This window comes from Dermacentor andersoni, chromosome 4 (assembly GCF_023375885.2).
Source record: "Dermacentor andersoni chromosome 4, qqDerAnde1_hic_scaffold, whole genome shotgun sequence".
NCBI lineage: Eukaryota > Metazoa > Arthropoda > Arachnida > Ixodida > Ixodidae > Dermacentor > Dermacentor andersoni.
This window is the reverse complement of record NC_092817.1, coordinates 169740339-169801286: the sequence shown is the minus strand read 5'-3', so window position 1 is coordinate 169801286 and position 60948 is coordinate 169740339. Positions and strand designations below refer to the sequence as shown.

At 46.0% G+C, this 60948-nt stretch overlaps 1 protein-coding gene and 1 long non-coding RNA gene across 2 annotated transcripts; both read right to left on the bottom strand.

The window, feature by feature from the left end:
- Positions 1-22718: 22718 nt before the first annotated feature.
- On the bottom strand, positions 22719-32310 carry LOC129386614 (uncharacterized). Its single transcript, XM_072287566.1, has 2 exons — positions 32174-32310; positions 22719-24163 (listed from the first exon to the last, which is right to left on the bottom strand). Exons 1-2 carry the CDS (start codon positions 32308-32310, stop codon positions 23248-23250), a joined length of 1053 nt encoding a protein of 350 aa, XP_072143667.1. The 3' UTR covers positions 22719-23247.
- A 4376-nt stretch (positions 32311-36686) lies between these two features.
- LOC129386622 (uncharacterized) lies at positions 36687-41583 on the bottom strand. Its single transcript, XR_011893685.1, has 3 exons — positions 41314-41583; positions 39830-39960; positions 36687-36994 (listed from the first exon to the last, which is right to left on the bottom strand). It is a non-coding gene; the product is annotated as an uncharacterized lncRNA (long non-coding RNA).
- Positions 41584-60948: the final 19365 nt, after the last annotated feature.

The following is a 60948-nucleotide window of genomic DNA, read 5'->3' as shown; positions in this document are numbered from 1 at the left end:
GCTGTTGTTGTTTGTTTGTTTTAATGCGAATCCACAGGCTGAGTCTTGTAAGAAATTGTAACCATATCTTTGTTTCTATCCTTATCTTCTGTAACCCCCCCTTATGTAATACCCCGACAGGGGTCCTTAAGGAAAATAAATGATGATGATGATGATGATGATGGCAACTTCCGTTATGCTTCGGTCACGGGATCCACTGCTAGTGTTTCGTTTGATACAGATAGTACATCGGCAAGTAAAATAATGCGAGCCTACACAGATACAATCCACCTGGATAAGAGGTTTTTGCATTCGAGCTGTTACCGCCTCGCTGGTTTTTTCTTGACGTTCGCAGCTTCGTCGCGCTGGGGGAGAGATTGCTGAGAGAGAGTGAAAGCAGATGATAAAAGATAGCTTCGCGCAGCATAGCGATGAGGCGAGGATGGGTGGAGTCTAGCGAGGGAGAAGCAGCTGCGCCGCGGGGACTCAGCTGGCGTGACGTCATTGCTCTCAGACTTAAAGAAAACAAAAAAAAGAACGCGCTTGTTTGGTTCGACGTTTAACCGTGCTCTCTCATGGGTTGCAGAATGAAGCGTTTTTCCTTTCTTTACATCACTATTATCATCGCTTCGGCGGATTTCAAAAAGCTACCAGGCACACGACGTCGGAGCTAGCATGCATCAGAGCTAAGGGGTGGCGGTGCAGCGTCTGGCATATGACTCCCACGCATATGGCGTCTCAAGAAATCGCTTCTGTGGCGGCAGGTACCTGAAATGGCCTGCCATCCCAACCGAAACCTCCCACAGAGTTATACGGCGTCAATATTTCTGTATCCTTAGCTTCCCTAAGCTTCGCTGGTCTGTGATGTTTGCGATAGCAGCCACGCACAATTTTCTTTTACTGTAGACGAAAGTTCCACTAAGTCGCAGTTTAATCGTCGATATTTTCACGTTGATGTGACATTGAGAAACACAGTAGCATGAACCACGAGTCCCGAAACCAATTCTTTATTGACTGAAACTATGGCGACAAAACAAGTTACACTCGGGAATAATGCTATCACCAAGCATATTCCTCAAGCGTTGGAAGATTGATCTGCGGCTCAAGCGAGTCGGTTATTTATAAATGTTTAGTCGAATATTCCAGACTAGTCGCAAAGGCTCAAGCGCCTTACAGTATGTGAAACACTATACTTGTCACGCATGCAATCTGATTACACAAGGTTCCACTATCACATAGACAGCATTCAAAATCAGTAAGGATGACCCAGAAGGTTCTGATACAATCAAGCGCGTCGTGCGCGGAGCGATAACTTAACACTTTTGGGCGGTGAACCACGTTCACTCCAACAAGATAAAACGAGAACGAAGACCGAAAGAACACGTAGTAAAGAAAATTAAAGCAACCAAATCATAGTGGGTACGTTAGCTACGGCAAAACCGCTTACTGGCGCGGAAGTTCGACTGCTTACGGGCATGTTACGAGCTTACGGACCATGCGCATATTCGCTGATTTTCGTGTAGAGTGCGGAATTACGTAGCTATTCCCTCAGTCCACCTTGGATTATAAGGGTGCATCCCAATCATTGTAACCGGTCCGGTATTCGACGAAGCGTCGTCGAAAATTGTAGCGTTGTCTGACCGTCCTTGGCTGGTGCTTCACGGGTAGGAGGGCAAGCTGTTGTGCTGCGACAGAAGGATGATTCTCCGACGCAAGGGTGTCTAGCACCTCTTGTGTACCACGTACGTGCTTATTCCAGTCGTCCTTGTTAGGTGAACTCCAGCTGCTCGGAATTGGGGTCAATGTCATTTAGTCAAAATTGTCATCGACTATGCGGTAGTGTATTGATTCATGACGGAGTAGTCGGGTCCTCTGTCCACTAAAGCGGCCACTGCGTGGCGACACCATCGGTGTTGTTGGTTCATAGTCTGTTGGTTCATTTCGAGGTGTATGATCATGGCTCCATGGCACTGACCCATTGTTCCGTGGCTTCGTAAGGCATCCTTTTGGCGGCGGCGTTTTTTCTTCGGAGCTTCGTCGAAATTGCAGCACGTCGTTTCTTCGTAGTGGAGAGTGATCTTGCGTTGGCGGCGGAGGACCTTGGGCACTCCAATGAACAGAAACCGCACCTCCGTAGGTTGCTGTGTTTAGTTTAGCGGATACGGGCCCACATATCGGCCACGTATTGACCCAGTGTACCCTGGGCGCTGCAGTGCGAGGCAGTGCCTTGACAACGGCGGTCGAGAAAGTAGTCGGGGTCTCCATTCATTTGCAGCCAAACAGTCAGCAATTTCAAGGAGCCGTTCGTCTTTCTGTGCACGCAAAGACTGCAAAAACTCTTAGTAGTATCTCACGGTATGGGTATAAGCAATTGCCGTGTCTCGCTTCTTCACTATTTCCGCAGAGCAAGCAGTCGCCAAGCGCGGGCGCGATGAGAGACGCAGACGCCGGAAGACGTTGACGTAGGCTATCACTGCAGACTTCAGCTGCTGCAGTTCAGTAGAAGTGAATGGCTCCTGGAACACCTCTCAAGTGACGCTAACAATTAAGGCTACTTGATGCTGCGCCGAAGAGAACATCTTAAGTAGTTCTTCGCGTGCAACTGTTCTGGTGGCCTTTCTGAGTTCGTCGGAGCCTAGCGCCTGAATTTTTCACCTAGGTAACAACACTAGGCAACAATGTCGCCGAGTGCGCTTTTCCAATGTCATTTCGATGGCCGTTGCTTCCGTTAGGAATTTCATAATGGGCTTGGCCGGTTTACGTATGCATCCGGCGTAGACCACTTGCTTCAAAACCACAGATGAGGAAAAACACTTTCATCTCTCACATGAGCGAGTCGACGTGCCTGAATTAACAGTTGATTTCTGTCCTGAAGATCACGGTGTTCTCATTGAACTTCGGGCCGCTGCTTAAGCATGACGCTCGTGAATGTCTGTGGAACAGTTGTAATGTTCTAACAATGAAATGGCGTAAGAATGTAAGCTGCGAAACCGCAGCTTTTCACAGTTTCAATTGATAAACATACCGGTTCTTGAGTAGGTCTCCGGCCAGCTTTTCAGATCTCCAAACAGTGATCCGTGAATGATCGGTGGCTTCCTAGGTTTTTGCAGCAAACGTCGCTGAAGGTGACACGGACACTCACTGTGGCAGTTGTCTCGGCCACGATCTTCCTAGTCTTTTGGGGCATATGTCCGTACACGGGCGGCAGTCATAGCCTGCAGCTAGCTCGCCCTTCCATGACGTCAACGTTATTTTCATTGCTGATAGGGTTTACTCGGTCTCCACGAAGCATCTCTACGATATGTCATGTTGTTGAGACGGTGAACAACACAGAAGAACCGTGGGTCATGAAAGACTTTATTTGGCGAACCGGAACCAATAAAGGAAGTTACATTCGGGCATAAAGATAGTGCCGGCAACTGAGTTCGATAGTCGAAGAAATGATTTGCGATTAAGGAGCGTCGGCTATTCTCACATTATTTGGAGAAGACACCAACGTAATCGCTGGTGCTCGCGTGTCTTTCAGAATACACAACTGTGTCAGCGTTGCGTGTGTAATTTTATTACAAAAGGCTCGACTACAAGATAGGAAAAAGATAGAATCGACGAGAATATTGCAGGATGTTCTGATACATGCTGGTGCCTCATTCCCGGAGCTGTAACTTAACATTTCTTATTTGCTGAAACGCGTTCGCAGGAAAAAGATATAGAAGGACGCGGGTCAATAAAATAACTAAGAAGTGTATCTCGATCGTCCTGTCATTGCTCGAAGGGATTCGTTTGTCACGTCAGGCTAAGAAATTTCACTTCTGTAACTAGAGTGGAGCGCAAGTCAAAAGAGGCTCTTTAAAACTGACGCAGGTTCCATCTCAATACAACAATTATTGACGTGTTCGCAGTTCAACATATATACTTTAGCTCCAAATGATTTGAGTTAATACAGTCTCACTGTTGTCATCAGCATGATTAAGAACAAAAATCTTCGGTATGAATACAAGAGCCAAAGAGAGAACTAAAACATTACGTGCATTTAACAGTTTGTAAAGGAAATACATTTTGCAATGCCTGCCTCTATGTATTGTCGCAAAAGCTGTCTCTGAGAGGCAGCAAGGACTAAGGACCTCAATTATTAGCAGAGATTAGAGTTTAGTTGGAACACAGTGCCTCCTTTTAAATGATTCCTCATGTGAGGTACTTCCTTGTACTCGCACTGCAGAATCATTGAAAGGATGGTTAGGAAAAGCTTGTTTACTAGTACACTCGCAAAACGCTTGAAAAAAGCTAAACGAAGTGTCAAGAATCTTGTGCGAGCATTCAACCTTCTATATACACCAAGGGCAAACTTGCAGCCCTTTAGGGTTTGTCTAGAAATGAGGTTTCTAAAGCTACGTCGGTGAAGAATATAGTTTCGCAAACAGTGAGCTCTAGCCAGGACCTTCAGTGTTCTTAGACATTGAAGCACCCCTAATTCAGCTGGAGGCGACGCTTTGTAAAGCAATTTCGAAAAATCTAGCGACATCGTTTCCGTCTTGCATTTCACTCAGAAGTTTTAAACTCCAAAGAAGCCCGTCTCTCAACACGATGCGTTGTGTTAATTTCTCACCCCTGTGGCAGAATGTCAGCGTTATATGGCTGCACGCCTCCATGGTCGCGTTCCTATGCAAAAACCCGTGCACGATTTACTTCACTTGCGCACTGGTCACGCTGTTAGGACTGCCCACTCGTATGCGTAACGACATGCGCAATCAGTTGAGATGCATCTCTAAACAACCCTCCACACAATTTGCACCTATTATTCTGACAGATCTGCGCCGAGGTTTTCTCTCTTTGTGGAACGAAATCCACACTGCTTGCACTCGTACGCCATTTTACCTTCGTGAATTCTTATGTGGTGTCTACTGAGATTTGAGCTGCTCTTCAAGGATAGATTACATATTTCGCAAACAAAAGGTCTGTCGTTACTATGTGATTTGAGATGACCGTTAAGATCCGCTTTGTTTTTGAATGGTTTAGTACATATGTGGCAGAAATGGGGTTTCACACCTGCGTGAATCCGTCGATGATTACGGAAAGTGGAACTACCCGCGAATGATTTCTCACATATTTCACATTTGTATGGCTTCTCGCCGGTATGCGTGCGGTAATGTGCAGATAGATTGCCAGCCCTTCTGAAAAATTTACCACATGTTTCACATTTGTGTTTCGACTTCGTGGCAGACGATTGATCACTTGCTCCGACACCGCAGGAGTCTTGCTGTTCCATTCCGCCGGTTCCAGTAGCATTCCTGCAAGGATATGGGCAAATTAGCTCAAAATGGCGGACTCTTATTATGGGACGACAAAAACACACTTTGACCAATTGAGTGTTTGGCAAAAAAAATCGCACGTTAACGGTAAGGCGACTCGCTCAATTTTAGCACTAAATTGCTGGATTCATATTTAGCGCTCGATTTGGGCACTAGATTGGCAGAAATTGAACGGTGGTGCTTTTGGTGGCCTGTGATGCTAAACTTGAAATTAGGAACTTTCCTCGTTCGAGTGGCAAGCATAACAGAAGCCTTGCATTATCTAATACACCGTGTCTATCCTACATGAAACAGGTGCAGGAGATTAGAAATATCTCTCAGTGATGGTAAGTTAAAAAACTAGCTGGTCTGAGTATTGAAAATACAACTTCGTCTTCAATAGGCTCACAAGCAGTATTCAGGCAAAAGTCCGGGAGCGTGCTTTCGGTAGTGCGACATTTGGCGTTGAGAAAGACTTTGTTGCGTCGGCTAAAATACGTCTCCGTTTTATTGCGCTGCTCTTACTGACCCATTCTTGCGGCGAGTGCCGGTGGTGTAACAGAGCGAACGAGCACAGCAGCGAAAGATGAAAGAGCGAACGCGGAGCGGCAGAAGACGCGAGCCTTGAATGGTTGAGAGGCCGCGACCAATGATAGCTGCCCCTTCTGTGACATGAGCGCGGAGGACTGGTTTCATGCGGACTCGCCCAACGGCTAGTTTCGTACTAGCATCAGATCTCAGCCAGAGCGCTCATTTCGAGCTATGATCAGCTCGTGTCGGCTCTCGTTTTCGCTTGTTTGAATTGCTTGATTCGATTGTATTTGTCGGCAATTGTTCTTAATCTGATTTTATGCGCGTATTTTATAGAAGCGATACAGCACCAGCTTTTTCACTAGATCCTTTGATCAGTCATTTGCAAAAGCCGTCGCGCTTGACCTCTGCTATCTATCTCTCAAAATATTTGCCTGAATATATCCCGTAATAAAACACGTACACAGCTGCTCTCAAATTTCGCATTATGGGCTTTCCTAGTGGTTGGTGAATTTTTCAGGACAGATTGTATGACAGGAAGAGTATAAAGGTCAAGCAGCATGTTACTCTCTACTAACACCTGAAGAGGAAAGCCTGCTGCACACGTGCTAATGCCTAAAGTTGTACGATCTGACGGATCAGACTGTGAGCTGCAGTATGAAGTAGACGTTTGGCGCTGTAGGTTGACCTCATCAAAGCCACATGCGGGACTATAATGCATACCTAAAGATAATTTTGTTCTTTTCATTGGCTCTCATTCTTTCCGTCGCTCGTTCGTTCGCTCGTTTCTTTCCTTGGTTCATATTCAGCCATTACTTGCTTGCTTACGGGGGTGTGAGCAATTCCTGATAATATTTTGCTCTCACTAGAGGCGATTTCTTGGGGGTATAAGCCATTGCAACCAGCCACTTGAGGCTCTTGATTTAAGAAATGGAAATGCGCAAAGAGCAAACTATTCGCGGTATTTCTGACATGTGTAGGTGGAATGACTCCCGCCGGACATCGTACGCCTTAACTGAGACAGGATTATCTAATTAAAAAATTACAACTATCAAATAATCGAATTTCGTTGGATAGAGCCAGTTAAATTGCGGCAAATTATCCATCAAAACTTACTGAGGCTGGCAAGTGGGAAAAATTATCTACTCACTAAGCTTAAAAACAATAGAAGCTTAGAATTTACGAAATTGATGATGATGACGATGATGATGGTTGAAGTTTATTGGCGGAAGGGCATCGAAGGCCAAAGAGCGCCAGGACATGTAGTTTTGTTGAGTAAAATTATGAGTTTAGGACTTTATCTTAAAATAAATACTGTATAGAAGCCTATCTGTTAGATATGTCTATCAATACTTGTGCATCAATTCTAAAATAGTTAAGATATGCATAAGGATTCAAATGCATTGGTTGCAGGCACCCATGGTAAATTGTGGATTGTCCAAGTCCATAGCTGTACAATTCTTGCTTACGCAAGAAGAGCGAGAGCTCAGACATACTTTTCTGCATCAGACCATATCTCACCTGTGAGGCACAATCTGATGGTTAGGATGATATGAGATGATGTCTAGAAAGTTAACTTGTGCGAAATAATTCAGCACTCTTAAAGTTTAAAAGTGCAGCCTATGATAAGAACATTGAGGGATGGGGGGGTGGGTATATGGTATCAGTAATGTTTCCTAAATTGAGCCACTGGCTCTCGGTGAACTTGAGTACATTTAATTAGGACATGTACGACGATTAAGTTCTCACCGCAGCGTGTGCACGTCGGTGGGTCAGTTGCAGTAAAGAGGTATTTGTGTGTGCCATAAATGTGTCCTATTCTGAGTCGTGCCAGCCTGACTTCGGTGAGTCGATCAAGCTTCAGCGGGAAACATTTCGTTAACTGCGGTTTAAGAAGGTGCAGCTTATTTTCTACTTCCTGGTCTCATTCAGCTTGCCAATGATTATGGAGGGCCTTTCGTACCGCAGGTCTCATGTCTACACCAGGTACCCAGCTTACATCAATTGCATTCCGATGAGCCGCTTGTCCAGCATTTTTATCCTACATTTCATTGCCTGCGGTCCAGAGTGGCCTGGCACCCACCATACAACAACAGCAAGGTGTTGTTTATACGCTACTTGAATAAGTGGAAGAAGCTTGTTTAATACAGTGTTTCGGCTTGCTTTGCCACAGGACAGGGTTGTAACAACGCTTAAAGGATCTGTGTATATTATAGAATTTCGTATCTTTTTCTGTACTATATACTCAACAGTGATCAGAATAGCGTACGCTTCCGCTGTAAAGAAGCTGCTATAGTTATGGAAAGTTTTAGAGTTGGAGAAGTTTGGGCCATGGGCTGCACATGATACCGAATTTTCACACTTTGAAGCATCAATAAAAAATGCAATAGATCTGTACTTGTCTTCAAGAGCCATGACATGTTGCTTGATGAGGGCACTTGGGCAACTCTTTTTGTTAAGCTCTGCAAAGGACAAGTCACAGATGACTTCGCATTGTTCCCAAGGTAGGATGGGTTCAGCATAGTCGCTTTCCTGTAGATCTGTGAAAACTATTGCAAGTTTTTCCGCAACAGACTATACTGCTAATGGGAAGGGCGGGGCGTGAGACGGCTGGGTGAAATACAACTGGTTTGCGGACTGATCATTTATGAGCGTATTGCATGGATGCTGTTTTATCGACATCGTTCTTATTGCATAGATGACTCCGAGATATGTGCGCTGATAATCCAGTGGCCAATGATCGGACTCTGCATAGAAATTTTGGACAGGCTTTTGCGAAAGGCACCAAGTGCTAGGCGGATACCCAAGTGATAGACAGGATCGAGTAGCTTAAGTGCTGTATTTGAAACTGACTGGTAAATAATACATCCATAGTCTATGCGTGACAACAAAAGGCTTTTAAAAAAAGATAGGAGACAATACCTATCTGGTCCCCACGACTGGTGAGATAAAATCTTTAAAAGGTTCATAGTTTTAAGACAGGTCAGCATCAACTGTTTTACATGCTGCATGAAGGTTAGCATACTATCGCAGATTACGACCAGAATTTTTTCTTTTCTATTTACCAGGCTTCTCCCATTGATCGTAATGCATGGGTCAGGGCATACCTCTCTTCGTCTCGAAAACAGCAAACAGGTAGTCTTCTCTGCACATAATCTAAACCCGTTTTGTCTGCCCATTTCGCGAGCCAATTAACATTTAACTGTATCTGGCGTTCACATATGGACAGATTGCAAAATTTAAATCTCACTGGGATGTCGTCCACATAGAATAAGACACCATGGATGGTACACCAGAGCGGAGAGAGTTCATTTTAATCAGGAAAAGTGTCCAACTTAGCACTCCTTCCTGTGGTACGCCGTTTTCTTGAACAAATGTGCGCGATAGTACATTGCCAATTCTTACGCTGAACTTCCTTTCAGATAAGTAATTTTGCAAGATGTTAAGCATAGAATCACAAATTCCATGGGATGACAGGTCTTGCAGAATACCGTATCGCCAGGCGGTATCATATGCCTTCTCAAGATCAACGACTGCTGATAGACGCTATTGACTGTGTACAAATGCATAACGTATATATGACTCAAGGAGAACAAGATTATCGGTTGTTGACTTTGCTATTCAGAAGCCAAATTGGTGAGGGATCAAGGTACTATTATAATGCAAAAAGCACACAAAGCAGTGGGTAATCATTTTTTCAAATACTTTAAGTAAACAGCTCGTGGGTGCAATCGGTCTGTAATTGTTAACTAAGGGAGGTATCTTTGCCGTGTTTCAATATTGGCAGGACTATTGCCTCCTTCCAAGATGAAGGTATATGACTAGTTGCAAAAATCTTATTGTAAAGACCTAAGATCCAGTTTCGGTTCTCATAAGGTAGACTTAATTATTTCATAAGAGATTGTGTCAGAACCTGGAGCCGAGCTGCCACAAGGGCCTAGGGCAAGCTTGAGTTCATGGAAGGTTAGTGGTTTGTTTTATCCTTCTGATGACAACTTGTTTGGACGCATAGGAATATTTTCAGCTATTCTTTTATGGTGTAAGAACTTTTCGGTATAATTTTTGGAGTTTGATACCCCCGAAAGTGCTCACCAAGATTCTTTGCTTGATCTTCTATTGGTATCGCCAGAGCCAGGGATGAGAGGGAAAAAATTTTGACGTTGTCGTTTTAGTATACGTACGCTTTATATACTTTGCTAATATGGGTTTATGAGTTTATGGAGGATACGTAGCGTGTCCAGCTTTCTCTTTTGGATATTCGGCGGAAACGGCGGCCGTTTGCTTTGCACCGCTTAAATTCTAATGGATTTTCTGTTGATGGATAGTGTGAAAATCTACTCCATGCTTTGTTATGGCTTTTCTTTCCTGTTTCACAGTCTTTGTTCCACCATTGTTTTGAATTGACTTTATCTGTGCACGACTGAGCTATGCAGTTTTTAGCGGAACAGAGGATATGTTCAGTGATGTAGGTGGCCAGTTCCTCTACACCTAGGTGGTCCACATCTTACAGGGACAATATACATGGGTTTCTAGAATTCCACCAGTCTGCACTATGAAGTTTCCACTTTTTGGGGTAAGCTGGTCCATCACGCCACTTTGTTCTTTCTACGAGTGTTGGGAAGTGATCTGTGCCATATGGATTACCGATAACTCTCCATTCCAGGTATGGAATAAGTGATGCTTGCCCTATGGCTAAGTCTATACATGAATACGTGTTGTGTGTAGGACTAAAAAGTTGGCTCTGTCGTGTTAACTAGACAGGCTCCAGATGAAAGAAGGAACCTTTCAATTGCCCGTCCTCTCGCATCACATTTTGAGTCACCCCAAAATGTGCTGTGATCATGGAAGTCTCCGAATATCATATAGGGATCGGGAAGCTGGTCAATCAGCTTTTCAATTTCTGCTATGTCAAAGTATTCATCAGGCGATATATATATATATATATATATATATATATATATATATATATATATATATAGGCGTGATACATGCTAGCGTGCTACTGACTTCTGGGCTATGATTGCCACACCGCCTGCAGAATTAACATTATTTCTATCTTTACGGAAAATTGTGTACTGTCTTAAGAAAATTTTGTATGTCGACTTTAAATGCATTTCTTTAACACAGAAGAGTCGTGGCTCATATGCCTCTAGTAGATCTTTGACATCATCTAGATTCTTCAGTAGGCCCCTGGCATTCCACGGAATTATTTGTGTAGCCATATCGAGGAAGATCTTTGTTTTCCGTGTTCACGAGCACGTGTTAAAGATAGATAGATATGTATACAAGGACTGTAACCGTTCAGGTTACTGGCCCCTTTTTCAGAGCAGTTACAGGAATTTTATCCCTCCTAGCACTCTCCTGAGAGCGCTGATCTTTCGGCGTCGATGACGCCGGGGTTTTTTGATCGACCTCTATGACCTTCTCTGAGGTGCTGGAAGATCGTGAACTAGGTGCTGAGACTTGCGTCCCAGCCGTGGAGTTCGGTTTAGCTTTGCAACCTGCGGAACCGAAGTCTGCAGGCCCACCTTCGGTGATGCTGGAGCAGCACTTGCTGTGCCACCAGGGGGGCTGGCTCAGTGATTACCGGACCGCTATCAGTGACCGCGGTAGACTCCCAAGGCTTTTGCGAGGCTGCCCCTCGTCGCGCCACCTCGGAAAAACTTGTGTGATCTAAGTACGAAAGACGTTTCCTTGCTTCCGGAAATGTCATATTTTCTTTGATTTTTAGTGCAATTATTTCTTTTTCTTTGTTCCATTTAGGGCATGTCCTGGAGCAGGCTGGATGGCTTCCTTCACAGTTCACGCAATGTGCAGATAAGTCACAAGTGTCTGATGGATGATCGTTCGAGCTGCATTTCGCGCAAGTCTGCCTTCCTCGGCATGTCTGAGATCTATGCCCATACCTCTGGCACTTAAAGCACCGTCGAGGATTTAGGATGTACGGCCTAATGCATACTTTGATATAGCCTGCATCCAATGCACTAGGCAGCACAGTAGTACCATAGGTTAGTACAATGTGCTTTGTTGGAAGTTGTTTATTGTTCATGTGAATTAGGATTCTTTCTACCTTGATCACAATTTGTTCCTGGAAACCTTCAAGCAGCTCTTCGTTACTAAGGTCCAAGAAGTCGTCTTCAGAGATTACTCCATGGTTCGTGTTCATGGTTCGATGTGCCGACACAGTGACTGCTACATGACCAATGCATTTCAAGTCATTATTTTTATCATGTTGAGTTTTATCCTTCAATTAAAGGAACTAGTCTTCATTGGACATATGTGGCTTTGTAGCCAGGTCCTATAGTGTTTGCGAGGCATTTCGCCACCAAGAAGGGGGAGAATTTACGCACGCTCTTGTTGCCTTCACTGTGGATTACTTGGTACTTATTGAAGTGTTCTTGATTGTTTTTCAAAAAGAATTCAAACGTTGCATCGGTGCGCCCTATTTTTAGAGCGCGATCAAGGGAAAGTGGTTTACTAGAAGCCATATAGGGGTCTTGAGTTCGGCAGCAGCGCCAACCGCCCACCACCGATGCCAACATGGGGACGGAGCAAGCCTTACGAGTAAGACAAGCCCTCGTCAGTTGTACGGTGCTACTATAACTCAATCTGGAGTACCCAAGGTTGGCCACCCGCACAAGGTTAACCCTCGCTGCCAGGAAGGTCGGAAATAAATGGAAGAGAGGAGAAGACAGGAAAGATTGAAAGGAAGAGAGAAAGACGCACAATGGAGAGGGGGACAGGAAAAGGCAACTACCAATTTCCCCCGGGTGGGTCAGTCCGGGGGTGCCCTCTACGTGAAGCCGACGCCAAAGAAGTGTGTTGCCTCCATCGAGGGGCCGTAAATGTCCAAACACCCGAACTCGGCTCAAGCTCCAGGATCCCCTTTTCCCCGGACACGGCAAAGCCGCGCGCGGTTAGACATGGGAGAGTCCAACCCCCATGTCCTCGGGTACGTGGTGTCGCAACACACCAAACGCCTGCCGACGAAGAAGCCCATGCGGGGTAGAATTTACAAAGTAAACTACACGAAAAAAAGATATATCGCAGTTACATTAGCTACATCTCTTGGAGCATCCCAAGCGGACAACTTCCTTTATATTTCTTTGCAATTTCCTTGAAATCGATACAATGTGTCCGAATAGTGGCAAATGATCTACCCATAAAATACAAAATTTCATAGCGCTGTGTAATCTGGGATTTTTGAGCGCTTTCAATGTGTTATTTGGTGCAGTTGATTGAATGGTGGGGGTGTTATTATTGCTGAGTTTTAAAGATGCAATTTTGTTACTTGAGTTTCTCAACGTTTTCTCAACTATTTGAGCAATCTAAAATGCAACTGCTTCAGTTATGATATAACATTTCTTCAAACGCCACGAGCTTCAATACTCGTGCAGTGTGTTGCCAAGCACAATCAGTTCTCTTTTCCAATGTACATGGATCGTAGATCCTGAGCGAAAGCTTCTTTTTTACGCCGACACAATATTGTTTGAACAGCAGCTGATATTTGTCATTTAACTTATCGCAACATTTATCCCTCGCGCAAGGGCGTCAGGGCCAGCGTAATTCTGATGATGATGATGTGTGGTGTTTTATGGCGCAAGGGCCAGGTTTGGCCAAAGAGCGCCATGACAGGTGGTAATGTTGACGATGTATTGTGGATGACATGTACAATGAACTCATCATGGTAGATGTGGCATGGCTGTAAAAGGGCCTAAAATCTGTAGCTGTAAGTGGCATAGTTGCTAAAATAATGACGGTGACTAGGCAGTGATGTGGGCTATGGCAATGGGCTGTCGTTAAAACACTGTGCAATAAAACAACACTGACTCCAGAGTTTTAAGAGAGCCCTTGAATGCAGGGCTTTTAGTCACGTGCTAAAAATTGCCTGGCCAAATGATTTTCAGGATGTCGGTTTCGTCTAAAAAATCTAAGACTGTTTGCAGTTTGAAAAACGGTTCGTCAATAAGAAAAAATGCAGGATGGAGTGGTATATTTTCGCGATATACAGAAGGGAAATACGTTTTCCTCTCCGTTTCTATTGCAGGGCACTGCATAAGAGCATGGATGACTGTCAGGCCATCGCCGCACCTACTACAAGTAGGAGGATCCCCGCCAGTCAAGAGGTAGGAGTGAGTACTGTGTGTCCTATTCTTAATCGGCAATGAAGTACTTCCTTGTACCGTGCTGTTTTGTCACTTATCCAATTCCGCAATCTTGGTTTTATAATATGTAACTTATTCAATGTTTGTGTATCCCACTCTGATTGCAAATGTTTCCTCAATTTACGGCGCAGAAAGGGCTTTAGGTCTGTGGCAGGAATGGGGATATTTCCATCTGTGTCGCTAAAACTCACTGACGTAGCGTTTTCGTCAGCAGCTACGTTGCCTTTTATACCTTTATGGCCAGGTACCCAGCATAGAATAATCGCTTGGTTGCCGATATATGCGGAGCACAACAAACTATACAGCTCATTCAAAACGGGATTCTTATGCTTTCGTAAGCTAATCAGGGCTCTCACGACACTTAACGAGTCTGTAAAGACAACAGCCTTAGCGACATTTCTGCGCCTTATGTGTTTAACAGCCGAAAGTATACCGTACGCTTCTGCCGTAAAGATACTGGTGTGTGGGTTTAGTGGCCCTGATGTTGAAAATGAGGGTCCGAGAGCTGCGTAAGCAACACCAGCTGGAGACTTCGAAGCATCTGTGTAATATTCGTCACACGAATACTTCTCTTTAAGTTCAAGAAAATGAGATTGTATGTGAGCCTCAGGTGCTTGTTTGGATATTTCTAAGAAAGAGATGTCACATCTTATAGTCTGCCACTCCCAAGGCGGTGGAAGCCGTGTAGGAGCCATTAGGACATTGTGTAAAAGAGGGATCCCTGTATTTTCTGAGAGTGCTTCCAACCGGAGGGACAGAAGAGGCCTAGTGGCCGGGCGGTTACGAAACAGCCTAGCAGTGGACAAGTCGCATATAGTGGAATGACAAGGATGTTTAACATCTGATCTAGCTTTCAAGGCGTAGGGGAAAGTTAAATATGTCCTTTGGTAGTGTAATGACCATTTGTTTGACTCGACGTAGAGGCTTTGCACAGGGCTAGTCCTAAAGGCGCCTGTAGCAAGGCGGATACCTAGGTGGTGAATAGGATCTAGCATTTCCAAAGCGCTTGGTGCAGCAGAATTATAGACTATTGATCCGTAGTCAAGCCGTGTTAATATTAGACTTTTGTAAAGTTTTAGAAGGCACCGTCTGTCGCTTCCCCAAGATGTACGTGATAAGAGTTTCAGAAGATTCATAGTCTTGAGGCACTTTGATTTCAGATACTTCAGGTGGGGTACAAAATTAAGCTTACTGTCTAAAATGATTCCTAGAAATTTGTGTTCATGGCTCACAGATAGCCGCTCTCCATTTAGATATATTGCGGGGTCCGCAAGCATACCTTTCTTGTTAGAAAACAGGACGCATGTACTTTTTTGTGGGTTTAGCTTGAAACCGTTTTTGTCCGCCCACATACATAATTTATTTATGCAAAGCTGTACTTGCCGCTCGCAGATACTTAGGTTACATGATTTGAAACCTATCTGGATGTCATCCACATATACAGAATAAAACATGCTACGTGGTATGGCAGTCTGGATCGAGTTCATTTTGACAATGAAAAGAGTGCAGCTCAGCACACCACCCTGTGGAACACCAGCCTCTTGCGTAAATGGACGAGACAGAGTGTTACCAACTCTAACACGGAACGTGCGATTGGAGAGGTAACTCTGAATCACGTTCAGCAAGTTGCCTCGAACTCCCATTTCAGACAGGTCACGGAGGATTCCATAGCGCCAGGTTGTGTCGTATGCCTTTTCCATATCTAAAAATACTGATAGAAAAAATTGTTTGTGGACAAAGGCATCTCGGATATTTGTCTCTATGCGGACAAGGTGATCTGTTGTGGATGTACCCTCCCTAAAACCGCGTTGAAAGGGATCGAGTATCTTGTTGCTTTCATGAAAATGGATGAGGCGGCGGTTAATCATTTTCTCAAATAATTTACATAGACAACTTGTCAGAGCTATAGGCCTATAACTGTTGGGTGAGGAAGGGTCCTTGCCCTCTTTGAGAATAGGGATTACAATTCCTTCTTTCCAGGCAGAAGGAATGTAGCCGGCAAAGAACATGGAATTGAAGAGTGACAGTAGTGTTTTTTGGGTTTCAGGGTGTAAGTGTCTGATCATCTCATACAATATTCTGTCACTTCCTGGAGCGGACTTGTTGCAACAGTTCAGTGAGGTCTGGAACTCAGCCATTCCAAATGGACGATTGTATGCTTTATTGGATGTGCCCTTCCGACTCAAATGCACCTGTTCTGCTAGTCGCTGGTATTTTAGGAATGTATCTGTATAATGAGATGTACTGGAAATGTGCTCGAAATGTGCTCCTAGACAATCAGCTTGTTCCTCAAGAGTGTCTGCTTGTGTGTTCACTAATGGTAGTGGATGAGTTTCACGGCCTTTTAGTTTGTTTCCCTGTTCCAGGCTTTTCTTTCGTCTGTATACGAATTTATGCCGGAAATATATTTTGCAGCTATCCCTTTGACCGGGTGGTCTGTTGAGCCGGATCGGTGTGGCGTCGCAAGGCATGCGTCTACGACACGGGACGCGTGTAGCACTCCCTTTTTGGTACCGACACATTCACTTTGGAATCACCGACAACGGCAACGGGGGTAGTGCCATCGCAGCTAATTCACGCAAAGTGAGTAGCCATGAACGTTACAGGACTATGAATCATTGCATTTCTTGCTTGCTTAAGGGGATATGAGCCATTACTCACGGGAGTACTTTCCGACATGCTGTTTTGTATGTTGTTTGCATGATTAGAAAGAATTTAAGCATTGTTCTCTTCACTTTGCTGAGTGCTAGTAACTTCTGCCTTACAAGGTTATGAGTCATTGCATAATTTTTCTGGCTTACGAAAGCATAAATGCTTACGGGTTATGAGCCACCGATGATGATAGTTTTTGTTCACTGAGAACAAAAATGCGCGGAACTCCAGCAATATGCAGCTTCGCTGTAAAAGTGAGGCAACGCGTTGAAAATCGCCGTGGGGTGGGCGTAACAAGCGGCACATGACCGTCGCTGCACCGTCGTCTCTATGGAAACGGGACGCGTGGAAGCAACCCGGTATGGTATAAGCTGTATGTATGTATTGTGTATGCATAGCTATGCTCGAAGTGTACCTTGGAGATGAAGCGGAAGCCGACATCGCTACGCCACCTGGCGTGTAGCCAGACCGTCACTTGCTCTGCCGCAAAGCGGCTCGAGTGTTCGCTCTTTACGGAAGTCCCGGTCAATGAATTTGCCACAGTCGCAAATTGCGTTTCATGCTCACCACGATGAGCGCTGCAGTCACTAATACATGCTGCCGCGCACCCAGAACTTTATAGATTTCTGTTGCACAACCTTTACTCAAATACGGGATACAACGAAGCAAGCGTGAGCACTTTATCACTTTGCGAGTATGATGTCATTTGGTCAAGGTGCCGCAAAGAGAAAATGCGCAGTCTGTAGTGGAGCCAGTTTTCGCTGTGCTCACGCACACTTTTCTCGCCGTCGTTTGAATCACAATTGGGAGGGGCGTCATTTGCTCGCGCTTTCAGTGCAATATAAATTTAGTGGTGGTATTAAAAATGACGTCGGGCGCTTTATCGGCAGATTTCTTTCACGAAATCGACAACCAAGGAACACTCAAAAATAAAGTGAATAGGTAAAAAAAAAGTTGTTTTACAGCTGACGTGCTGCAACCAGACCTTCGATTGAGGAACAAGTGGCTCAAAGTATTCTTTAATCCCTTTTGCAACGTGAAAGAAACGCTTCCGGTTCAAGGCGCAGTGTTAACAGGCATGTCTACTGCGTATAGTGTGCTCTTAAAAGTTATTTGTGAAGACCCCTCCCCTTCGCTCAGGGGTTCCGCGAGCCGCGACTAGTACGACAAAGGACCAGTGGTGCAAAGAACAGAAACCGCTTTAATTTACGATGTAAGGAAGCACTGAAACAATTACCGGAGTATTGCGGCCGATGGCAGAAAAGCAAAAGGCGAAGAAGCAAACAGCAGAAGAGCGAGGGAACGAAATGTACAGGCAAAAGGGAGCGACGAAAGAACGGCCGTTACAAACCATCAGCCACAACAATCTTACGGTTGATAACAGAATGCGTAAGGCGAAAAAGCAAGCAAGCACAGAACCTGGCGCGCAGACACAGTCGCAACAGCGAACAACAAAAGCACTCATTCACGCGTACACAATGCAAAAAAAAAACGCTTTTCCCTCGCTCTGCAGCACACTCTGAAAAAACCTAGATGGGCCACGCCCCATAACCGCCTCACCAGGCCCGCGCTCCCTGAAAAAGCCCCGAGTGCCGTCACCGCTGCCTTCTTATCGGGCAGCCGCCTTCCGGGCAGCTTCCGAGCAAGTTCTTATGCTAATGGGATCAGTGCACATGCTCTATGCGACGAGTGCTGTTGTGGCACGCATTCCAATGCCTTCCCCCGTGTGCGCTGCAGAGGAGGGCCCAAGGGCCCGACAATTCAAACATGCAGAGTGGGGTATAAAGGTAAACCGGGATAAGGTACCTTTGGAAGGCTGGCCAGCGTTTCGATAGGAGGGCCCATCTTCGTCAAAGGGGACATTTTAATTCTTCGTAGGCTTGGTTTTAATAGGTTAGTAGAGGGATGTCACGTGTGGCCGTTGTCGGTGGTAGCTGGCTGTAAAAGGAGATGTTTAGAAAGAAAGGTGAGCACTGTCGCCTGCTGTTTCTAGGCGTGATTTCCGAAACGAAGGGAGAAGAGTGGGTGACTGGGAAGGCAGTAGTAAAACAAAGGGAAAAAGAAGGCCATAGGAACGTGTTAGGAGATGGAGAGGTTACGGAACCTTAAGAGAACAAAATACAAACCATGGATGTCATAGAGGGCATCCGCTTGTGGTTTTAGAAAAGCTGCTCAGGCGGCATGTAGGCGAGTAACAAAAAGACATGTGTGCAAAGAATGTTTTGAGTAGCGGAGAAGCAGTGCGTCGGGTAACTTCAAGGTCTTAAGATAGCGACACAGTCTGGGGGCAATGGATGGCGTAGCTGGAAGGCAGCGGCTTGGTCTTTCATGGGACGTTAGCCTTAGGCCTAGGGGTCATCATGGCGGTGTACATAAGTTGCGCGGTCCTGTGTGGTCGAGGAGCCGAGAAAGTTACTCTGGTGTCTGGGACTCTGTAACGAGTCGGTGAGTCTGCTTAAAAATAAAAAAGGAAAGAAGAAAGGAAAGAGCGAAAGGTGAGAAAAAATGCAAGAATAAATAGATGGCTGAAAGATCGGGAGGGGCCAGGTGCATGTACATGGAAAATTGGCTCTTATGGTTGATATGTCCAGAAGAGCCTGGAAGACAATATAAAATCGAATGGTTAGGGAAAGGAATGGGAGACGTGGAAACCAACGAATAGCTGAGGTTAAAAAAATTAGGTTAGCTGGTGGCATAACGTGTTTTATGCATATAAAGATATGACAATTTCAAATGTCACTGACAGCTTTTAGCGAATCTAACTTGCCACGTGCCAGATCGATTCCATTTGAGTGCGATGGCCATCGAGTCTAGTATGAAATTGTCGAGTCTAACATATGTATTGTATGTGGCAATTGGCAGTTCTAGACAGTAGTCTAGGTTGCTTGACATGCAGGCGAACCTCTAAGCTACCGTGTGTGACTAATAAGACGCCGTACTTTTCCCTGTAGTATTAGATTGAATATGTTTCCATTTAGAGCACCTTGGGCGGCCACCGGGCCCGGATGTTGGCTTCGTATTTGTCCTTGATTTGGCATGTGCAAAAACCTCATTGAAATTATTGTTGCGTCGGTAGGCTACCCTGGGCCGGTCGGGAAATATCTGTAGTTTCTGGTTGCTGGTGAGAATATCGCTTGCAAGGTCTATCCAGTCATTTCATTTTTCATTTATTAATACTGTCAGCCCAACTTTGGGCTATTACAGGAGTGGTAGGTCACAATACAAGCAAAAATATATTTACACGATAAAGAAAAATACAAGGAAAAAGTTAATTTTGGGGAATGCACTGCAGCAAATACAGCATGCAAATACAGCGTGTAATACAATACCCAGGTGTACAGTATAACCATTAGGCCAAGTTATGGTAGGCGTACACATGTGCTTTTGCCATTTTCAAGAATATCGCGTAAAGATGACGTCCTTACTATTGAGTCTGATAATAGATTCCATTGTTTTATTGCTCTCGGAAAGAAGCTGTATTTAAAACAATCATTGGGAGTAATTGGAAGAGGGATATACATACTGTGGCGATGACGAAAATAGTTACTAGGAGAGAAGTGAAAATAGCCATCTTTATCGATTTTAACATGGCCATGAATAATAAGAAAAAGAAACTTCAAACGGTCATACTCGGTTCTAGACTCTAGAGAAGGAAGTTCAGCAAGTTCACATAACTGGGTAGGAGAGTGGGGATGACGATATTTGTTAAAAATAAACCGCGCAGCAAGCCGCTGAATTTTATCCAGCTTTGACTGATTAGATGAAGTGTATGGGTCCCACACAATCTTTGCATACGCCATAACCGGTCACAACGAACCACCTCTAGGAGATGTCATATAGTAGTAAGAGCGAACAACACAGCAAGAACCTTGAGTCACGAAATGCTCTTTATTAGGTGTTAGCCAACTCACAAAACAAGTTATACTCGGACAGAAAGATAATGCGGGGCAAATGCATCGATCGTCCAAAACTTGGTTTGTGCCGAATGAACATCGGCTATTCCCACGTGATTCGTCGAAGATTGCACCATGATCGCTGGAGCTTGATCGTATTTAAGAATGCATATCTCTATTCGCGTCGCGCGTTCAATTTGATTACAAAAGTTTTGACTGCAGCATAGACAAAAGTTATAATCGACGAGAAATTTTGAGAATGTTCCGATACATGCATGCGCATCGTCCGCTGAGCGGGAACTTAACATTTGTTTGCGGTTGAAACGCGTTCAAAATGAAGATATATTCAAATAGCCGGGCCAATATGAATAAAAACTATCTTGCTTGTCATGTCAATGCTCGCAGGGATACATTTGTCATTCGAAACTAAGGACATCTTACAGCCGTAACGAGAGAGGATGCCGAGTGAAAACATGCAACTTCCGAGTGGATAAAAATGGCCGTTTAAAAGTGACAGAGCTTCTAGCACAATGAAACAAGAACTAAAAAATTTGTAGCGGGAGAACGTATCATAGTGATGCTCCACATCATTTAAACCTAATAGTTTCACTACTGTAATCAACTGAATTGATAACTTAGAACAGAGAACTTCGGTAATACCAGAACCAAAGAGAGAACCAAAATAACCAATGCATTGAACAAGATTTAAAGGAAATAAATTTTCCTATGCGCAAGATGTGGCTATACATTGTTGTGAAAATCCATACAGATATTGCCTTTCGAAGGCCACAGGTTTTAAGGACCTTAGTTAATGGGCGAGATCACTCTGAGTTGACAAAAAAAAATGGCTGTGGCTTAGTTAAGGTTAAGCCCAGGATGCGAAGCATACTAGCCTTTATTTTAGTTGTTGAACCACTGTTTAGCCTGGTGAACTGCTGTTGCTTGGCTATATTTGGTTCGGCTAGACGAAGAAACAACTCATGCGTTACTCTGCTTCGCCTTCAAGAGTGGAACGCGACAGCGTTCCCGTCGACCCGCCAAGGGGTGTAAGACAATGGGCTACGGCGCAGCGACTACGCGCCCCGCATTGGACGCGGTGAGCGTCGAGCAACGCAGCGTTCGGCGCGGCAACGAAATGTGCGCCTGAGCAAGCGACGCACGCCTGAGCCTTAGAAACAGCTCGTTTCTAAGGCAACACCGCATTCACTCGAGGCGCTTTTGTACCGCTTCGAAGCGTCGTACTCGTGGCTCAGTGGTAGCGTCTCCGTCTCACACTCCGGAGACCCTGGTTCGATTCGCACCCAGCCCATCTTGCAAGAGTTGAGCCAAAGCTACCTAGAAAAAGCGCAGCTGCTTATATACCGCCGCGAGCGACGGCGCGAGTTGGAGCCCCGTTTCTCCTCTGTCGTGACGTCACGGTGTCACGTGGTCAGCTTTGAAGGCGACGCCGCGAGTTGGAGCCCCGTTTCTCCTCTGTCGTGACGTCACGGTGTCACGTGGTATGGCATGGGGTCACTAAAGGTCATTCAAGGCGACACCGCCTCGCCTGAGGAGCTGGGTTGAGCTCTAGTAATATGCTTCGCATAAAAGTTCTTACTTTTATGCGAAGCATATTACTAGAGCTCAACCCAGCTCCTCAGGCGCGGCGGTGTCGCCTTCAATACCACGTGACACCGTGACGTCACGACAGAGGAGAAACGGGGCTCCAACTCGCGCCGTCGCTCGTGGCGTCGCGGCGGTATATAAGCAGCTGCGCTTTTTCTAGGTGGCTTTGGCTCAACTCTTGCAAGATGGGCTGGGTGCGAATCGAACCAGGGTCTCCGGAGTGTGAGACGGAGACGCTACCACTGAGCCACGAGTACGACGCTTCGAAGCGGTACAAAAGCGCCTCGAGTGAATGCGGTGTTGCCTTAGAAACGAGCTGTTTCTAAGGCTCAGGCGTGCGTCGCTTGCTCAGGCGCACATTTCTCGTGCCGCGCCGAACGCTGCGTTGCTCGACGCTCACCGCGTCCCATTGTCTATTGTCCTACACCCCTTGGCGGGTCGACGGGAACGCTATCGCGTTCCTCTCTTGAAGGCGAAGCAGAGTAACGCATGAGTTGTTTCTTCTACTAGGCGAACCAAATATAGCCAAGCAACAGCAGTTCACCAGGCTAAACAGTGGTTCAACAACTAAAATAAAGGCTAGTATGCTTCGCATCCTGGGCTTAACCTTAGCTAAGCCACAGACATTTTTTTTTAAATGGTTCCTAATGAGCGGTGTTGCCTTCTATTCGCACTGAAGAATCATTGAAAAGCTGGTATATAAAGCTTGTTTGCTAGAACACTCAATACGCTTGTACAGAACACTTCTCTAAGTAAATGAGGTGTCAATGATCTCAAATGAGGTGTCAATGATAAAACAGAACTCGCAGCCCATGAGGTTTTGTCTTGCAATAGGTTTGTTAGAGCTGCGTTCACGAACAACACATGCAGTTATGCAAACGGTAAGCGCTGGCCAAGGTCTGCAGTGTACTTCGACATTAAAGCGCCCCAAACACTTCTGGCGACGACGTCTTGTCTAATAATTTCGAGAAATCAGATGGCATCATTGACATCACGCATTTTACTAAGCCGTTTTAAAAGTCAAAAGTAGCCGGTCTCTGCACCCGATGCGTTTAGTTAGCTGCTGACTCCTGGGAAAGAATGTCATAGTTTTTTTCCTTGCAGGGCTTTCCTCTTACTTGCGCAGTAGTCAGAATATTACCGCTGCACACCCCTATGCGTCACCAGGTGTGTAATCAGTTGAACCTCGTCTCGAAATCTAACTTGGCACGTATTATTCTGGCACAGGTATCCATGAAGGTTATCTTTCTCTCCGAAACGATATGACTCAGCCAGGGTTTTGTCCCCGTGCATGCTTTGGTGGTGATGACGGAGAACTGGGTCGTTCACAAAGGAATGATTAGATATTTCGCAAACGAAAGCTCCGTCCCTGCTATGCGACTTGAGATGACGTGCGAGATTTTGCTTGGTTTTGAATGATTTAGTACACTTCTGACAGACATGGTGCTTCTCGTCAGTGTGAGTGAGCTGGTGTGTACGAAGATTCGATAAGTGCGAGAATGATTTATCGCATGTTTTCCAAGTGTAGAGTTTCTCTCCTGTATGCATGCGCATATGGTTATCGAGACGAGCAGACTTCCTGAACGATTTATCACATATATGACACTTGCGTTTCTCTCTTGTATGGATGCGTTTATGGATATCTAGGTGATCCGAACGCCGAAAGGATTTAGCACAGATTTTGCATTTGTAGGGTCTTTCGCGTGTATGCGTGCTCTCATGGAGTTGTAGATGAATATACTGCCGAAATGATTTTTCGCATATTTCGCATTTGTAAGGTTTCTCGCCTGTGTGCGTGCGGCAATGTACAGTAAGGTTACCAGCACGGCGAAACGATTTGCCACAGGTTTCACATTGGTGGCTCTTGCCTGTACTCTTCCGGAAATCTTTTGCGAACTTCGGATTATTCACAGAATCACTTGCTTTGCAAGTTCGGGCTATATCGCCCGTGTGTTCGTGGTCGTGACCACGTAAGGCATCCTGTCTGCTGGAAACACTGACACAGACACCGGACCAATCTTCCGGTTCCCTTTCTCCGGTTCCAGCAGCATTCCTGCAAGCAGAAGGACAATCGGGCTCATAATGGGCGACTTTTGTTACAGGATGATAAAAACATATTTGCCAATTTAGAGTTCGACAAACTAAATTGCGCGTTTATGGTAAGGCCATTTGCGCAATCTGAGTGCGAACTTGCTACATTTATTTGACGCTCGGTTTGGCCTCAAGATTGCAGAAATTGAACAATGGGCCGTTTTTACGTCTATGACCCTAAACTTGAAAACATAAACTGCGGTCTGTGGAGTGGGAAGTAATACAAAAGTCTTGTTTTATTTATTACGTCATATACAGCTTATATGTAACCGGTGCAGACGAGTACAGATATCTGGAAACGATGGTTAGTTATTAACACTTCTTGGTCTTCAGATTGAAAATACTTGGGCATCTTCGGCTCGTTAACGAGGAGTGTTCAGTAAAAATTCAGAAATGTGCCCTCGGAAGTGAGGCACTCGGCACCGGGACATGCTGTATTGCCTGAGCTAGAACAGGACTGCATTTTATAGGAATTTTTTTACGTCGGGAACAGTAATATAATTGAAAATGCTTCAAAGGCGTACACTATTCGCGTTATCTCTGACAAATACAGCCAGACTGAATAGTCGTCAGACATCACATGTCATAACTCAATCCCTACACATGAAATACATATTGAATAATATGAAATACTTCAAAGTTCTCACGCGCAGTTGATAAAATATGCTGCCGACGAAGCTTTTTTTAAAGTCATCCTCCTCATCATCATCAGCCTATTTTATGTTCACTGCAGGACGAGGGCTTCTCCCCGCGATCTTCGATTACCCGTGTCCCGCGCCAACCGACTAACCACCACGCGCAATTTTCCTAATGTCGTCGCGCCACCCAGTATTCTGTCGTCCTGTACAGCGCTTCCCTTCTCTTGGTCAGGTTTGCCAGTGATTAGCTGACCTACGTAAACGTACTCCTTCACAGACTCCAGAGGCTGTCTGCGATCCTGAATTCATGTTCTCTTGCCCGGTTATTTGACATGATCTGTGTCTTCTGCATATTAATCTTCAGCCCCACTCTAACACTCTCTCTAGTAAGGTACTATGGTATTGTACAAATATACAGTACAACTCTCATTTCATTGTTCGTCAATCTAATAAAAAACCCTCATTTCTCTCTTGATTCCTTGGCCATTACATTTTTCTTTATTAACTGGTGAACATTGCAATCGTTTACTTTCGGCATTGTTGCCACGACATCGTTACTAAGGTTTAGGGATGAAATGGGATGGTATGGTAAAACTTTATTGTTGTCCTTCGGAATGCGCCTCAGCATGCAGCGGGCCACCCCCACGACGGTACAGAAAGGCCGCGTGTCTGCTGCGTCACGGGCCTGATGGACCGTCCGTAGCTGTGCTTCAAGCTTGGCACTGTCTAGCGCAGCCTCCCATTTGGACGACGTTACGCCGTCACCATCGCGACACGCGGGGCATCACCAGAGCATCACCCAACACCCTTATGATGATGATGTTGAATAAAGAATTGAATTGAATTGAATATGTTCCAAGTTAGCTACGTCTGAGCATAGATCGCACATATTGGTCGATTGTATCTCTGAATAGATTGTGCATAGCATTGCAGCGTTAGGCCATGGCCCGACCTGGAGCCACCTGAGTGTTGATGGCAGTGGTCTGCCTAGTTTACTATGTGGCAGAGGATATCGTCTGCGTCTCATGTAAAAATATTCGGTAAGTTCGTTATCCGAGGAGGGAGGGTCCCGATTGTCCATAACCTCAACGCCACGCCGCCCGGCAGCTAGAAGGCCGAGGACACCTCGCGTAGCTCTATGAGCCGAGTCGTTGAGGTTTGGCGGCGTGCCCTCGATCTGCCCCAGTGTGCGGGGACCTAGATAATCGTGTGAGGCTCGATGTCCTTTTCCTGCAGAATCCGCAGGACCTGCTTCGAAACGGTGCCCTTGGCGAATGCTCGGATAGCCGTCCTCAAGTCAGTGTGGATCCTGGTCCTTCTGTCATCCAGAAGGGTAAGGGCTATCGCCACCTTGTCCACCACCTCGGCAGACATTCTTCGCACCATCGTAGAGTTCGTGATTTTCCCATCGTGGCTGATGCCTACCTCTACAAATGCCGTCCCGTCGGCGTAGCGGGCAGCATCGACAAAACAGCAATCCCGAGCCCTTGTGAGCATCGACAAGGAGAGCCTTGACCCTAGGCTGTCGCCGACTCCCATTGTGTTCGGGATAAAAGTTGCATGGAATCAGGGCGACGACGCTGTTCCAGAGGGAGACAGCAAAAGCGAGACTCGATTTCCGCCGCAGGATGCTCCTACCCGCTTGGGTGGTGGACAACCTAGCGTATTGGGCCCTCCCCGGCGTTTCAACAATCTCTTTCAGTGTGTTCTGCATGCCACGACGCATCAGTGTCTCCAAGATTGTGTACATGGGGAGCCTGAGGGCCCTCTTGATAGTCCTCCTGATCATTGGGTTGAGCTTGTCCTTCCGCGATCTTTGCCAATTGTGCATGGCCATCATATAGGTAAAATGACGCATCACAAAGGCGTGCACCAGTCTAACGAGATTGTCTTCTCCAAGACTACTGCTGGTTGGCAACTATCCGTATGATTTTCAGGCGTTATCCGTTTTCTTAACACCGCCCGCTAATCGGAGCCGTTCCATTCAATCGCCATGCCCAGAACCCGGAAGGAGTCCACCCTGCGTATGACACCACCCTCACTTGTCTGTAGAGTGATGTCGACGTCCTCTACCGGTTCTAGCCCTTTGGATTGGGCCCCCTTCATCTGCGTCTGTAAATGAAATATTCTGATTTCCGTGGTGAACACCGAAGATTGGTTGGCTTGCGATATTCTTTTGTGATATCGATTTCTTTCTGCAATGCAGCCTCCACCCGTCCGTCACCGCCTCCGGTACACCAAGTGGTGACCGGAGGCGGTGCCGTCGACCTCGGAGAGTCTGCCCTACAGATGATCATGGCAAGGTTAAAGAGGTTGGGGATATAGCGAATCCCTATGGCGTCCTCTGTAACCCACTCTAACCGGGTCGAAAACGAGGTCTCGAGCCCTGACCGTGGCTTCTCTGTCCGGAAAGAAAGATCTCGCGTAGTCGTGGAAGACTTGCTCAACCCGAGGCTACAGATTTGGTTCAAGACAAAGGAGTGGAGAACGTTACCAAAGGCCTTCTACAAGTCTAATCCGAGCGTGGCTCTCGTGTCCCTTGTGTCACCGTCAATGACTTTATCTTTGATCAGCTTCATGGCATCCTGCGTTGACAGTCCAGGTTGAAAGCCTATCATAATGTGCAGGTAAATATCCCCGTCTTTCAAGTATTGCGTGACCCTGTTTAAGACTGCGTCTTCGGCCAGCTTGGCAACGCATGAAGTTCGTGAAATTGGTCGGAGGTTGTCGAGACTAGAGCGCTTGCCCGGCTTGGGGATGAGGATAGTAGTAGCCCTTTTCCACATCTCCGGCACTCTTCCTTGTTTCCTCATCTGATTGATGGCGTCCGTCCAAGTTCCTCAGTGCCTTGTTCGTAATTCTATCCGCACCCGGGGCCGACCTGCCGTTTAAATCGTGAAGCACCCGCCGAATCTCCCCGATACCGAACTCTGCATCCAGCTCCGGATTCAGGACGCCTCCATATTCTAGGACGGGGGGCGCCGGACAGTAGGCTACCGGCAAATACTTCTTTATCAACTTTGTCACCACGTGCTCTTCCGAAGATTTTTGCCTGGTCCCGTGAAGCACTCTTCCCAGTTTGCTCCGCTAGATCGACTAGGTGTTGATCGCATCCAGTAAATGTTTGAGGAGGCTCCGCATCTGGCCATCCATTGAATTACATACTTTTTGCCACTGCTTTCTGAAAAGGACGTTGCAGTGCCCTTCGATGCTTTTCTTGACCTTAGCAATGTTGCGGATCCTTCGACTGAGCCGCTAACTCTTCCACCTGGCCAGAAGGGATTGCTTGACCTCGAGTAGTTGGGCCAGCCTGCTGTCCATGCTCGCCGCCGGGAGGTTCGTGCTAGCCTCCTTGGTGGCGCACTCAGTGTCTTCGCTAATCTGTGCAATCCATTGTTCTAGGTCGGGCCTTTCTTCGCTGGTCCGCTCCTCTCTGCTTGCGAAACTTGTCTCAGTTGGTGAACCGGAACTTTTGTTGTCTGTTTTGCTCGATCCGAAGGACAATGGCCAAGAAATAGTGGTCGCTGCCGAAGTCTATGTTAAGGTTCGTTCATTTGTGAGGTCCGGAGTCGTCTCTCTTCTAGATGACATACCGCACCTTGTAGGGAAGGCAGGGTCCGCGACCAACATCAGGTCCAGATTCAACGCCTCTCGCCATAGGTCCTCTCCCTTGCGACTCTCATACGGGAAGCTCCACGTACGATACGGAGTGTTGAAGTCACCCACCACAACCAGCGGGGCACCTCTGACAAGCTGTGCTGCTCTGGAAACGAGGGATTTGAAGCGTTTCCTCAGGTCCCGGGACTGCTGTACACGTTCAGAAAAAAGATGCTCTCTCTGTTTGCTGGGCCGGCGATGATTTTTTTCTTAATGTGCCCAACCTCGCTCGACGCCAGCTTCAGCTCCTGAACGACGTGGTTAGCTTGTTGCTTATGAGTACGGCCACTCTTCTTTCTTCGTGTTTCACGACAGAGCGGTAGCCGGGCAGGGCGACGCTGTTAGTGTCTCCTGCAAGAGTACTACGTTTAATTTTCCCAAGTGCGAGCAAAAAAATTGCAGCAAAGGGGCCCTTTTGTGCAGAAACCCCCTGCAGTTCCTCTGCCACATCCTGATTGAGTTAATTTGCACAGCCATAGTGATGTTGTCATTGTTGCTACTGCGTTACTGAATCGAGGAACACGGACGTTGAAACCTGCTGCGGCGGTCGCCGGGAGTGACAGTGCGCTCAGTCCCACGATGGGAGCTACCGCATTCTTAAGAATGCCTCAATATGGCAAAATCGCTGGTATGTATAGAGAAAATGTATATTTTCTCTATGGTCAACATACTGTGCTGAAAGTGTGAAATCGGCTCGCTTAGCTGCTTCATGCTCTCTATGGCTGAAGAGAGGACCTTACGAATTTCCGGTTTATCCCGACCCGAATCTTTGTCCTCCTCACTAACTATGGCCCTGTTTCTGCCGTGCCTCTCCGTCTCGCATTTTTCTGCTATAAGTGTGTCCGCCAGCTGAGGTGTCTTTCTATCGACTACGGCGTGCTGTTTACCTCCTGCCTTAATTTCTGCTAGCTCTGGCATGAGGATAGCTAGCCTGTTCCTTATCATCCTATTATCATGTTCGAGTTGTGCAAGCCTTTCGCTCTCTTTGCTGTGCTCTGCCGGTGAACTCCGTGTTACCTGCTCCATAGCTCCTTTGCGAACTCGATCGGCCCAGGTTGGCTGGCGCACAGACTGGCAATACCGAGACCGGGACCTCTCGAACTAGGCACGTCCTCGTGCTCCTTTGCGCCGGGAGCCGGATCCGGCTCTAGGTTGGGAGCGCTGTTTGGAAAGGGCGCGTCCCCTAGATTGAATCACCCCCTACTTTCTGCGGCTGAAGGCTGGCGGCCCCGGTCATCTCCAGCAGCGTTACCAGGTGGCGCTGTTGATGCTTGGTTTCCAGAAGCTTCTACCGCTTTCTTCCCCCTTCGTTTTCTCACGATGTACGGGATTTGATATCGCTGCTTGCACAATTTGTCTGCTGTCACGTGTGGTCCGCCGCAGAGCTTGCATTTTGGAGCGCAGTGGTGCTGATCCTCCGGGGTCGACGCGCCACAAGCCAGGCACGTCACGGCCTCTGGGGTCAGACATACGTCGGCTCGATGACCCAGCTTGCTACACGCGTAGCAATTGACCAACTGGCTGCGGTACAAAAAGCATCGCCCCGGCACTGGCTCGTGACGCACAGAGTTCGGCAACTTCAAGCCGTCTAAAGCCATGATGACAGTTCCCATGTTCTTGATATTCTTGGCCCCCAACGCAAGCGGGTTCCTTTCGTGGACGATGTTTCTCTCTATGTCCCCCGGACTGTCGCTCAAGGAGATGCCCCGTAACACTCTTTTGAACATATAATGCGGATCCGCCTCGTATGCGCTGACTTTGTAGAGCGTGCTGGTCACTTCGATCGCCTTGATTCTGGTTTACCTCATTGCATTATGTACAGTACATCTGAAGAGCTGACCATCCCGATGTTCTGTATCAAGTTCGGGCAGGATACGTCGGCCCCTGCCATGGCATCCTCGATTCCTGCCGCTTCAATTATTTCTCTGCCAATGGTCGTTGGTCAAACCCTCTACACGTCGAGCCCTGGCCAGGGACGAATTATATTCTTGGTGTCTTCGTTGGGGAGCGGGGGCATTTTCCCTGCCTTGAGTAAATTTCGCTTTAGTCTATCTCCACTTTGCCACTCGCCATCAGGCACTGCAGCCGTAGGCCGAACGCCTTCCATATTAGTCACAAAGCTCCTGGCACCGGTATTTCGAGTGATGGCCAGCCTAGCCACGGCCGTCTGCCAGCCCATGTCTACTGAAGATAGCTCTTGGACTAGCTATTCCCCTGCCACGGTCACTTTAATTTCGGCTGGAGTAAATCGGAAACCCCTACCTCTGTAATTTGGCCACCAAGAGTGGTGCCTCGTCGGGATTAGGCCTAGTCCCGTGGCTCAGGTGAGAAACACTGATAAAAAGGCGAAAAGTCGACCCACCGGTAAATATTTGATGTCGGCGTAATCCTTTCCTCTTTAAACATTTTTCCTATTAAAATCTACTCGCAAAACTTCTAAAAATAACGACCAAGAACATTTCAAAAGCGGAAGCCAATGCTCGCACACAGTGGCGCAGATCCTTCCTCTTCGTTTTCCCCGTTTAAAAATGAAAAAAAAAGAATACCGACACAGTAGGAGGCATACACAAATGTCTAGTATAAGCGTCCTCTTCGGTACGTTCTTTTTTGAAATTTCTGCCGTATGCAATAGATGAAGCTTGTTCGCTATGGTGCCATTGATAAGCTATTTATTCGCTTACCTATATATAACCTTGTTAATGTTGTTAACTTGACTCGGGCAAAGTGTAAGTCAACTCATGTGGTGTAAGCTTGTACGTTTCTTCTAATCGGGCCCGTTTGGCACCTATCTGGACCAGATTACGCACTTTATAAGTGTTTACTGTGTAAATAAGTCAAATAAAAATAAATACATAAATGAATAAATAAATAAATTATCTTACAATAGTTTATAGGAGAAGTGAATAACTGGTCATAGCAGTGGCAGTAGCGTTTTTAGAGACGCGGCATAGGCTTAAGAAAATGGTTATTTAATGCCTTCCGTACGAATTCAAGCATAATTGATGGCATTTATTCAAACAGTTAAATTGCAGCAACTGTATCAATCACAATTTTAGATCTAAGTTTTCAACTTGGAAAAATTTTAAAATCGCAAATTACTTAAAAAAGTAAACAAGATTTACTAAGTTACCTACTCAGAAAAAAATATACCGCAGTTATATTAGCTGTGTCAATGAGAGAATGCTAAGCGGACACGTTTCTTTGTATCCATTTCCAGTTTGCGTGAAGTTTGCGCTTGCCAGGATTTCCAAAGGATCTGCTCATAAGGATCTGCACTTTATATGGTTTATTAGGTGCAGTTTAAAGAATCGTGGCCTATTTATGGCTGAATTGTTTCTGTATTTTTCTTGAAGTATGTCCCAAATCGAAAGGGTGACTCCTTCAATTAGAATATAATCACATCTTTTTTTGATGCCAGAAGCTTCAATGTTGGTGCAGTGTGTTGGCGACTAATTAGATATTCCACTTCCCATGTACTTCGGTCCTGAGCTAAAGCTTCCCGTTTACGTCAGCGCCATATTGCATTAACTGCAGGTGACGAGTGACATTTGAGGCACCAGTGCTTCCATCCGTCACACTAGTTCGTCACTGCAAGTATAATTGAGCCATAGAGAGAGTTTTGTGTCGTGTGAGTGAGTTGATCTATCTAAAGGAATTCATACAAAAGTTTGGCTCACGTAGCGTCGTTTTGAAAAATGTCCGATGGTTCCTCCATGCGCGCGTAGCTTGTACTGGCCCCAGCGTTCTCGACGCCGCCGCTGCTCCTGTAGACCGGAAGTACGAAACAGGTGTTCCCGGTTTCTGTGTTGTACATATGCCCTGAAAGCAGAGGTGTCAATTTCTCCACTGCGCGACAACAATTCACGCGGCTGGAGGATTGCGTGATTGGAATACGCAGGAAGCAAGAAGAAACGCTGACAGCAATACTGCCGTCTGAAGTTGTTCTCTAAATTCAATCAACAAAACCCGGATACTTCAACGTGGTCTTGACAAAGAAGACGAGCATGTGTTTTGAGGGTTGTTCAGTGTTTCATTCCTCGGCCGCTTCTGCTTAGACCATAGCTTGGTTGATCTTGCAATGCCTGGTTCTTGTTTACCCGTTTCTTGTCGCGCATCGATAGGGGTTGTGCTCTGTGATAAGCTACTCGGCAAGAGAAGTCTGTGCTGCATGTCACGAAACAAAATACGACATGCAAATACATTTACGGAACAATCACTGCATACTAGTTTGGCTGCTGAATAAGGTGAAACAAACTTTCCACCATTTACCTTCAAAATTGCTAGAACAAAATCGGGCTTATGAAAGAATTAGTTAAGCCTGAAAATCGACGAATGGTTCACGAAAAAGACAATTTTCATTCGTAATGACGAAATCTGAACCCGTATGTCCTGATGAAACCTGGACATCTTGGCAAATTTTATGGGTGATCCTAATATCAGCGCTGAGCCAAAGCTTACACTTTAACTCGAAATAGCGAGCTTTTGTTATTAGACTATTTTTACATTGACATTAGCAAAGCAACGTCTTTAAGATGCGAGGGAATATCAGTTGGCATGGCTTTCATAGGGTAAGGACAGCTGCCCTCGGGTCCTGTAAGTGGAGCTTCCACTCCCTTCTTAGGTTGTCGCCGACTATTGAATGAGGCGAAGAATGTTAGCAATAAAACGACTGAATGGAAGCAAGAAAGGTTTAGATGAACCACATTACTTAAAGGTCATTACAGTTGGCATTGAGTACCTAATGGTAGACGCAGTGTTATGAAGTCTGTGAGCACGCGCAGGTTTTTAACAGGCAGCCGAGATTATAGAGTGGTTATGCGTGTGCATGTCGTTAACGTGCCTGGGTATGGTTGCATTGGCGTGTGCGCTCTGTGTATGTGAGGGCGTGTGCCTCCATGTTTGCGTTTGCATGCGCCTGAGTGCGTCTATGCATGTGTGAGCGTTCGCGGCGTGTGTGCGTGCCTGCGTGTGCATGCGCTTGCGGTGCATGCGTGAGCGCGAGTGAACGTGTACGCGGGCCAACGTGTTTCTGAGTTTCAGCGTGCACGATTGCGAACAAATGTGTGCGGGCTTGTGTGCGCATGGATGTCTGTGCGTGCGTATTGTGTGTGTGTGCACGCGCGTTCGACGGATAGAGAAAGAGTATGTGCGTGTGAGGGAGAGTGTGTTTGTATACGAGGCATAGAGCGTGTGCATGTGCGAGGAAGAGAGGGAGTATGTGTGTGTGCGCGAGGAAGAGAGGGAGAGTATGTGTGTGTGCGCGAGGGAGAGAGAGCGTGTGCGTGCTTGTGCCTCCGTATTTGCATATGCATGCACGCGAGTAATGTATGCGTGTGTGAGCGTTCGTGGTGTGTGTGCATGCCTGCATTTGAGCGTGTGTGCGTGTTAGTGCATGTGTGGGTGCGCTTGCGTGCCTGCGGTGGATACATGCCGGCGTTCGAATGCGCGCGTGTGCGACTGTTCGTGTTCGTGTTTCAGCATGCATGTCTGCGGACACAAGTGTGTGTGTGTGTGTGTGTGCGCGCGCATGGATATCTGCGCGTGCGATGGAAAGGGTGTGCGTCTGTGCGAGGGTGTTTGTGCGTTTGCGGGTGTGAGCGAACATTTTTCTGCTCACACACTCCTCGAAACAAACGCTATGTGGAGGCCATTAAAACCCATATTTAAATCCACGAGACAAGAACGAATGACACTGCATTTGTAGCATCATCTCTTTCTGAAAGCGAAAGCGATATAAAAAAGAAAGCCCCTGTGACGTCAGTATTGCCACCCTTGGCGGCCACGCGGTTCACCTTCGTTATGTTGCTGCCGTCGGCGGCAGTGCAATGCCTTGAGGGCTATGACGCGCTAAATCTGCACTATCATTCAATCGTGTATCGTTTCTGTGACCAAGCAAACTATCGGCAGCGCAAGTTCGTTGTTGCGTTGACATTTGAACTTTAAACTGCTTGCCTTCAGAAAAACAATGAATAAAAATTACAGTCGTCTGCTCGCAAAGAACATGCTCACGGAGCCGCACAATTCATGAAAATATTGTCATGTGGTAGTGACTGTGAAGAAAGCAGCAAAATTTTCAAAGACGAAACTAGCGTTTTATTGGGTGAACTTGTGCCCTCAAAAGCAGGCTACACTCAAAGAACGGCGACACCGGCGTTACAGTCGGCGATCGTCGAAATTATGATCAGTGGGTCAAGCGCGTCGCCTTTTATACATCAGTCGTCGAATGTTCCAGAGTAATCGCTGGGACCCGCGTGCCTTCCACAAAGTTCTACATTACTCGCGTCGCACACACATGAGACGAGATTGCACAAGGTTCCGTCACAGACAGCGGATGGAAGATTCGATAACATTCCAGAAACTTCAGAGACATGCGGGCGCGTCCTACGCTGCGCGATAACATTTGTTAGGCGGTGAAATGTGTCACCCGATAAAGACAATCCAGTGCACTTGCCAATATCTCAAAAGGCTGGAAGTGACCAGGTCGATGTCACCCAAGATCTATTTCCCCGTCAGTTACGCTTAATTGCAAAATATTCTTTCTTAGCTCTTACAGGAGCATCTTTAATAAACATATTTCGCTCAGCTACACAATCTCGAACCGAGGCTCCTAATTACTCATTTGCTTTAGCCACCTAAGATATTTATTGCGAAAGGTAACATACCTTCGTGAATTACGCACACAACTGCTCAACTTGCTCCGTACCCGGAGGTTACCATCTGAACTTTCGAATAAACACAATGTCGGGAAGATATACATTCATCTATTTCTTAGAATTTGGGGCTGTTAAAGAAGAGCGCCTGTATACTGATAGTGCAGTAGGCTTCTGATAAAGCAGGTGCGAATCCTTGGACAGGTTTTCTTGACGCAATTCAAGTTGATGAACTTAGAACGCATATGCTCAACCGTGCACCTTTCTTTACAGTGCATTCTCCTACATTGTACAAGAAACACCTGAGTGCCACAGTGCCTCATAAAATGTGCGTGGGAGCCTCATTTGCTCTCCCTAATAGATTTATGAGTGTTCGTGGCACCAGGCTTCGTTTCTTGGCATCATCAACAATGAAGGGAGCACATACCTAGTGGCCAAGCAGGCAGACTGCTTCTTCCGCCACTGGGTCGGCGTAAGATAGACAGACAGACACACAGACAGACACACAGACAGAGACACAGACAGACAGACAGACTGAGATAGACGCACAGACAGACAGACAGACAGACAGACAGACAGACAGACAGACAGACAGACAGACAGACAAAGACAGACAGACACAGAGATAGCTACTGTCAGAGTAGCAAAATTTGAACAAAAATTTGAACAAAAACGCGCGCGTCTCCGAAACGTCCGCGCGCGTCTCCGAAACGTCCGCGCGCGTCTCCGAAACGTCCGCGCGCGTCTCCGAAACGTCACCGCGCGTCTCCGAAACGTCACCGCGCGTCTCCGAAACGTCACCGCGCGTCTCCGGAGCGTCACCGCGCGACTCCGAAACGTCACCGCGCGTCTCCGAAACGTCACCGCGCGTCTCCGAAACGTCACCGCGCGACTTCGAAACGTCACCGCGCGACTCCGAAACGTCACCGCGCGACTCCGAAACGTCACCGCGCGACTCTGAAACGTCCACGCGCGTCTCCGAAGCGTCACCACGCGTCTCCGAAACGTCACCGCGCGTCACCGAAATGTCCCCACGCTTCTTCTAGAGGTCTCTACGCTTCTTTCAGACTTCTCCACGCCTCTAAACTTATCCACGCGTCCTTCAAACGTATCCACGCGTCCTTCAAACGTATCCACGCGTCCTTGAAACGTATCCACGCGTCTGTGAAACGTCACCGCACGTCTGTGAAACGTCTCCACGCGCCTGTGAAACGTCTCCACGCTTCTCCGAAACGTCTCCACGCTTCTCCGAAACGTCTCCACGCTTCTCCGAAACGTCTCCACGCTTCTCCGAAACGTCTCCACGCGTCGTTGGAGCGTCATCAGGAGTCTTTCACGTGTCATCAGGCCTCCTTGAAGGGACATCAGGCTTCCTTGAAGCGACATCAGGCTTCCTTGAAGCGACATCAGGCGTCCTTGAAGCGACATCAGGCGTCCTTGAAGCGACATCAGGCGTCCTTGAAGCGACATCAGGCGTCCTTGAAGCGACATCAGGCGTTCTTGCAGCGTCATCCGGCATACTTGAAGCGTCATCCGGCATACTTGAAGCGTCTTCACGCGTCTTGGACGCAGACATTTTTTTCTTTTTCTTTTACATTTATGATATATTTTTCTATTTATCATGCGGGATGAGATCTGGAGTGAGCGGTACGGTCGCAGTCGCAGTTCCCCAAATGGCTAGGTTGGTTTATGTCAAGAAATATTTCAAAATGTTGTGTCACCTAGCGATGTCTTTCGTAGTTGACGATAATTTCTCGATGCCAGCGCGGCTCGTACTGGGCCTGGCGTGATCGGTGCTGGCGGCCGTTATTGCAGGCGCGTAATTGGTGCTTCCCATGTCAGTGGCATCTGCATGGCCCGAAAAAACAGCAGAGGTGTTCACTAGCCGCTGTGCAAACGTCATTAAAAGCGCAAGAAAATTTGGCGCTGAGAAATGGTGGCATGCAAAACGTTTTAGTTGGGCTTTAGTGGTAGGGAAAGCTGGCGGCTGTGTTGGCGTATGCAGTTCTTTTTCTTTCAGAAAGTGTGAAATTAGGTGCCAAGTGCAAGTAAGAGATTCTTATGGTCGAAAGGGACAACGTCAATCAAACTTACAGAATGTTGATATTTTCAAAAATAAATACGCTGTAATTTCGACACCACGATAGAACACGACCGTGTTCTAAGCAAAACACGACAGGTCACTTTTTTTGTGCACTACAAAGGTCAAATCTTTGTTTCTAGTTTCCAGCAATAAGTGTGTTCCATGCTTGACTAAGGTCGCAATTAAGAATAAATTCAATAAGCAGACTTTGGCACTCATGAAACTTGCCTTTACCGAGAAGGATGCGTTCTCATTATTATAAAGCTGCTTAGTAAAGCGCACAATGAACTTTCAGCACGGAGGCTTCTGCCTAAGTACTTGGGATATTGTCTTTCTGTGTCACACTTGTACCAACCTTGATGCAGGCTATCCAATGTGAAAGAAAATGATGAAATCTAGTGACTGCCGTAAACGAACCTAAGGATCAGGCTGTGAACTCCCTTTTAAAAAGTACTGATTGCGATAATATTTGTAAAAAAACGATATCAAGCTTACAATTCTAATTGAGCTATAAAAACTATGCCATAATTCTGAAAAGAACGTTTACTAATACCCGTAAATCCACAAAGATGATACGCAGCGGTCTGAATTTTACCAAAATGTTGTAGCTAGGAGTTTTGAAAAAAAGTTCGGAAACATGTCATTTCTGTAAACTGCAATTTCATAAATCAAACTTGACCGCTTTAGATATTCTAAACCATGCGGTTAACAGGACTCGATATTTGTTTTAGGAGTAGAGTTACTAAATTGCAGATGTTGTATTTCAAGTTTTTAGAAACTTGCCAATTTCCAGGAATATTGGCATACCATCCAGCCCCTAAATATGTAATTCCCTGACTACAGTAGCGACAACTCTCAAATGCAACGAACATCGTTCCTGTCAGCCTAATAGTTTTTCTTGAAGGAATTTATGCATTTTACATGTTCAGTAGGAAAATCTGAAATGTCCCCGAGCAGAAGCTTCTTATTCGAAAGGAAACTGTTTTGATAGCTTGGGTGGTAGAGCGAAGGGTGACTGCCTAATGATGTTACCAACCCGCATGTCGACACTTTCATTACTTTGTACCCCGATATCAACTACCTTGTAAGGCGAACGGGTCGTGTGCAAAAGTGCAGCTGCAGGTTTTGCATACCGCCTATTCATTACTAGCAATAGACAGCCTGATCGGGCCGTGTACAAAGGAAAAGGCGACAGGACAAGCGAAAACTGCATTGAAGCTTGAAGAATACCCAGGAAAATCTTCTCTAGATGTGGCAGGTGCAAGCTTCAACGGACAGTGGACAATTCTCTAAAATCCTGTCTATAGGATGCATATATATACATACGTCTGTAGCTGAAGTTCCTAAGAATGCATTTACAGTTAGCAGTTCATGTTTAACAACTCATAAAAAATGGCTGCGATGCTATGCATGCCTTCGATACCTATCACACTGATTAAAATAGGTCGCCCAATGCCCTAATGCTGAGGGTAGTGTTCCCGGCATCTGGTCACAAGGGAAAGACGTGCAGAATTACAAGTGCACGAGTCAGTGTCATTAAACAATGCAAAAGCAGCAATCTCGACACGCTACGTTAAATACAGTGACTGCATGTTTTACAGAGTACTAATAAGGTGTGGCTGCTTTTCAGTATGGCAGACCGAGCGCTGTCTTAAATATTCCCTCACCAGGTTTGGCTGTTCCAAATACACAAGCGTGGCTCGTAAATTAGGTGGTGGCTACCGCGTCGTCACCGTATAAGCGGCTGCGTGGCAGGACACAGTTGCAATTTTCAACAGTAGGCCACGTAATCTTCCTGGGAAGGAGCCGCGCTTTGAGAGAGCCGGTCAAGGTCTCACGTACAATTCATATATGCCATGCGAACTGCTTGCAAGGGCACCGACCACTGCATGGGAATTGGGTCGATCATCCAAAAACGTATCGAAATGAAAAATGGAGGGGCTCGTCATGTTAACATGACCTAGGCCCTTGGCTCCTGTAGGGGAGAAGGCAAGCAAAAAACGCCGCCTGAGGATGTCATTCGAGGCAGAGGGGGAGAGTCTGTAGGCATTAATCCTTGCCGCTGATAGCACAGTAGCAAGACAGCGCAATGACATCTATCTTCTTCCATAACGAATGGATTTGAAAAATTGTCTTACCTAAACGCTCCTTTGACGGCGCTTTGGCGATTTCCAGCGTATAAATTAAATTTGTAAGGGCGCCCGGCAAATGACCCTTATTCGACAGGCTCCTATAGCAAGTATTCAACGTGGAAAATATAACACGCGGTTGGCTTGCTGTGCATTGCAAAGCTTGCTACTCCGACCTCATTACTATACGAAATCCAAGACAAATGGAGAAGCTTCGATTGCTATTACGAATGAATTCATCGCGTTGAAAATGAATTTATTCGTAACAAGCGTATTGTTGTCTCTATAAGCACTCAATTCGTCGGCATGAAGTTAACACTGATTGCATAACCAGCAACCGACACGGTGGCGTTAGTATGGTGCCCGCATGTGCAATAAATGTACCGCCGTCATGATCGATTAAAATGCTGCCTCCTGTGTGGGTTGTTAAGCATCTTCGTTGGTGGTATTGATGGTTAAAGGCGTACACACCTTTGACGTCAGTGGCATCGTTCCGGCTGTTCAGCGCCTCCCACGCGTCATTGATGTATCCTTCACAAATCGTAGGATCAGGCATACATATTGGCCTTTGACTCAGTGCTTCTAGGTAGAGCAGAAGACATCTGAAGAATGTTTTTGGAAAACAGAATTTGGAACAAGGAAACTGCTCTTTTGGTAATGAAGGCAATACCGGTAAGAAATCGTTTTATTAATATGATCCCTTGCTGGCTGGCATAGGGTGAACGGCACACTATTAAATTGCGCAACTTCTTAAATCATAACATCAAGCAAGAAGTATGTGATCCAGGTTAAGAAAGGGCTAAGCTGCAAGATTACGAGATAATTATGTACTGCCATCCCCACCGAGTCGTCCATTTTAGACTAGGTGCGTATAGCTCTACGACGTCATGCAAGTCACCTGGAAAGCGCTAGTCATACACATCGCGACAGGATGGCCGCGCCATGAGCGGCGTGAGTGAACAGCGCGCGAGAGCTTGAATTTACACTTTAGGTAAGGCAATGTTATGTTAGGGTTAGCTAGGCTACGTCAGCTTAGCTATCCCACTCGGCCGAATCGGTCGCCCAAATACGTCCGCAACAGCTCTGCTAGACTGCGAATACGCTTTTTAATATTTGCGGTCGGCAACTGTTCTCGCCATTTCACGATTACGTTCGCACACACTGTCAACGCGGCTGTTCGCGGTTGCGCCAAAACGACGTAGCCATCGCGGCACCCCGGTGGTACTTTCCTATTGTCGCGAACATGCCGAAAAATTAAACAAAGCGTTCATTTCAAAGCCGTATGCCGTTTTTCTTCAATCGCGCTTTTTGTGTATCTTGATAAACACGTAACAGCAAAAATTTGAAATGAAATGTGCTAACTTGGTCACCCATATTTCTTAGTTTTGAGCAAATGGTACTATTTTTGCTCCGTTTTGTGAGCCTCCTGAAGTAAGCTCACTCGAACGCTGAAGAAATTGTGACGTACTGTTCTATTAATTTATATCTTTGTCTTTCATATTTCGAAACCCCATCTCGCCACGAAAGCGGCTTAGAGGGATCTGGGAATTAAGTTTAGCCACCTGAGTTTCTGTAAAGTTCACCTAAATGAAAGTATCCGTCCGTTCTTCAATTTCACAATCACTGGCGAAAGACAATTGCGCCTGGAAGATTACCCGTGTTTCGAGCTAAGCAGCGTAACATCCCAGACAATGGGCTACTGCTACAAGTATGCGACACGGTGATAAACGCAATCTAAATATATACATTTCCACTCTGTTAAGAACATTTGCAGCCCTGTAGAGGCGCTTCTGTTTACCATGACCATAAACAGCCGCAGCTACGCTGCTTGTAAGTTGTCCTCGAAAACGCCCACTTCTATGTGGGAAGAAATGTATAGCTGTTAAAGATTTTATTCCAGGTTGTTTCTGCGGCTTACAATATCCAACGAAAATTTGACAAGCGGGAATACTCACGTAGTGTAATCGTCGGAAGTGGCTGAAGCACCCTCACCGCCTTCACGGCTTGTACCCGGGGTTGCTTCTTCGATGAAGGCAAACGCGGGAGGCGTGTGCACACCGTTTCTTTCTTCAGTCATGGCTGATGCTGACGCTCCGGAGTACTAGTGTCTTTCTGAGGCAGAAGGTTGTTGAATGTTCGCGCATGCGCAGTCTGTGCCAAGAATGAAAGGGAACAATAACTCGTTGGGCATTTAGGCAGCTCGAATGAAATCGTAAAGCCCATCCGAAAAATAAAACACACACAATAGAGTGTGCCACTATGTCGACGCTAAAGTGGTAATAATCGAACAATAGAAAAGGCGCCCCAGTGACTAGTGCTATATTGACACCAAATCATAAAAGAAAATTTAAGTAAAGTCCTCACCCAGCCAAAAACCGTAGACACGAACATGTGTTTAATACTCTTTCTGTTTTTCAGCAGAATTGCTAAGGCTTCCCAAGGAGATGTTAGCAGTGGTGGCACGATTAGTGTACACGTAGAATGAACAGAAGCCGGCTCAATGTTTTTACGAGGGCGAATCAGAAAGTATTTTGCATTATTCTTTTTACCCAAATTAGAGCTGTATATACGAAGTCAACAAATGCATTCCCAGCGGTAAACCTTTTTTGGACCGGCCCAACCTTAATCTGACGGTAGCTCCATGACACGGCGCGGCTGTCGGTTGTGGAAGATGGCGGTTGTGCTTCACACATCCACGGAGTACGATCAGGAATGTATGATTCGTCTTCTATGAGGCAAAGGGCGAACGCCCATCGATATCCACAAGGAAGTGCAGACCACATATGTGGAAATGTGTCTCGCTTTGAGAAGTGTGAGGTGGCGGTGTTGCGATTTCGCAAATGGTCGTGAAGGCCTGCATTATAATGGGTGTTCAGGGAGGCCGCGTGCGTCACTTCGTGACCACAGAGGCGTCTCAAATGTAGTGCTGCGATGCGACAAATGTCGGAGCTGGTTTATGGACTATATGGAAAAATGCGGTAAGGTACGTACAATGCTATCATTACTTGTAATTACCTGTATGTACCTTATTTTGGGTAATAAGTAAAGAGTGCAGGACGTTCTCATTCCCCTTAATACATACATATTCAGTTCCGGAGCTTTTCCTCTGGAACCGGGAGCGGCTTGTTACATATTTTTGAAGGGGACTTACAGTTGAGGGCAGCATGATCGGGCGGTGGCATGTTGTTGCGTCCTTTCCGTCATTTCTTTGGCAGTGCGCGTGTTTTTCATCGTGCTTGTTCTTTTTTTTTTGATCAGCGATCAAGTGATCGCCATTGACGGTTAAGTGCATTAAGGTCGTCGAACACTACTGACCTGCGGATCAAAACATCTTTCTTGTGGAAGGATGCCAACTACCTTCGGGCCAGGTTCCTGCTTTCGGCTCAAAGATCAAGCGAGAGAAGCACCACTTTTTCTTTGCTATAATCCTATCGGTAGCTTCTCGGATAATCGGTTAGAACAATGAGTAATGAGCTACGACCGGGCGTGTTGTGGAGTATCTGTACTCTGAAACTACCTGTGCATAGCCATTTTCGGTCTGCGTGAACGATGTCGGGCCTACGTCATTACTCTACGGCTATTCGTCGCCCAGATATAGTGCTCGGCAACAGATGTAAAAATGTGTGACGTGCATTTTGTGCAAGATGACTCTGGGAAGACGTACAAGCATGTCATTGGTTTTCAGATTGTTGAGATGACCCCAAAAGTTCCGGGAATAGAGCGTGTCGCAGTTTCGTGTCAAAATCTTAACGGCCCGAGCTAGTTGCCACAAAAGTGCAGTAGACTGCAATCACAAAGGAAACTGCTGCTAATTTCTCTGCCGTACACCTCATTAGCTCTACCAAATGATTGAGGCGTACTGCACCCAACTCGTGCGCGAGAACTAAGGGGTTGAAATCCCCATGCGGCCGCAAAGCCGCCGATATTTTTGAAGGATATATATGTTTTCTGGCATGATTCTGGGTTGACTGCGAGTGTGCGTCTGGAAATAGTGTGTCATAGAAATCCGCGGACATGCTTTCCAGGCGCCGCTAGTCCCACCACAGATTATACTCTGTAGGGGAAGAAATCATTCTTGAACTAGTGGACATTTGACGAAGCTGTTGCGCAATTAGGACAACTGTGATGTGCAGTCCATGGGCTTCAAAGTAAACTTTACTTTGTTTCTTAGAATTTTATACTGTGCTCCTGTCGCCGTCTTACGTGCCGGGTGTTAGAGAGTAAAGGCGACGCGAAAAACTCGTTTGCTTAGCACGGTATGCGTAAGTGTCATAGCTTCATGGCTTCTTCCTGGCTTTATGCACTGCGCGTTGTTGTGCTCTGAATATGCTTATGTACAGCCACGCCCACGTCTGTGTAGAGCGCGCGAGCAGACGGCCTTGCTCTGCGGGGCGACACTGTGCGGCAGTGGCGAGATCTGACGCACTGTGCCCTGGGGCATGCGCGTCCTAATATACATGCAGACCTGCATAGCACGAGTGGCAACGTTGAACAGGGTCGTTGTTTAACCGAATATGTAGGCTTCCTGAGGGCGCTCTCGGAACCTCCGTGCCAAAAGATTACGCGTTTCAACTGATAACACGCGCCCGACTCTCACAACAAACTATGCGCGCTTTCTGGCGGTTCCGACTAGGCGTAAAAAGAAAATCGAGGCGTTAATTTTTGATGCCGTTTTCTGCCTGCTCTTGGCGCTTATAAATAATGCAATATTTTGCATTTTCGCTCAACATTATTTATTACAGGACGTGGCATGTTCTGCTATTGCCGAAGGAAAGATTCTTCAGCCTGTGGACATTTCGACAAGGGACCTTGTGGTTAAAACTTTGCCTCCTTCGCGAGGTTCCCCTTGTTAGGCCGCTGCGGACTACTTCGAATCCCCGTCTTTCCGTGGCTCCCTCGTCGTTCATTGGAAAAAAAACTGCATTATGCTCAATACCATAGCCATTAGAGCAGCAATGACCGCTTCGTTGGATCAGTATGGTTACATGATGGCTTATACTTTTTAAAAATATACATGGAAACACTGAGAAAAAGAACAACCTTTATTTAAGTTTGCGAAAATATGCAACGAGAAATTTTGCCTATTTTGTAATAGAAGATGGGTCCTCCACGATTCTGTTTCACAGTTTCGATCCTCTTGGGAAGGGAGTCGTGCAGATGATTCACAAGGTCTGGTGCCTGTCGGGGATGGTCCCACTCCTCTTTATTAGCTAACCAAAACTCGTCAGTGGTGACAGCGGCTAGACCTGCTTTTTTGGCTAGATTTGATTTCATCATTCCCCATACATTTTCTATGATATTTAAATCGGGGCTTCTCGCAGGCCATTTAAGCCTTGTCTCACCTAAATTGCCCAGTGTCTGCTGCACTACCTTTGATGTGTGGATTGGTGCGTTGTCCTGTTGTAGCCAGTAAAATCCATCCGGGAGGGGGCCATCGAGAACATCGATGCAACGATCCCAAACCTGTGTGGCTGACCACGTCTCACATGTGACCAGTGTTGCGCCCGCTTGAACGAGTACCCATAACATATCGGTATTCGTGCCTGCGGGAGATCTGTCATCGACATATGCCTTAAACTAGCAGCTACTGCGTTGACATTTTTGGTAAATCCGCATGGACCATATTACAAAAAAAAAAAGAAAAAAGGGAAGTGCATGGTGTCACCTAAAGCTTTGTTGAGTAAGGCGAACTCTGATACCATGCAGGAAGAAAAAAAGTATTATATGCAATGCTGAAGTTAAATATTATCGTATTACATGTGGTAACTGATTAGAAGCTTGAGATTACACAAAAGGTGCTTTCATTTTCAAGCAATGCTGTTCCTGAAAGAAGTAGGAAACTACCCAACGCACGCAGCCAGTAACGACGGTAGGAATACGTGACACACCGGTAGTTGCGCGGACGCCGCATCCTCCTCTTCTGGTCCCAACGGGTGCACAACGAGGCCTCATCCGTCAACATAACCGCGCCCCAGTTGGTTGGGCACCAAGACTCCACCGCAGACGCAAATTCAAGTCGCTCATTCATACAGTCTTTATACAGTCTTTCATACAGCATCACATTTTTGCGCGGATACTCTGCTCCTTACACTGGCTTCGTGAAGCCATCTCTTGATTGTCGTAAGGTTGATATTTCCGAGTCCAACGTCGTCCCTTATTTCTCTGGCGCTGAGGTAAGGATCGGTCACAGCTGCTGCCACGATTAAGCGGTCCTCATCTCCTGATGTCACCCGCTGTCGACTTGCACGGGGAGCATCACTAATTCGTCCTTCATAATAAGCAGCCTGAAGTACCGTGTTAAGTGTGTGCATAGGGCGCCGGGTAGCTGCGCCTATTGCTCTTTGGGACACTGTGCGCCCCATAATAGCAATTGAGCGTCGCTCATCCGCTGTGAGTAGGGGAGCCATTGCGAAGAGATTCTGCGGAAAGGTTTGACTTCTATGTCTAATATAGGCAGCACGTATGCATTGTTGTCATTTCATTGGCCAATACCATTATCTGGGATTGGTGAAGACATAGTTTTTCATATCAAGTGCCGTGACAGAATCACACGCGTTATCACTCACGTGTGCAATTCCCTTCTCATCGCGCGTAGTAAGACGGCGCCCTCGGTTAATGTGCACAACCGGCAAACACGTGCGCTTGCCAACATAATTTCTTGGCTTAAAGCAGCATGCGCCAATCTGCATGTCTATTAGGCCAGCATGCTTCTTGGCACACCTCATCAGAATCCGCAACTGCCGCAAGGCGTCGCCCCGCAAAGCAAGGTCGGCTGCTCGCGCGCTCTACACAGACGTGGTCGCGGCTGTACGTGCGGTACAAAGCAGCAACGGGGATGACAAAAATAAACAGCCGAAACTAGCCGTTGTTTCTTTTTGTGCCTTCTTATCCATTGTAGCACAGTTTTCCTGCAAACTGTAGGACCGTTTTCGCCAAACAGATGGGGCTGTCAAGCGCCCAGATAGTGCCTGAGGAGCCGGTAAAACATCGCGGAATCACTTAACGCTTGAAAGATCCCCTCTAGACATCCACTCTCGATTGAAAATCTTTTTCCACAGGGGCAGATTGTTGACATTCGCGTTAGCCCTGGGTGTGTAGCTATCCAAGTGACGATTGACGTTAGGCATCCAAGGCACGGATAAGTGACATCAGTGCTCTCTATAAAGAGAGGCTCGGTTCTGCTAATTTCAGTGTATTTTGAGTGGCGCATAGGGCCTTCACGTAGTGCTACAGGACTATTTCTTGCCAAAATGCCTTAACACAATATATTTTCCACCCAACCGAGTTCGAGGAGTATTAGCGTAAGCACCCCGAGGCCGCTTGGAATCGTTATGCAGCGCAGACACCAAAGACCCGTGTTGCCGTACTAAAACGAAAATAATTACCGAACGTTAACGAAAGTAGGCCCCAACGAGCTCACCCCCCCCCCCCCCCCCCCCCAATCGACGTTACTTGAATATAATATTTCATCTACAACAACCATCGTGCAGTCCCCGCTGCACATGTGACCAGCTGACACCACATTAGAGCGTTCACGGTTTCGCTCCAGAATGTAATATGGGTTGTGCCTGGCAGAATTTTTTTGTCTAGTACGACAGGGCCCTGCGTCAATTTACATCGTGATCCACGAGGTCCTGCTGCGTTATTTGCAAAAATCCCGTGCAAGGAGTGGTCGTTTCCAATGTGTCTGTTCCACCACATTTTTCTACGAGACAATCAATCTCTCAATATCGTCAGAGGGACCATCTTGAAAGGAATCGCAAAATCTTGGCGTCTAAACCGTGCAGACAGGACCATGTTCCTGAACGGTATCTTGTGGTACAAGTTTGATGCTTGGCAGGCGCAAGTGCCACAGAAAGTAACATTTGAAAATACGTGCATGGCCTCTCGCCGACAAGACAAGAATGTTCTTAAGGCAACTAGATCTGACAGAGCTTCGAAGTTGACCACACGTGGAAATTCTGTACATTAGCATAACGAAGTGAATCTACGGGTACATTTAGCGAGTATTCTTCAATGAGACCATTTGAGGTAAGAACCAAACGATTGCCTCAGTAAATGTTTTTTTCTGGTGAGACAGCTTTAGATGTTCGCTCAAAGGACGAGCCTGCTCGGGTCGTATCACAAGTTGCTCTACGTTCACATTCATTCATCGTAAGAAAGGTGAGACAAATAAATACACATGTGGTAAACGCTTTCCTTCCAGTGCACTTCGTTGTTACTGCCTCAATGATGCCGTTAGCCTCCTTGTCAAATGAGGGGGCTTTCTTAGGAAGAGCTTACCTTTCAGACAAAGCATGCGTTCCCACAAGTATAAAGTTCACGCAAGTATAAAGTACAAGTATAAGGCAACTAAAGTTTTCCTTTTTTATTTTGTGCGCTCAAAATAGGGGTGCTCTATATAAATTCATGTTTTGCCGCTAAATTTACCATGTTGAAGCTCTTAAGCATTGGCCCTGTGCACAGCTGTAACTTCAATGATGTATTTGGCGCCGCGCACGCGCGTACGGGTCGAGGGCCACAAAAGTTATCTTCGCTAAATATTTGTTTTCACAGTGGTAGCAAATCTTTATAGGAAGTAGTCTACATTGCTGTGCCTACTCGTTGTTACCAAAAAGTAAAGGAAAACAAAATTATGCCCATCCAGTACACACGCCAGCATTGTGTAAGGACAGGTGTGTACAGGGTGAAATATAAAACTCCAATGGCAGGCGTAAGGTTTACTGTCTTTTTTTCTGGTTTAATCCATGCGCTCGTGGCTTAATGGAAACTGCGTGCGAAGCGACGTGAAGCACGCCCCTATTCGGTAGCACAGCAGGAGCCACGATAAATTACAAAGTCCGGGATGATTCGCGAAAAAAAACTTCCGTTAAAAAAATACAATAGCAAGCTCTCACCCTGAACTGTCCATCGATGTGGATGAGGCTTCGTGAATAGTTACTTGGCCTATGCTTGGAGTTATACTACTGGTCCTGGACATGTGAGACGCGTTGGTCCTGTTTCTGTGTTTAGCCATGCCCTACGCTACGAATGAAGAACACATGCCTTACCCGGGACACTGAAGCCGGGCTGCTTTTCTTGGGAGTGATGGCACCATAGCCGACAATTACGTTTCACACTCAGTACCAGTGAAGTTAGCTGATACATAAAATGATGAAATTAGTAAACAAGCTCTGACATGCTGTTCGGCGAATGCCCGAAGGATTCAATCTGGCTAGTCCGGCTGGCCTACGACGCCGCAAGACTCAAGATCCGGCCGCCAGCTGAGGAAGGGAGCCTCCGGTGGGGCCAGCCTCCCAGCCGTCCGTCTCCCTTGACCCCCCCAAGCCAGGACGTTGAATAATTTTTTCTCTTTCTCTGTCAGGATGATCCAATTGTAGGGTGCACGAACGATTGATTAAGAGCGTTAGTTCATTAATGTGCAAGTAAGCCAGTTGAAAACGCAGCGATTTGAACGTGCCAGGGACAACAGAAGTGTTCGAAGACTAGGGAAGCTGCAATAGATCTTGCGGAGAAGGTAAAGACGGCTGAATTTTCGGCATAGAGCTAGACACGTGCTCAAATTGTTATCCAAGAGCATGTGCCTCGTCTTCTAGGCTCCCTCCTCGGTCATTGACCAGGGTCTACAGATAAGTTTCCTGTCATTGTAAGGCTGTTAGCCCATACCAGACTTGCATCTCTTGCGTGCAGGAGCTTATGGCAGAGAGAAACTGCCCCAGCTTGTTCTCGAGCTTCCCTTTACTTCGGCCTACCCTTTGACTTCCCGTCTTCAATCCGATAAACTTTTACGTGTTTGGGTATCGACGAAGTGGGCCCAAACACGTTGTTCGCGCCTTTTCGCACTCCTCATTTAATCACTTTTGCATGTATTGCCATTCGCTTGCACAATGAACTGTTTTACTACGTCAGTAATAGAAGTGCTAAAGTATGCCAAGGCGTCATCTCTGCCAAGTTCACTTATCAAATAATTAATTAGGCACGTTCATTGTTTAAAATACGACCAATTGGCCCAAGCTAGCTTCAAGATAGGAACATTGGGAAGAGATGCGTGTTGCTGCAATAAAGTAGACGCTAGTGTGAATTGCTCATTGCTTAAAAAGATTGTATAACATTCCTTTACAAGTAGGGAAGAAACCCTGTCGAACCCAGCGCAGAATCAATAGAAGAAATTGTATCACACAAATGTATCACACAAATTGTGTGATACATTGCAAGAGGTGGTCTCCTCTTTATTTATTGCCCACTCACCGAAGGTTACAAGACCTTGTTCCATGCGCTTACCTATCGCATCGAACCGAGAGTCTCCCTACGAATTGTTGAGAATTCAACTCCGCAGCAACAACATCCTGTTTTGATTGATACGTATTCAGATTGAAGCTAAAGAAAAGGAATTATAACCACTCTATTATATAGAATTACCTGTATGGGCGCTGTCTCGAGGGGTGTTTTAAGTTATAGATGATAAGTGACAGACTTTTCTGCACAAATATTAGCACACCACCCAATGAGGGAAAACCGTCGTTTTTCAGAAGATGGCCAATGATTGGAGGAAGTTTGGTTAGAGTTTAAGTGCCTCTCCTGAGCTCAAAACTACCTTAGGCTTATGTTCAAATTATAGTTTCAAGTTCAAGTCAAACTGTTTCAATTTAAAATATTCAAGTTTAGTCATCAAGATCTTGAATTAGCCCTCTCGCATTGCAATACGTTATCCGAAACACCATATCAGTACTAATGAAAGAAAAGTGCTCCTTGTACCAGCGTAGATTTGAAGTTTGTGTTCCCTTCCCTTTGTCTTGACCAATGATGATCCTTTTTTTTTTGCGCGATGAAGTGGAGTTTGCCGGTTATTCGGCACCAACGGCCCGAAAGTTGTGTCCCTTACCTTCTCAGAGGCTCTGGGTGTCCGCGCTTGCAGGCTGTTCGTCCGTGTTTCGGGTGTCGCCTGGTGATGGGAGGCAATGTAGCCCGACAGTCCTGGACTCACCCAGCTCTCTCGCAGAGTGGGTGAAGATGATTCAACCATTGCCGCTAATGGCTCGCTGTGCACAGACCGGGCAAGTAACGTTGGCCTGTGCGACGCCGACCCAGACCCTTCCCATTAGCAAAGGCTGTGATTGAAAAACTGAGCCCCTTTTATGGGCCTCTTCAAGCGAGATATTCTCTTTGACATTTAGGGGGATGACCTCTTTTTACTTTCTTTCTCCATTTTGCACATGATCCTGTTTATGCTGCGTGGTCACCATCTCAGTTCACTTTTTGCAATGCGGTGTGTCAGCACAATGGTCCGAGGGGTGGTTTTGGACACTATATGTTGCGCAGGTGAGCTGGCTACTGCAGCTGTATTTATCCGTGCAAGCTTTTCATGCACCAGTGCTGTATGCTGGTGATCGGGAAATCTCCAAGTTTCACGAGACTGGTTAGCACCTCGTACTCTTGTTTGTAATGAACCTCAAGCAAGAGGCCTTCGCTGACCATATTTATCCACTAAGAGCGCGCGCCTACGGTGTCAGTCGAACTATTGCTAGCAACAAACGGGGAAGTGTTCTAGGTAGGTTTTCTATTCCCACCGTTTACTGCATAGAAACTGCAAGAGGTCTCATTCGGTGGAATGAAGAAGTTGCTAACATCATCGGTACGTTCCCTTTGTTTCAGGAATGATGATCAGGTTGTGAAGGAAAAGATGGAGTTCTATTACATTTGACGCGGTTCTCACACCTCAGCTACCCAGCACGAAGTCCAACTTGTAGACATTGCAGGACTCATTTAAGACTCATTTAAGAATGCATACACGAACCGTACATTGCTACTACAACTCGTATAGCTAATCCCAGACTGGGTTCACTACACAAGGGTAAACCAAAGCCAGCAGAGAAATAGAGGAAAAATCGGGAAGACAGGAAGTGACAGGTGAGAAAGGAAAGACGACAGAAAAAAGAAGATCGAAGCGGGCGACAGGAAAAGGCGACTGCCGAGTTTCTCCGGATGGGTCAGTCTGTGGTACACGCAAAGTCCAAGCCAAAAGTGTATGGTGCCTTTGCCGAGAAGCATTTGAAGGCCCCGATACTCGGCATGGGCTCAACCGCTATGATTACCTTCAATAGAGGCGGTTAAGCCCCGCACGGCAAGAAATGGTCCGACCCAATGTGCTGGGGCCGGTGGCATCACGGCGCACCAAACAACTGCCGACCTAGGCTACCCTGGCGGATCAATTGTGCGAAAACCACAGCGTCGTGCATACACAGCGTAATAGGCATCAAATCTCACGGTCAAATAACGGAATACTTTTTCTGGGCGTTGCATTGTTTTCTTTGGTCTCATCTCGTGTTCCATCAACATGTGGCGTCTGCATTGCCCTAGGAAGTGCTCCTCATAAATCTGCTTTCGAGGACGCCCTCTTCCAACGCGCCACCTTGTTACCCTTTAGAGGTTTCACCAACGAAGGAGGCTGCATTTTTTTTATTTCGTTGCATTTCTTTTATATTTAGATGGATTTTGCGCAAACACGGAATTGCCGCAATGATAGTTTTTGAGCACGAAGTTGCCGTATGCTATTCGGCTCTTGTCATATTGCGCACAGCTGTAAAGCACATGTCTGGGTGCTTTACACTCTAGAAAGGTGGCTGCGTTGCTTGACATGCAGGTTAAAGTCGAAGCAACCTTGTGAAGGTGTGAACGCTGTGTCTTTTACAATAGTATTACATTGAATATCTCTGCTTGTAGAACACTTGGAGTCTTGGCTTCGTCTTTTTCCTTAGTGTGGCAAGTACAAGAACATCCTTGAAATTTGTGTGGCGTTTGTAGGCTACTCGGGAGGTCCGGGAAAGATCTTATTAAGTTTTCGCTTACTGGTAACACTTGGGCTTGCAAGGTGCATCCTGTCACAGCAAACCATCTCTACCAGATGTCACGTTGTAGTAACGCTGAGCGACACTGTAGCAAGAACCACGAGTCACGAAATACTTTTTATTGGAAATAACTGAACTAGCAAAACAAGTTATACTCGGGCAGAAACATGGTGCCGGGCACATGCGCCGATTGTCTGAAACGTGGTTTGTGCCTTATCAGCGTCAACTATTTCCACGCCATTCGTGGAAGATTGCTCCGTCATTGCTGGAGCTCGTTAGTCTTTAGGAATGCACATCCGTATAGTCGTCGCCGAGGCACTTCAATTGGAAAAGATTAATCGGCGAGAAATTTCGAGAATGTGGCTACATACAGACGCGTCATGCGCTGAGCGGTAATTTAACATTCGTTAGCGGTTGAAACGCGTTCGATGTAAAGAGATACAAGTACGTGCGTCAGTATGCATAAAAATTGCGTCTTACTTGTCGTCAATGCTCGCACGGATGCGTTTGTCGCATCAAACTAAGATTCTATAGTTGTAACTAGAGAGCAGGCCGGGTCACAACATCTGACTTCCGAGTGGATAAAAACTGCCCTTTAAAGCTAGCAGAGGTTCTACCACAATAAAACAGGAATAATTAAAAAAATTATAAAAGGAGAACGTATAGAGTGCAATTCCAAACAATTTGAATTTGTTAGTCTCACTACTGTCATCAGCTTAGTTTATGGCAAAGATCAAATATCTTCAGTAGGAATACAAGAGCGAACGAGAACTAAAATATGAAATTCATTGAAAAATATTTTGCGTAAATAAATTTTTCTATGTATACAATGTGGCTATATATTTTGCTAAAAGCCTCCACAAGTAGTGTTCAAAAGCAACAGTGCTCAAGAACCTCAAACAATGGCAGAGATTAATTTTCAATGCTGTTAAAACGCTTGCACAATACACTTCTCTAATTAAACGATGTGCCCAGGATCTTGCGGCGACATTTCAACCTTCTAGTTACAGAAAACACGTACTGGCAGACCATTAGCGGTTGGCTCGAAAGGAGTTTGTTTAAGCTACCTTCACGAACAACATATTTCGGCAATCAGAAAGCGCCGTCCAGGACGTGCACTGTACTTTGGCATTCAAGCCCGAAAAAAATTCTAGCGACGAAGTCTTCTCCCGTAATTTCTGAAAACTAGCACTTAACTCATCCGTTTCAGATGTAAAAAGAAGCCGGTGTCGGCACACGATGCGTTTAGTAGGCTGTTTGCTACTGAGAAAGAATGGCGGCGTCGTTTCCCTGCACGAATTCTCTCACGTTATGCAAAAGCGGCGGGCGATTTACTTAACTTGCGCATTAGCCAGAACTTTAAGGCTGCACACACGTATGTGTCACCAGGTGTGTAATCAGTTGAGCCGCATCTATAAATCAATCTCCGCTTATTCGGCACGTAATATTCTGGCACAGGTCTCCGCCGAAGATTGCTTTCTCTGTGAAACGAAATCCACGCTGCGTACCGTGATACGGAGTTTTAACCCCGTGTATGCTTTGGCGGTGACTACCGAGACCCGAGTTGTTTTTGATGGATCGATTACATATGTAACAAACGAATGCTCCGTCTCTACAATACAACTTGAGATGGCGCTTGAGATTTTCTTTGGTATTGAATGGCAGAGTACATTTATGACAGACGTGGAGTTTCTCGTCCGTGTGAGTGGGCTGGTGCGCACTGAGACTCCACATCTTCGCGAATAATTTACCGCATGTTTTGCAAGTGTAGGGTTTTTCACCCGTATGCGTGCGCTTATGGACATCAGGGTGATTAGAACGTTGGAACGATTTCTCACATATAGGGCATTTGCAGGGTCTCTTGTCTGTATGCGTGCGGTAATGTTTAGATGATCAGCCCGGCCTATCAATTTACCACATTTTTCGCATTTAAGGTTTTCGCCAGAACCTTTGTGGCAATGTTCTAAAAACTTCGACTTCATCACAGATGATTAATCGCGTGCTTTACAAATGTAGGCTTTGCAAGCCGTGTGTTCCATAGGGTACCCGTGTAAGGCATCCCGTCTGTTGGAAACGTTGCCAGAGACACCGCAGAACTCTTTCTGTTCTCTTCCTCCGGTTCCAGTGGGATTCCTGCAACTAGAGGGAAAAGGAGCTTAAAATGGCTCATTCCAGTTGCGGAAGGAGAAAAACAATTTGTGCCGATATATAGGCTGACCAATTAAATCGCACGTTAACGGTTACGCGACTTACTGAACCTAAGCGCTAACTTGCTGCATTTAAACTTTGCGCTTGATTTGGGCTCTAGTTTCGGAGAAATTGAAATCGGTGCTTTTTATTGTTCGTGTTGCTAAACTTGAAGATGAGAACTATCTTCGTTCGAGTTGCAAGCAATACAAAACCACGCGTTATTAATGCATCATGTATAACCTACATAAAACAAGTGCAGGTGAGCAGAAATGCCCGGCAGTGAATGTTAGACAAGAAACTAAGCCGGTCTAGACATTAAAAATACGCGTTCGTCTTCAACACGGTTCCCTCAGAACACATCTTGTGTTCTGACGATGATTTCGGCAGCATGTTAGACTGCTGTAACACGCGAATGCGAAACCTTGCTGCGAACGTGGCAGTGTACTACGACATGCGATTGGACGGGTCAGCGTTCTTGTAAGTTATAACAAGCCGCAGTGTGAAGCAAAGATATGACAGGGTAGCTCGACTCCTCAACGACACATGCGTGAACCTAGTGCAATATGTAAACGTTATTTCGTTCTCTCCTTCTGTCTTGGTTTATTTGTTCTACGAGTCTCTTTCTTTCCTTCGTTCTTTCTTTTTTTTATTTCTTCATTCATTTATGCCCCACCTCAACCCGCAACATGGACCCCGAGTTCCATGAGGGCCATCGGCAGGCCCGTAGTGAAGCCATTTGGCGAAGCTACGGCTCGCAAGATGCAGTGGTCTACACAGACGCAGCCAGACACCCTCGCGGCGACCTGATGACCGCGGTGGTAGCGGATCACAGCGGAGGATTGATAGAACATACAACAATCACGACTGGCCGAGTGGTGGAAGCGGAGGAAACCGCGATTGGCGTGGCCATGCATGCGGAACCGAATACCGTCATTAGCGACGTCAAGCAGGCCATCGGCAATTTCGTTCGTGGTAGAATTTCCAAACAGGCGTACCATGTCCTCACACGACGCCCCTTAAGCGGCTTGAAAACCCTCGTGTGGACCCCCGCTCATGCGGCGGTGCCCGGCAACGCGTCGGCTCACAGTTTGGCTCAAGATCTCGCGCGCCGAGCCTCGTCCGCGGATGCGGACGGCGTGAATGAGGTGGAGAGACACGAGGAACCCTGCGAGACTTATGAAATAGCCCATCGGTATCGCTTGAGGCATCGTGCATTCCCACCACTGGCCAAGCAACTCGACAAAACGCAAGCGGTCGCGTTTCGGCGACTTCAGACAAACACATACCCACACCCAAAATACATTAACCAAATCACAGGGGGCAAGGAAAGCGACCAATGTAGGCTCTGTTCAGAAATCGGAACACTCACACACATAATGTGGGAATGCACCTCGCTCCCGTTCTCTCATCCCCCCGTCAGCAGGGAGACTGACTGGACAGCCTGGCTCAGTTCCGGGGACGTCGACCGACAGCTTGAACTGGTGGACTGGGCGGAAAAGGCCAAGCAGGCCCAGCGCCTTACTTGAGCCCGAACCCTCAGCCACGTCCCCCTTTACCCTTCCCCCTTTCAATAAAGTTTATCACCACCACCACCATTCATTTTCAGCCATTACGTATTTGCTTGTTTACGAGGAATGAGCTCTTCCTGATATCTATCTCTCTGGAGTAGAGCCGCTTTTTCAGGGTAGGAGTCATTGCAAGGAACCACTTAACACTTAAGGCTTTCGCCCTAATAATTTAAGATGGTGCAAAGGCGCACTATTTGCGTTATTTCTGACCTGTATAAGTGGCCTGACTACTCATTGGACATCATATGAGGCAATCGTTAGGTATCGAATACGAAGTAAAAACTTCTGGGTTGAATTAATCTGCAGTCGTTTCAAGTAATCTAACATTCCACCAGCATTCAAACGTTAAACCGTTCCTGCCGAATAGCCGCGAGCAGCCGACGCGCACATAATCTTACCCCGTACGCAGGGACCACAAATACGTCAAATAGCCCAGTGTTTTCACGCACAGTGAATGTAATATGCTGACGGAGATGTTTACCTTTCTTGCTTCTTTATCTCGCTATGCAAACATGCATTGCAACGTTCATTGCAATGTACCTTGATTTAATGTAAATAACCTGTATTTCTCGCTTCTTTCCGTGGCCGACAGCATTTCTCGCGGGAAGGTAATGACGTTTGCAAGCGCTAAGTCATTGTTGGTAAGACATCTTTTGTGCAGTTTAGGGGAGAGAAAAAAATGAAATGGGCTGTATAGCACAGACGCCGGCGCCTAGTGTTTTTCTTCTCTCTTGTCTGTTCCTCTTGAAATACCTGCGCTAAGTACTAGATGAACATTGTTCGCTATTGTGCCATTAATGTGCGATTTATCGATTTATGTGTTTAGATATCTATTCTTTTCATGCGGAAGAGTCATGAACGCTTAAAAGGGCTAGGATTATTCCTGTACATAAGAAAGGTGATAAAAACGGAGGTGTTTAACTATTGTCCTATTTCTATTCTATCGTCGATTGTAAAGTTGTTGAGAAGTTATGTTATAAGCACCTAAATATTTACTTCAAAAAGCTTTATTTGTTGCAATCTTCTCGATTTGGTTTTCGCGCTGGCAGTTCGACTATCTTAGCTTTAATATCCCTAACCGACTACATTTGTCACTTTATTGATACGGGTAACTTCGTTGGTTCGGTATTCTTGGACCTGACTAAAGCTTTTGATACAATTAATCATAACATAGGTTTTACTAAGCTAGAAGCCCTGGAAGTTACCGATCCTGTAACAAAACTCGTAAAAAGTTACCTACATATTAGAGAACAAACAGTTTGTTTTGGACGTGCTTATTGTGGTACTAAAGTTATTAACCAAGGTCTACCACAAGTCTCCATACTAGGTCCCTTACTATTCTTTATTTATAATTATGACTTACCCACTTGTCCTAAGTCGGCGCATTGTGTACTATGCGCAGACGATACTACTCATTGTTGCGTGACAATTCTTTAACAACCTTATCCTTAAACTAAACAATGAGCTTGACCATATTGCTGCTTGGTGCTCATCCTATAATTTAATTAGGAATCCTTAAAAAAATTTATTATAGGGTTTTACGTGCCAAAACCACTTTCTGATTATGAGGCACGCCGTAGTGGAGGTCTCCGGAAATTCGACCAGCCGGGGTTCTTTAACGTGCACCTAAATCTAAGTAAACGGGTGTTTTCGCATTTCGCCCCCATCGAAATGCAGCCGCCGTGGCCGGGATTCGATCCCGCGACCTCGTGCTCTGCAGCCCATTACCATAGCCACTGAGCAATCACGGCGGGTAATTATGAATCTTTCAAAAACTCAATTCATGTTTTTCCGTTCAAGCCAAAGAATACTACCTGGCGTGCCTGACATAACCCCAGGTGGTCATCACATTCCCATCTCCAACTGTGTATCATTTCTGGGCATGAAATTAGTTTCTAACCTTTTCGCAACACATTGGCTTCATTAAGCAAGAGTGTTCCTTCGGTATTAGAGCATTATTCAAATCAAGAGCACATTTGTCTCAAGTCGCATTATTAGCATTATACTTTGCCTCATTCAAAGTCACATTAATTATGGAATTGTTCCTGGGCAAACGCATATAACTGTCATATCTCGTCTATTCAGCGCTTAAAAAACCAAGCAATACGCATTATCACTAACAGTGGGTTTTTCACGAGTGCTACTCCCCTACTTCGGGGAAATAACATCCTTGTTGTAACGAACTTGTTCAACTATCATCTAAAGATTATGTTTTATAAATTACTTAGTAAACAGCTCTCATACCGATTCATTGATTCCAGGCACCTCATCAATAACAATAATACCATGTTCACGCGTAACTCCAATTTTCCACAACATTTTGTTCATTCTAACTATGAAAAAATGACAACATTCGCTGCTATAGAACTATGGAATGGTTTACCCGTCAGCATTAAATCTTGATCTTTTAATACATTTAGTAATGCCCTTGAGCTGTTTTATGTCTGCAGTTAAGTTTACGTCATTCATTACACTACGTTTGCCGTTTGTATGTATTGACAGCTTCTTCTTTTCATGCATTATAGGCTTCTGTACATACAATTTAACGGAGAGTCTCGTTACAGTCTGACTTTGGGACCCTCGTCTGTATATTGTCTTTTACCCTTTCATTGTACTTAAAGAATAATAAACTGAATTTTTATGGTGTGGTTCAACTCCAGTGCTGTTAAGTTACAAAATACTAAAATAAATAAATGAATAACTAAAGAAATAAATATTAGGAGAAATGATTAACATGCCACGTTAGCGGCAGTAGCGTTTTCGGAGAAAACGTGTAGGCCTAAGAACAGAGTTCTTTATTGTCTGCTGCGGGGACTCGAACAACATTAATATCATTTGATTATTTGGTTTGATTTTCATTTAGGCTTTCTACTTGGAAAAGTTCTGACATCGCAAGTTTTAAAAAAAGGAACAGAAGCATGAAAATTACAAAAAAATAAGGTTCCAAAAAGTGTAGCTACCGAGCTTCTATTAGCTGCATCTCAGAGAATCCCAAGTGGTCAACTTTTTTTTTTTACCATAAATTTGCAGTTTGCATAAAATTGTTACGTGTACAAGGATTTTCGAAGTACCTACTTATAAAAAAGGATATCTCAGAGCACTGTGTAATACCCAAGATTCGTGAGCTTTACCTGCGTTATTTGGGGCAATTTAAAGAATCGCGGCATTGCTTTTATTGCAAAGCATCTAACTTTGATGCTTGAGTGTCTCACGTAATTCTTTTGTACATGACAAAAATTCAATTTCCGCAATTGTAGTAATAGCACACTTTTTTAAATGTTGGAAACTTCACCAATTAGGGTGCAGAGTGTTGCGGAGGAAACTGATTTCTCCTTTCCCATGTACATAGGTAGTAGATCTCGAGTTATAGCTTCCTGTTTAAGCTGGTGCCATATTGTTTGAACAGCAGCTGATATTTGGCGCAAGCATACCTGAGCCATCGACAGCATTCCCTGTCGTCTGTGAGTTGCCCTATTGAAAGGAATTCTTTCGAAGGTTATGCTCACCAAGCGTCGTTTCCGAAAATTCCCGGTAAAAATATTAAAAATTCATAAACTGAATTCTTGGGTTAATCTCATGAGGCAAGGCTTAGTGTGGAAGTACGGTTTAATTTGGGCCACTTTTCTTACTGCCGGCGTACCCACCCTACACGGCCTTAGTAAACTTAGACATCCTCTGCTTCATTTTGATATCTATCTTTTCGATGAACATCTTCCTCCTCACTATGTCCATATATTTAACAGAGGGGAGTGAGTAACCAAGGTAACCAACCCGAAACCGTGCCTTCACATGCAACGGGAGTGCAACATGCTTCCCGATTGTTTATTTTATTGTTTACTCTGTTCGTGTCGAGTCGCGCTCATGCAAATATTACGTATGGCATGGCAAGTTCCGCCTGCCGAGCACTCAAAACTCCTGATGCAGTGCTTGTTTCAGACATCAGAGCGAGCCATTCCCTGGCAGAAATTAGAGAGTACAGGCATGAGCGGCTTATGCTGGGCGTTGCGTGATGAATGCTGCTGCTGCTGAACCCCTAGTGCACGTAACCAGTGCTACCATATTCAGTGACACCTGTACGGTACAGAAATACAGCAACGGTGTTCATTCGACAGTGTGCAAGGGCGATTCATAGGAAATGAATACGTCATTATTATAGACGGTGCGAGACAAGAACATTTTAGTCGTAGGGGAACCCTACTGCAGTGCTGCCGGAGTCGATGCTTTTCTTATTTGCAACAATGTCACGAGTGGCCGAAAGAACGTCGTGGCGATGGGGATACCGAGCACGATCCTAATTCTTCTGACAAATTATTACACTTTATCTCGTACTGCGGACACAAGACCTTGTTCGAAAGAAAAAAGGGCATGTCGATTCCTTGTGCGTACATCCCTTGACCCAGTATATTTGCTTGATTAACTAGTGATAAGCGCATTAGATATGTCATGGGGTTCTTGCCTTCAGCTACACTATTACGAGCTGTAGACGTTGCACGTTACAGACGAGGTCAAAGAAAAATTCAGGTCATATTTCCATTGAGGGATTATGATTTTTTGCTTGAAGCCAGATCAGAGATTCTTGACCTCCTATGATACATGCATGCGTTAGCCAACGACGTACCCGCCTTTCAGAAACTGGTTATTCGAACCCGTTGTGGCGACTCCTGGGACTGAATTTCCTACGCACAAGCGGTAAGCAATGCATATTTAACAACTCATTAAGAAATCGAAAACGGCTGTCCCTGCCAATGTTCCTATGTAGGCCATCAATAGACTGTAGGACAACTTTCAAAAAGATTGCTCAGTGCGCATACGTAAGAGTCGTGTTTCAGGCAGCAGACCAGCTTGGAAAGGAATGCGGAAGTGTTAATTCAAGGGGCAATGCCACTAAACGGTGCAGCCGAAAGCGTCGAAGTGCGTTTAATGTGGGGGCTGTGTGGATAGCATTGCAAGGATTGTAGCTAGTGGGACACCTTCAGTAAGTGCGCAG

What these genes read in the sequence shown, in the direction of transcription:
- LOC129386614 (XM_072287566.1), bottom strand. Translation starts at nt 32,310, where the DNA reads ATGTACAACACAGAAACCGGGAACACCTGTTTCGTACTTCCGGTCTAC. An exon ending in ATTTTTCAAAACGACGCTAC is followed by an intron (nt 24,164 to 32,173) that starts GTGAGCCAAACT and finishes TTCTGCTTGCAG; the next exon opens with GAATGCTGCTGGAACCGGAG.